Source organism: Trachypithecus francoisi, unplaced genomic scaffold (assembly GCF_009764315.1).
Source record: "Trachypithecus francoisi isolate TF-2019V2 unplaced genomic scaffold, Tfra_2.0 Lachesis_group10, whole genome shotgun sequence".
Classification (NCBI taxonomy): Eukaryota; Metazoa; Chordata; class Mammalia; order Primates; family Cercopithecidae; genus Trachypithecus; species Trachypithecus francoisi.
Genome location: NW_022681455.1, coordinates 27,913,943 through 27,986,031, shown reverse-complemented (window position 1 = coordinate 27,986,031; position 72,089 = coordinate 27,913,943). Strand labels below are relative to the sequence as shown.

The 72,089-nt window shown below is 42.4% G+C and overlaps 5 non-coding genes and 2 pseudogenes across 5 annotated transcripts; 5 read left to right on the top strand and 2 right to left on the bottom strand.

The window, feature by feature from the left end:
• The first annotated feature begins 3,213 nt into the window (after positions 1-3,213).
• LOC117086851 lies at positions 3,214-4,025 on the top strand (annotated as a pseudogene).
• Positions 4,026-6,935: 2,910 nt separating this feature from the next.
• Positions 6,936-7,007, bottom strand: TRNAM-CAU. The gene has a single exon. It is a non-coding gene; the product is annotated as a tRNA-Met (tRNA).
• Positions 7,008-29,495: 22,488 nt separating this feature from the next.
• TRNAV-AAC lies at positions 29,496-29,568 on the top strand. Its single transcript has one exon. It is a non-coding gene; the product is annotated as a tRNA-Val (tRNA).
• Positions 29,569-49,543: 19,975 nt separating this feature from the next.
• On the top strand, positions 49,544-50,895 carry LOC117086845 (annotated as a pseudogene).
• Positions 50,896-58,228: 7,333 nt separating this feature from the next.
• On the top strand, positions 58,229-58,301 carry TRNAV-CAC. The gene has a single exon. It is a non-coding gene; the product is annotated as a tRNA-Val (tRNA).
• Positions 58,302-60,025: 1,724 nt separating this feature from the next.
• TRNAT-AGU lies at positions 60,026-60,099 on the bottom strand. Its single transcript has one exon. It is a non-coding gene; the product is annotated as a tRNA-Thr (tRNA).
• A 2,281-nt stretch (positions 60,100-62,380) lies between these two features.
• Positions 62,381-62,463, top strand: TRNAL-UAA. Its single transcript has one exon. It is a non-coding gene; the product is annotated as a tRNA-Leu (tRNA).
• The last annotated feature ends 9,626 nt before the right edge of the window (positions 62,464-72,089 follow it).

The following is a 72,089-nucleotide window of genomic DNA, read 5'->3' as shown; positions in this document are numbered from 1 at the left end:
GAAGCGGGGGTTACAGTGAGCCGAGATTGTGCCACTGCACTCCAGCCTAGGTGACAGATACTCCGTCTCCAGAAAAAAAAAAAAAAAATCATGAGCTCACATCCATACCTCCCATTTCTATCCATTCGTCTCTTTAGAATTCTTTCTTACATTCTCCCATTCTATATTTTTATGTGTCCCTTTTCCCACATTGAAACCCCTAATTCCAACAAGATTAGCATATTTACTCACTTGCTCTATCATATAATACATGTACGATAGTTTTGGAATTGCTTTGCCCATCTACTAACAAAAACTATCCATTAAAAGAGATTCAGTAGGTAGTTTGTAACAACTAACCAAATAAATAAATAGAGTTAAAGATTTGTTTGCATTTCTCTATACACACACCCCTGTCCCCCTACCATCCTCACTCTCTTGGCCAAAGAGTGAAGGTGTACTGTCAAATGCCCTGTTCACAAATTATGTTCTTTTCCTTTCCATGTAGTCATAATATGGAATAAAATTGAGTTCATTTGCTTTAACTTGCTTTCAACCTTAGTTTTCTCCACTCCCCATCCTTAATATTAGTTTTTGAAAATGTAGGTTGGCCGGGTGCGGTGGCTCATGCCTGTAATCCCAGCACTTTGGGAGGCTGAGGTGGGTGAATCGCCTGAGGTCAGGAGTTTGAGACCAACCTGGCCAGTATGGTGAAACCTCATCTGTATTAAAAATACAAAAACTAGCCGGGTGAGGTGACACGTGCCTGTAATCCCAGCTGTTCCGGAGGTTGAGGCAGGAGAATTATTTGAACCTGAGAGGCGGAGGTTGCAGTGAGCCCATATCGCTCCACTGCACTCCATCCTGGGTGACAGAGTCAGACTCTGTCTCAAAAAAAAAAGGTAAAACTTCACACGCTTTCAAAAGTTAAAGGTCTAACAGAAGGTAAACTCAGAGAAGTGGCCTCTCATATTCCTTGCACTCCATTTCCCCCAAGTCTCTTACCACCATTTTAGGTAACTGTTAACGGTGGAGGGTGTCCAGGTTCTGGCAGCTCGAATGAAGAATTGGACAAAATGCACAAACAAAGCAATGAAGAAATAAAAGGTTTTATTGAAAATGAAAGTACACTCCACAGTGTGGGAGCGGGCCTGAACAGTGGCTCAAAGGCTCCCGTTACAGAATTTTTGGGAGTTTACCTCCTGGAGAATTCTATGTGTTACTTTGGAAGCCCTATGTAAACGGAGAGGATAAGGTAAAGTTACAAAGTCATTTACAGCATGTGCTCTATGGAGAGGATATTTCCTGTTATAGCTGAAGTATGAACTGGCCTTATGTTCCCTGCCTCTAGACCTTATTTTCCTGTCTCATCTCCTCTCTGAGAGATGTGATCCCCATAAATCTTTATGGGAGGCAGAGGGACTGATGGTCTTTTTTCTGTAACCGCTTCATGCTACCTTGGGGTGTAGTCCTTACCTATTGAGGATCATGGAACTTTTTCCCTGTTCTGTCTAGTGGATGGTAGCTTCTTGATGGCCAGGGGTAGTGTCTTCACATGGAGCTGGCTGGAACCTTTGTTTCATGATCATCTGAAGCTTGATGGTTTCTAAGCAAGAGGAAATGAATTTGGTTAAAATATTTAATGGGAACTTCGGGGGTGGATATCTATGCTGTCAGAAATGTTTGTTATAGACATTTGCAGGAGAAAAAAACAAAACCTGGTTTGTTCTAGAATCTATGTGTTTCCTTAAAGTCTTAACAGAAGTGACTTCATTTTGGTTTGGTTTGGTTTGGTTTGGTTTGTTGGGGCCTAGTGCGTGAGCCTAGTCCGAAACAACGGCCTCCCAGAATTTTGTTAAAAAAATTTCCCCTTTTTGGTCAGGTTCTCAGTTAGGTGAGAGTGTAACCAAAACTTGGGGCCTTAGTGCCACTCTCAGTTACCATTATTTTGGGCTTCCGGTCTCAGTACATCATTCATAGGTTAAGGGGTCCTCATGGTTGCACATTTCCTTCAGCTCTTATTATTCCAGTTGAAGAAAGACCATTTGACATTCTAGAGATGGCTGCATACAAGCATTTAAAACCTTTGAGGGAATACAGTGCACCAGGGAGAGTATTATTATGACTATTGGGAAGATGATACCAAGAGTTTGGAGTGTGCTGCTCACCCAAGGTCCCCATAAACCAAACCTCCTAAAATCAAATAGATCAAAGGATCAGCTAGATAAAGAGTTTACTCACTTGACTGAGCAATTTCTTTGTCAATCCTCTACCACTGAATTTCCGCATAATCTTCATTTGATGTATTTCTCCATAGGCCACAAGTGCCAGCAGCTGCAAAGATACTTCTCTGTTTAGCCAGTTCTATCATAACTTTCACAAGAGAATTTAGAGTCTGTTGTATAACTATAGCCTACACAGTAGAATTTGCTATAAGATTTATTGTGAGGGATATGTTTCTAATCATTGCTTGCTTCTTTTACTTTAAACCATGGAAAAAGGACCTAACAAATGATGTCTTTTTAGAAGAGTGAAGGCCTTCCGGCAATGTTCTCTATAACCCATGATGTGGGTTAAGAGATGTGAACCAATGTTTTGTTTTTGATTATGAGGCAAAGCATGTACCTTTAAAGTTTCTTGCCTACATTGGGCCTTCATCTTTTGTCTATCAAAGTATAAGTTTATCCATGTAAAAAGCTGACTATAAACTCCCTCACAAATAAGAGTATACATCATAAGTGCCCATAACAGACACCTTTTCCACTTCTATTTTTTGTAGAGGCATGAGCAAGAAAAAAATATTCAAAGATAAGTTTCATGACAGTAGAAATCTAAATCTGTGAACTTGAGAAAAGCTGTTCACATTAAGGATGTCATCCTCTTCTTGGGAGAAATTTCTCTGGTTAGTTTTATCTTAAGGTTTCCAGTGGGTACACAGCTCCAAGAGCTCAGAGGGACCCTTCTCAGTTGTGAGATTATGAACTCAAAGTTCAAGGTCCCAAAGTTTTGTTGTAGTGTGAATGGCAAGAACAGTCTTTCTCTGATGCTTCTAGAAGATTCAAACCATAAAAAGCTTTCTTTACCTGTTGAAAATACATTGTAGCATAATAATCTACTGTTACATCAGCCCTCTTGCATAGGAAACCTTTTATACAACCAGAAAACATGCACTGAAAATAACAAATGAGCTCTCAAACTTGGTGTTTGGTTGGTGGGGACCCATGCAGGTTCAACATGTGTATCGAAAAGTGTTATTTCTGTTCAGGGCCCATCTACCCTGGTCACGGCATGATGTTCATCCACAATGATTGCAAGGTGTTCAGATTTTGTAAATCTAAATGTCATAAAAACCTTAAAAAGAAGTGCAATTCGGCCGGGCGCGGTGGCTCAAGCCTGTAATCCCAGCACTTTGGGAGGCCGAGACGGGTGGATCACGAGGTCAGGAGATCGAGACCATCCTGGCTAACACAGTGAAACCCCGTCTCTACTAAAAATACAAAAAAACTAGCCGGGCGAGGTGGCGGGCGCCTGTAGTCCCAGCTACTCGGGAGGCTGAGGCAGGAGAATGGCGTGAACCCGGGAGGCGGAGCTTGCAGTGAGCTGAGATCCGGCCACTGCACTCCAGCCTGGGCGGCAGAGCCAGACTCTGTCTCAAAAAAAAAAAAAAAAAAAGAAAAAAAGAAGTGCAATTCTGACCAAGTTAGGTGGATCAAAGCATTCCAGAAAGCAACTGGTAAAGAGCTTACTGTGGATAATTCATTTGAATTTGAAAAACGTAGAAATGAACCTATCAAATACCAGCAAGAGCTATGGAATAAAACTATTGATGCAATGAAGAGAGTTGAAGAGATCAAACAGAAATGCTCAGCTAAATTTATAATGAACAGATTGAATAAAAATAAAGAGCTACAGAAAGTTTAGGATATCGAAGAAGTCAAGCAAACATCCATCTTATTCAAGCTCCTCTTGCAGGCAAAGGGAAGCAGTTGGAAGAGAAAACGGTACAGCAGTTACAAGAGGATGTAGACACGGAAGATGCTTCTTAAAAATCTCTGTAACCATTTCTTATATGTACATTTGAAAATGTCCTTTACAGACTTGGAACTGCTAAATTATTCGTTTATTTTTTACATAAGGTCACTTAAATGAAAAGTGATTAAAAGATATCTTTCCCACATTGCCTTCTGCAAAATACCAGATATTACGAATGTTAGATTGCATCTCAGTGTTAAATTCTCACTGACAGATGTACATATGTAAATCAGGAAAATTCTACTTCTAAGTATAGAAGTGATTTGTGGATGTAAAATGGTTATGCCATTTGGATAATGACACGAGGGCAAAAATTCATGGCTAGTGATGTATAAAATAAAATATTCTTTGCAGTAAAAGATTCCCTTTATTAATGTTATAGAAGGGGGGATACAACAAGGAACTAACAATTTGTATGACAGTGTCAAATGTTATTTTGATTTTAGTATTTCCTGTTTTGGTTTAGTTGCATCTTAGAAGAGCATAATGACATTGTTTGATGACGCCTAATTATGCTGGACTGTTTTGACCTGGTTTAACCCTTCTGATAGGTAGTTGTGGATGTTGGGGATGAGAACTGAACAATCTTTGCCTGGAGTGACACTACACTCTAGAATTTCCAGTTTGGAGAATACTCAGTTCTAACTTGTGATTCCTGGTGGAACACACTTTATTTTTCTAGCGTAGCAATGATCTAGAAGCAGAGGAATCCTAGTGTCTTTTAAAAGTTATTACATGATTTTATTTTAAAAAGCTCCTGTTTTTGGAAAGTAAAATTTATGGGTATAACATCTGTTTATTATTTGCACATAAAACCATTTAAAAAGAAAAAAAAACAGAAAAAGAAAATAACAAATGAATAAAATTCCTTTATAAAATGTTTAAATGGCCGACCATGTGACCAAATATACCTGAACTTTGTTTTCCCAGGAATATGGCATCAAGCATTGGTTATAAACTATTTTAAACAACTTCAGTATTAGCTGGTTTAACATGAAATTATTTTCTTGATATTTAATTAATTTTTTGTTTTACTTGGGTTAGTAGCTTTATACAAGAAAATTTGGTTGTTTCTGCAGTTTACAATAACTTAACTATAATTAATAGCTTATACTATTTTAGAAATCCTATACAATTTTGAAATATATATTAGTATTACAAAAATATAGCCTAAAGAAGATTGAGCATCATTTTGGCAATTCCATGTGCCTAAACATGTCAAATAATCCTGTTTACCTCTCTTTTCTGGACACTTTAGAGGCCCGCTGAAGTATTCAAAAAGCCAGGTGCCAGGGCAGAGATTTTTGAAATTGATGTTTGATTTTGGGAATTCCAGATTACCATAAGTTATTTATTTTGCCAAAATGATGACTCAGAAATTTTAAAGAAGCAAAAAACCTTTTATAACCCTTTTGAATTTAGTCAACATGTTCACACAGAGAACCTCTTCTGTAAAAAAAAAAAAAAAAAAAAGGTAAAACATTCACACGCTTTCAAAAGTTAAAGGTACAACAAAGGTAAACTCAGAGAAGTGGCGTCCCATATCCCTTGCACTCTATTTCACCCAAGTCTCTTACCACCATTTTAGGTAACCCGATTCTCTGTTTTCTGGTTTATCTTCACTATGTTTTCTTTTCATAAAGAAAAACAGGTATGTGTATGTTTTCTTTTTTTTTTTTGAGACGGAGTCTCGCTCTGTCGCCCAGGCTAGAGTGCAGTGGCCAGATCTCAGCTCACTGCAAGCTCCACCTCCCGGGTTTACGCCATTCTCCTGCCTCAGCCTCCCGAGTAGCTGGGACTACAGGCGCCCACCACCTCACCCGGCTAGTTTTTTGTATTTTTTAGTAGAGACGGGGTTTCACTGTGTTAGCCAGGATGGTCTCGATCTCCTGACCTTGTGATCCGCCCGTCTCGGCCTCCCAAAGTGCTGGGATGACAGGCTTGAGCCACCGCGCCCGGCCTGTGTATGTTTTCTTAATTCCCCTTCCTTCTTGAAGAAAAGGTAGTCTACTATAATATTCATCTGCACTTTCTTTACTTAACACTATCTGCTAGAAATTATATCTCTTTTGTAGCCCCATAGCGCTTCCTCTTTCAGTTCATGTTACAGTTTATTCAACCAATCTCTTTCCTGGACATTTAAAATTAGTTAAAATGCTTCTAGAAGGTAAGCAGACAAAATAAAGATTATTGGTCTTCTGAGTTTGCCCATGGAATTCTGATTCACATAATGCTTTAAATGTACCCCAATGTTTTCTACCATTTAAATTTTTAAAAAAAATCTATCCGAGTAGAATCAACCATTTTACATTTAACTTCATTGTTGCTTCTCTTTCTCATAACATTCCATGTGTCTAGTTTCCATAAGTATGGAAGGAGGAGGGTATAAAAGATGTCTTTTGGCCATTGTAACAGATTGCTTTAGAGAAGAATTTACAGTACACGGAATGAAATTAATAAATAATGCATAGAAATGAACAAAAGAGGAAAAGAAGCAGCAGGCTCCCATAAAAGCAAAAAGACAATAATGATTTACAATAACCAATGGTCTCAGGCAAAAGTGTGTAACAGTGTTTTGCCTTCGAGTGCGAGAAAATATAAAATTATATTCAACCTCAGTGTATTTTCTATTCACTGGAAGATAGGTAATTTGTTGGAAGTTAACATGGGAATTGTCACCTCCTCTTCCCAAGTAAGATATGCCTTTCCTCTGAAATGAGTGAGAAAGGAATTATGCAAACATTTGGAGAAAGAAGAAGGAAAATGCTGAACACATATCTAAAAGTGAGATAGAGCCTCTGAAAGGACTTTTAAGAGATCAAGTGTATGTGTATACATATATAGAGAGAGAACTCTTCTCCCCACAACCACGGAAGGTAATTCCTCAAGAAGGGAAAAAAAAAAAAAAAAAAAAAGCGCCACACTAGCAGAGGATGGTTTCGATCCATCGACCTCTGGGTTATGGGCCCAGCACGCTTCCGCTGCGCCACTCTGCTGGTGGAACGGCGTTAGTACTCTTCTTATTTATCATGTAAGTGATCAGCCATTTTTTTTTTTTTTTTCTTTTTTTCTTTTTTTTTTTTTGTCACACTGCTTTACGTCTTTCTATTTTTCTTTCATCCTTTCTTTCCCGGTTTTTCCTTTCTCCTCTTGGCCTCTTAAGATCAGCTCACTCTAGAACCAGCTGACTCCAACAATCACCTTCAAATTGCGAGTTACCCTTTCCCAATCTACCAAACATGCTTCAAAACATGACATTTCTTTCTTCAAGAGCTGCTTTGAGCTCAGGAGCAGAAACGGGAAAGTCGAGCAAAGCCCTCACAAGCCCTTACTTAGAGAGAATCGAGGAGGGCATTAAGTCAGACTTACTCTCCTTAGAGAGAGAGTATATTAGCCAGTTAGCTTTGTTTCCTGTCCCCAAGAAAATTTCTTTCCCAACATGGATATTAACTATCACAAGTATTTTTGCATATTGACCTAGAAGTATTTTTGCATATTGACCTAATGCCCTTTGCAGCTTTCCGGGCACCTGGTGTACCCAAGCAGCTCCACCTTACCCCCACCCCTATCCCCGACGTTGAATTCATGAAAAGTGGCTTCCTACCCTAACCTGTTGGTGATATGTCTGGGAACAGCTTTCTCTCACCCAACCCCTGTGGGCTCTCCCAGACAAAGGCCCAGTAGACCTTTGATACTATTTCATCCTGTGCTATGTCAACAAAGTCCCTTCTGAAACTTTTCTTTTGCTCTTTTCACCGACTTGCTTTTCCCGTTTTTTCAGAGTTTCTCTGTCTTCAGGAAAGGCTTGTGTTTCCAGTTCCAGGTCAGGCATAGGATTGGTGGCCACTACTCTCCAGCAATTTCATTTACGTTTGTTTTTGTTTTTGTTTTCCTTCTCTAGAAAAAAACAGACTGAGACACTGAGGCAGATATACTGGGGTTAGGAAGATGTTCCAGAATAAGAGCATGAGAAAACTGGCTGGAATGGTTCATGTGGACAAGATGGGTACTAGCAAAAATGAACCAGGTCCCTCTAGGACCTGACCTGGGGCCACTCGATATGGAGCCATGGGTATTAACTATCACAGCAGGGATCCCCAACCCCTGGGCCACTGACCGGGTACTCGTCCGGTAGCCTGTTAGAAACCGGACCACACAGCAGAAGGTGAGCACCAGGAGAGCCGGTGAAGCTTCATCTGTATTTAGAGCTACTCCCCATCACTCTCATTACAGCCTGAACTCCACCTCCTGTCAGATCATCTGAGGTATTAGATTCTCATAGGAGTTCTAACCCAATTGTAAACTGCCCATTTGAGGGATCTAGGTTGCCCACTCCTTATGAGAATCTAATGCCTGATGATCTGTCACTGTTTCCCATAACCCCCAGATGGGATCATCTATGCAGGAAAACAAGTTCAGGGATCCCTCTGATTCTACATTATGGTGAGTTGTATACTTATTATATATCACAATGGAATAATAGAAATAAAGTGCACAATAAATGTAATGCATTTGAATCATCCTGAAATGATTCCCCACTCCCCCCTACCCCTGTCTATGGGAAAATTGTCTTCCATGAAACCAGTCCCCGGTGCAGAAAAGGTCTGGGACCGAGGCATCACAGCACTGAATTGCTGCTTACACTACAGGTGTTGCCTGAGTGCTCAGAAGTGTTTCCAGAAGCCAGTGAGACCCCAGCCCCAGCCCCAGCCCCAGCCAGTTTCCAGGTTCTTGACACCTTGGTAAGAAAGAATTCAGGGGGGGGGCCGGGCGCGGTGGCTCAAGCCTGTAATCCCAGCACTTTGGGAGGCCGAGACGGGCGGATCACGAGGTCAGGAGATCGAGACCATCCTGGCTAACACGGTGAAACCCCGTTTCTACTAAAAAAAATACAAAAAATTAGCCGGGCGAGATGGCGGGCGCCTGTAGTCCCAGCTACTCGGGAGGCTGAGGCGAGAGAATGGCGTAAACCCAGGAGGCGGAGCTTGCAGTGAGCTGAGATCCGGCCAGGCAAGAAGCTTTTGTTGCTAAGCAAAAGTACACACTTAGGGAAGTGCAGGTGGGCTTGTGAGAACGAGTCATGACCAACAGAGTTTGAGTTTTCTATTTTTATGGGCTCTTGTAATTAGAGGGTGGACTAATCATGAGGTTTTCTGGGGGAAAGGCGAAGATTTCATAAAATTGAGATGCCACCCATTTTTATATTAAATATGAGCAGGCTCGATCTGTCAGGGCCCTGGTAGGTGTGTAATTTCATACGGTAATTAGCATATAATTAGGTCTTGGATAGGGTATGGGTCAAATCCAGTGCCATGTTGGACCCAGACGTTTTCAGACAGCTTAGCCCCCATCCTGTTTGTTAGGGTCTTATCAGCCCAAGCTCTTCCTTTCCTTGTAGCTAATTTTAACAGCTCCTTTTTTGCTGATATGTGAAATTACTGCTTTATGTTTCTCTTATGACCACCCAGCATTCCTATCAAATAGGGATGAGATTTATCACTTTTCTTGTTCCCCTGCCCTCTCACTCCACTAGCTTGAACCCTCCAGAGTTTCAGGAGGCTGCAAACTAGGTGCCTGATCTCAGCCTCTTTCAGAAGGAAAGAGTGGAAAAACATTTTTATACCCACAAGCCAGGACTCTTCCCCTCCCGTCTACCAAATGCCCTCTTTTCCTCTCAAAGGGGTTTAGGTCTGTGTTGCATGGACCTCCTCTCTTCACAGGAAAACCAGTGAGGAAGTGGAAGGGGAGACTGAGCATCTGCCATGTAATATGCAGTGGTGTACCTCACTTATTGCTCACCTCCATTAAAAGTGATGAGGCTGTCTTTGTCTTACAGATGAGAAGACTGAGGCATAGATCTGTCATCCTTCACCTGTATGTTTCAATTTCATGTCTATGTTTATCAGGATGCTTTTTTGGGGGTTGGGGGTGGGGGACAGGGTCTTGCCCTGTCACCCAGGCTGCAGTGCAGTGGCACAATTGTAACTCACTATAACCTTGACCTCCTGGGCTTAAGTGATCCTCCCACCTCAGCCTCCCAGTAACTAGGACTACAGGCCCACAATTTTTTTTTTTTTTTTTTTTTTTTTATAGAGATTAGGTCTCGCTAGGCATGAGCCACCAGACCTAGCTTTCGTTTTTAAAAGGTAAAGGATCCAACACTTTGGAAGAAAGGTAAAGGAGGAATTTTTAGAGAAACCAGTTCAGAAGAAGCTGTTAATGGCACTTACAGGAAACATAAATGTTTGAATGACAAGACTGGGAAAGAATTAATGCACCATAGGACAATTATCATAAAGAGAGTGGTGAGGAGATAGTGTGGAGAGTTGGGGAGAGGGAGGAATCAGCAGTTTCCCAGATCTGGAATTACAACAGGGCCCCAAGTTCCCATCCCACCATCAGGAAAGATACCCGATGAGAACCCCAAATGGACCTGCTGATGTCTCTTCACCACTGCCTTGCAAGTCCCTTTCCTCGTGTTCATGTGGGGACCTGCAGGTCATTAATTTACAAATCAGTCTTACCTGCTTCATGAGGAGCTTTTTCCCAAGAGACATTTAGCAAAGAGCTTGGGCGATATCCTTAGCGCTGTAGTGGTGGCAGAGCTTTCCTCCAAGCAGTCAGAGAGCTTTCCTAAGCTCCTAACACCTCCTAAAGGAGCTGATAAAATTAGCTACAAGGACAAGGAAGAGCTTGCGCTGATAACACCCTAACAAACAGGATGGGGGCTAAGCTATCTGAAACCGTCTGGGTCCAACATGGCGCTGGTTTGACCCATGCCCTACCCAAGACCTAATTATATGCTAATTACCATATCCTAATTACACACCCTCAGAGAGCTTCCCTCTGACTGCTTGGAGGAAAGCTCTGCCTACCACAAATGCAAGGAGTAACCCTGGCACCCAATTGCGTTTTCGCGGCTTGCTAAAGGCCTGCTTTCCAAGGCTGCCAGGCCTTGCTGAGTTTGCACAAAGAAACGCGGCCTGCGGGAGCAGGCGTCCGGCTTCCTGGGGCGCGCCGCCTGGTGGACTGCGGGGAAGGAGCGACACGAGCAGGTAATTCGCCAGCAGGTTCTCGTTTGCTGAAAAGGTGCTTTGGAAATGGCTTTGAAAAGTGACTCTCACGTAAGCCTTTGGTTAATGCTCTTCCTACGCATCACGAGTAAGGCCCTCCTCCCCTCAGCGAAGATTCTACAAATCAAGAGGCCAGGATGAGGTTGGTTAAGGATTGCTTTGTGTGTGCGCGACGGGTATAGGCCAGGAGGGAGGCTGAAAATGCACGGCGCGTCTACGGTCATACCACCCTGAACGCGCCCGATCTCGTCTGAAAATGCACCGCGGGCGATTCACAACTGTCAAAACGTAGGACAGGATTGTAGCCGGCAGGTTCGAACTTATGCAGACAGGCGTAATTATATTTTCATCATCTTAAGCATCCGGAGGCTGCACCACATTGTCTGCCAATCACTTCATGTTATGTTGTCTTGCCGATTGTATCTGTTTTAAAGCTAAGGAAGCTTAGGGATGGGGGTTGTTGTGGACCGAACTGTGTCCATCAAAATTCCTGTGCCAAACCCCTAATCTCAACGTGACTGTATTTGGAGATAGGGCATTTAAGGAGGTAATTAAGGTTAAATGAGGTCAAAATGGTGAGACCCCAATCCAAAAGGATGGGAGAGGGGGAGACGGAGGAAGGGGCCTACTCTAATGACCTCATTTGACGGAGGAAGGGGCCTACTCTAATGACCTCATTTTAATCACCCCTATAAAGACTGTCACCAAACATGGTCACATTTTGATATATTGGGGGTTAGAACTTCAGCATACGAATTTGTGGGGGGCCGGGCAGGGGGACACACGGTTTAGCCCATTACAAACGTATACACTTTAAGGATTGTTATATCTTCCTGAAGAATTGACCCTTTTATTATTATATAATGCCACTCTTTATTTACTTGGTAAATAAGTAAAATTTATTTACTTTACTCTTTATTACTTTATTACTCTGGTAATTTTCCTTGCTCTGAAGTCTACATTGTCTGAAATTAAAATTACTCCAAGTTTTCTTTTGACTAATGTTAGCATAATATGCCTTTTCACATGCCCCATTACACTGTGGCTTGTGTTTCCCTAATCATGCAGCTGAAAGTCCCACAACCCAAGATCACTCTCCAGGAATCAATGTGCAGTTCTAAAAGATATGCACGCCTCCCACTGTTCATTCACAGTGAATGACCGTGATAAACACCAGTGCAGCAGCCTAGGTTGTGTACCATCAGGTCTTCCACCTTCACAGAGAAGAACCAAAGCCCTGGCACTGGCTTTGTACATGGCCCTGGCTGAGCTCCCATGCAAAAGCCACTTCCACTTTGCCAACCACACAAGTGAACCAACTTAAAAGTGGATTCCTCAGCTGACACCATGTGGAGAAAAGACAAGCTGACCCTGCCCAAACTGCAAATCAGGGAGCAAAATGATGTTATTATTGTTTTAAGCCACTATGGTCTTGGTGGTTTGTAATGCAGCAATATATAAATGGAGAAATAAAAAACAATAGTGAGAGGGTAACATTTTTTTCCATCCTTTTTGGGGGTAGGGGAATTAAGTACTCAGTTTCAAATATGCTGAATTTAAGGTACAGGGTAACTCAAGTAGAGATGCTTGAGTAGGATAATAGGATATAAGGAATAGCCTCAGGCAAGTTCTAGACTGCAGATATGAGAGGAGATAGTATAAAACTGAAGGGCCAACAAGGAATTATAGTGAGGTATTATACAGGAAACTGAGAGGGGAAAAAGGGCCAAGACTAACACTTGAAAAATTGCTTTTTTTTTTTTTTTTTTTTTGAGACAGTCTTACTCTGTTGCCCAGGCTGGAGTGCAATGGGGCTAATTTTTGTATTTTTAATACAGACGGGGTTTCACTACATTGGCCAGGTCCGTCTCAAACTCCTGATCTCGTGATCTGCCCGCCTTGGCCTCCCAAAGCTGGGATTACAGGCATGAGCCACCACGCCTGGCCCTGAAAAATGTATTTTTTTTTTTTTTTTTTTTGAGATGGAGTCTCGCTCTGTCACCCAGGCTGGAGTGCAGTGGCGCGATCTCCGCTCGCTGCAAGCTCCGCCGCCTCCCGGGTTCACGCCATTCTCCTTCCTCAGCCTCCCGAGAAGCTGGGACTACAGGCGCCCGGCACCACGCCTGGCTTTTTTTTTTTTTTTTTTTTTTGTATTTTTAGTAGAGACGGAGTTTCACCGTGTTTGCCAGGATGGTCTCCATCTCCTGACCGCGTGATCCGCCCGCCTCAGCCTCCCAAAGTACTGAGATTACAGGCATGAGCCACCGCGCCCCGCCGAAAAATGTCACCTTTTAAAGCTTGCGGTTGGCCTCACAGGAGATAATTTGTAAGGAAAAAAGGATTTGGTGTCATTGATGCCATGAGAAGTGTTTTAGGAAGTGTAAATATCAAGAAGGCAAGTAAAATGAAGACCAAAGGATATCAAATGGATTCAAAAATGAGGTCATTAGGCCGGGCGCGGTGGCTCACGCCTGTAATCCCAGCACTTTGGGAGGCCGAGGCGGGCGATTCACGAGGTCAGGAGATCGAGACCATCCTGGCTAACATGGTGAAACCCCGTCTCTACTAAAAAATACAAAAAAAAAAAAAAAAACTAGCCAGGCGAGGTGGCGGGCGCCTATAGTCCCAGCTACTCGGGAGGCTGAGGCAGGAGAATGGCGTGAACCCGGGAGGCGGAGCTTGCAGTGAGCGGAGATCAGGCCACTGCATTCCAGCCCGGGCCACAGAGCGAGACTCCGTCTCAAAAAAAAAAAAGAAAAAAAAGAACGAGGTCATTAGCAAAAATCATCACTATGTGGACCATCAGGAATAGGAGTCAGAATGCTTTCACCCATTGCGTCCTGGGCTACAGTCTTACCAATTGCTTGAGTCAGGTGAGATAGCATATACTCACACACCACAAGTTATATAAAGCAGTTTATTACTTACAGATAGGCAGCAAGAGACAACAGAAGCCTAAGATTCATGACAAGCTAGTCCTCCTGCATGGCTGGCACCTGTTGATTCTGTGAACTGCAAGGGCCTCCCTCTGATTGGTTCCAGTAGCATGTATCAGATGTGGGGAGGCCATCAACCTCTTATTTAGGAACCTAAATAAGTCTGTGGAGTGGGGGCACTTGGAGGCAGCCCCACTACCAGCCCTTGGATTGCCCCCTCCCAAGTTAGCCTTTTGTATTTAATTGTCAGATTAAATTTGTCAAATTTGATCCCCATTCTGCTGCCAGGCTAGCAAAGTATGATAAAGTTTTTCAATGGCCTTGCCAAAGGCTATTCCAAGGGGAAGAAGTAAAATCAATTGGTTATGCCAGGGCCAAGGGCTCTGGTCTATTAAATCATCAATATTGCATCTAGACAATATTGTATCATCCAAATATCCCTTCTGGAGGTTGGATAGCCATCAGCCCTGGGCCACCCTGCACAAGGCTGTGACAGCCTCATGTCCTGACTGCCAAGGACACAATGGAAGGTTAGGCAAACCACCCTGGATGGGAAAAGAGCCTAGAATGCTAGACACCAACCAAATAAGAAAAGATTCCAGGTTGTGGGCATGGTGATCTATAGCCATGGCTTTTTGGATCACCCTGAACATCTGCTGCAACACTGGGTTGTGAGCCAATCTACCCAGGCTGTGCCATTCTTTTCATGACAGCAGAATGTTCTGCCACTCCTCATCAACTACCTAAGATAGCCAAGAAAACATGTCTTCTCTTGGTTTTTGCCCATAGCTGTCCTTGAGATCACTAATTTGTCTTTCTGTGAAGGAGAGCATTTTGATGGTTTCTTGCTGAGCTACCCCAACATTCTTGCACTGCTGGGTAAAGATGGGCTGCATCATGCACATTCATTCCTTCTTAAGTGCCTCAGAGACTCTTCTTTTAGCCTCTTGGGTGTCTTAGGGTCTGAGTATCCATTTCCCAAGATCTCCATCCTGGAGAATGAGCAATCGCATATGTGTCCCAAAGCTAGAGGACAGAATTGCATATTCCTCTGTTTCCATATTCCTTTCTCTGCCTCAATTCATGTAGCCAGCTCATTCACATCTGTGGGGAGGTGACATATGTCCCACTTATCATTCCTCCTTCCCCATAAAACATCCTGAAACGTGTCTGGCTCCTGCAGCCCTCTGCCCTGGACTGGGTACTAAAGGGCATTGCCCCTCCCTCTTAGCCTATAAGTCATGGTTCTGTCAGACCAGACCCTACTGCTATACCAATTTTATGAAGCAGGTTCACTAATTACCCATCCCAAAGGAGAACTCTCACTGCATGAAGAATAGCAAAAATCATCACTATGCTAACCACCGGGAATCAGAGCATTTCCACCCACAGCATCCTGGGCTGCGGTTTTACTAATTGCCTCAGTCAGATGAGACAGACTACATTCACATGCCACAAGTTATATGAATCAGGTTTATTATTCACAGATAGGCAGTAAGAGACAATAGAAGCCTAAGATGTACGGCAAGCCAGTCCCCCAAGGTTCAAGAAAACTGCCAGGGTGATGCAGTCTCCATTGCATGCTCCCCATTTGCACCACAGCTAAGGGACCCTGAAAGGTAACCCACCCTGGGTTATATACCTCAGGGGCAAGAGGATGCACTGGGCAAAGCTTTGAAGGGCATCTTTTTAGGGAAGGCAATCCAGGGCCCTATCTCGGCTTCTGTCCCCTTGGTCTCTAATGCCAGGAGTCAGGATGCAGAAGGGACCCCATGGGGAAGGAGAGACTGGGGGAGGCAATTTCTCCTCTCCCCACCCTCTTTCTCACCCCTTGTACATTAAACTCCTCCTTGCCCCCGTGCTGGGGGGCACTTGGAGGCTTTCTCTGGGAAAGGGTTTTTAGCTTGAACTTTAAAGACCTGGGTGGATAAGGAAGAAGGACCCTGTACTTCTGTCATTAATCAGATGAGGGCCAGGCATGTGAGAACCTTATATTCAGGCATGTCCTGAAGGACCGAACCCACAGAATGATGATGGCGCAAAGTACCACAAAAGAGCAGAGGAAAAGTCTCTCTGACTGCACCCTAGGGTTTCATTTCTGCAAACAGATGACTGGGCCCCTGTTCATCCCAAACCTCACTGGCAGATTAGGCCTAAGAGGAGGGGATAACACCACTTGCACATGTCCCTGTTGAACAGCTCTCATATGCTGGAGCAGCTGCGAGTCGATGGGTGTCTGATTTCTGAATATGATTTATCCAAATTCACTCACATTTCAGATGTGGATTTATTTTCCAAGGGAATGTTGAGATTACCACCATTAAAGGAAACTCAGTTACTTGCCTAAAGTGGCAAAGACCTTCTTGACCCAACTCTAGTCAGCCTCCTTCATAAGTATTGAAAGCCCAGACCTTGGGTTTTTCTCTTTGGTTTACTTATTCTAGTTTTAGCAAGAATCCTGCTAAGTTTAGTGAAAAATCTTCACCCTTGGTCTGATTACCCTAGATATTTTATCAAATTCCTTATGTCTCACCTTGATATCTTATTACCCTGGCCTCCTGGCTTTTATTATTATTATTTTTGTGTGTGTGTGTGTTGTTGTTGTTTGCTTATTTGTTTGTTTTTGAGATAGAGTTTTGCTCTTGTTGCCCAGGCTGGAGTGCAATGGCACAATCTCAGCTCACTGCAACCTCTGCCTCCCAGGTTCAAACAACTCTCCTGCCTCAGCCTCTCGAGAAGCTGGGATTACAGGCATGTGCCACCACACCTGGCTAATTTTGTATTTTTAGTAGAGATGGGGTTTCTCCATGTTGGTCAGGCTAGTTTCGAACTCACGACCTCAGGTGATCCACCCACCTCAGCCTCCCAAAGTGCTGGGATTACAGGGGTGAGCCACGGTGCCCGGCCTTCCTGGCCTGCCTTTAGAAAAAAAAAAAAAAATCTGTTAGATCAGTTTAGCAAAGAATTACCCTACTTCTCAGTAATTTTTCAGCCATTAGCCCCCGCCCTGATCCTTTGCTATAAACCTTCACTTGTTCTTTTGTATTTGGAGTTAAGCCTGATCTCCCCTACTGCAAAACTCCATTATAGTAGTCCCTTGAATAAAATCTGCCTTACCATGTTTAGCTAGTGTCATGAATAATTTTTCTTTAACTAAAAAACATAACAGAACAGCACAGATCAATACTAATAAATCCAAAAACACTAAAGAAAAAAGGTATAATCTAATTGGCTTACAGTAAGGGATAGTTGAAATAATATTAATTGATGGCATATAATCAATTAGTAATAAAATGTAAATTAATTTTATTTCAGATATGCTCTAAATTCCAAAAAAGCATAGGAGAAGGAAGAGACTTCTTATCTGGATACAAATATTTTAATGTAACCAAATAACTAAATTTTATTAAACAAGTATGAAGTGTAACCTAATTTATGAGTAAAAACATATGCCAAAAATAGTAAACTGGAGTGCATCAATCTCTTGAGAATTTGAGACACAAATAGTTTTAAACACATATGAAAATGGGTACTTCTAATAACAAATAGGTAATAAAGGAACGTGACTTTTAGAAATAAGTTCATTTAAATACCATCTGTGAACAATAAATTCTTCAAACTTTCAGAGCTGCCGGTGGCTGGAGCCCTGTCCTCCGAATGGATGACAGGCACCTACCGGCCAAGGGTTCAGGTGACATCACAAGAAATGGCACGGATCCTTACTGCCCTGTGCCTTGGCTTCCGCATCAGCGAACTCCGCCTTCAGTCTTCCAGGCAGCCTGTACTGCTTAGGTGGTAGCAGTGGCCCCACCAGCCCAGCCTCACAGTCCCTGGGACTCCAGTCTTTGGCTCTTACCAACCTTACCTGCGCTGTGGTGCTCGGGCCCAACTCCTCACCTGGATGCAGTGGGTTAGGGGTTGGGTGAACAGACTGACTTGAGCTTGGAGTCCTGAGCCCAGACCTTTTAGGCCAGGGGCAGTCCAAGTTTAGAGACCCAGTCCCTTCTACGTTTCCAGATCTGCGAAATTAAGTAAAACTATACCCAAATGACCAGTACGGCAACGCGGCACTGAGAATGCAGAGAATCATGAGAGCTACTCTCCTTCCTCGCGCCCAGATCCCAACGGTCACCAGAACACTGCGGATCCCACACTCTGCTCCCCAACGACAGTTACCTTGGCAAGTCAAGACCCCAGCCATTGTCAACAGAGGAGAGAGGCAGAGGGAGATTTGGCTACAAAGAAAAAGAAGACAATGTGATCTTGGATCAGGATACTAGGCTGCTGACTTTGAAAATGGGAGGAGGAGCTATGAGCCAAGGAATGTCCCTGTAGAACCTGGAAAGACCAAGCAAAGCTGCTTCACCTCTGGCACTTCTGGAAGGTTTTAGACACCCTGTCTGACATTTTCATTTTGGTCCACTGAAACTGATTGCAGATTTCTGACCCCTAGACCTGTAAGGGAATAAAAACATATTTTTTAAGCACCAGACCTGAGTTTAAGAGACCTTAGTCTCTTAACCCCAAGTTAGAAGCTGCATAGTCAAGACACCTACAACCCCCGGGGCAGGGCAAAGATAGGGACCCACATGATACTCCTTTTAGAACAACTCTGTGTTCACACCCTTAACTGGAGTTGAGTTCAGTGAAACAAGAAATTATCCAAGCTGAAGTAGAGAGAGAGAGAGAGGGAGAGAGAGAGAGACCCATAGGGGAATATTTCTGCCCAGTTTCCATTTCACGTGGGTGGCACACGTGACAACCACTACATTACAAAAACCACCATACACCTAGGAGCTATCTTTAAAATTTAAAATGGACATTTCCTGAATGGCTTGCATTCAGTATTGTGAAACTATTTTTTCTTTTAGAGCATTTTCATATTTGTGGCCCTTTTTTTCTTTCCTTATATATTCCATTTATCAAAACCAACAATACCCAAAATCCATGATTCAAGACAAAGGAAGGCTTTTGCCCAGTGACCCAAATCCTCACAATTACCATGTCATCATGTCAGGAAACTTCAGGCAGAATAAGGAGGAATTTTATTTCAATACCATTGTCCATACTGTCCTATGCCTTTTTCTGTATCCTTCCAATACACCCAAACATTAACCTCTTGATTACAAAAAAAAAAAAAAGACTTTTTAGAAACCAGGACCCAAAGGGAGAGGCTTTGGAGACCTTTAGCATTTTCTGTCAAGGAAACGCTTTGCCATAAGAGACTGTGGAGTGAGGTGGGGTGAGGGGACCACCTGTGACCAGTTATCTTCCTGGCCAGCAAGAAGGCAGGGGACTGAGTGTAATCAGGTGTCTTCCAAGAAGTGGCAAGCATGCCAGTCAGATAATTTAACTTAGTTTCTTCCCCTCCTCATACAATTTGCCACCATTCCCTCTGGCATTAGTCATTCAGCTACTGCCTCACCCACTGTATTTTGTGTAACTCTGTAATTTTAATTTTGGTATTGTACTGTACATCCTGATATATATTTTGTTTCTTAGATTTTACTTTGCACTAAAAAATCCACCTGTTGTGGTATATATACATCTGCTTCCTTAGTTGTGACTCCTGCAGAACATGAAACTTCATACAAACTTGTATTCACTGCAGTATTTACTCATTCTGGTGATGGACATGCAGGTTACCCCAACTCTCTGCTGCCTGAAGTTGCTGCAGTGACTAGATTCTATGAAGCCACTACAGAGCTAAGCTGGAATTTCACTGAGAGACATTCGTAGAAGTGGGATTGCTGGGTAGTCATCAAAAAGGCTATATAGAAATAAACACTTGTTTAATGCCCATACAGTGAAATCTAAGACCTAGATTGTTAAGATTAAGATCTTACCTTAGCCAGGTGTGGTGATGGGCGCCTGTAGTCCCAGCTACTTGGGAGGCTGAGACAGGAGAATGGCGTGAACCCATGAGGCGGAGCTTGCAGTGACCTGAGATCGCGCCACTGCACTCCAGCCTGGACAACAGAACAAGACTCCGTTTCAAAATAAGTAAATAAACAAACAAACAAATAAATAAAATAAATGATCTTACCTTTATTTCATGTAGAAATTCATACTTGTAAGATTTTTAGTATCACAAATCAAAACACAGGAAGTACACCTAACTCACACTGGTCTCAGAAAAATTCCTGGGGAAAGTGCCTTGAGGTAAATCTAAAATAATGAGTAAACTTATGGTAAAGAATGAAGGATTTGGGAGAATCATCCAACTGAATGAAAATTAGACATGCATGAAATGTCCTCCCATAGTAATTGAATCTGTCAGCAGTGACCTAAACCTGTGAAACCAGAGAGCTCACACAGCTCTGTCACCCCCACAACCCTCATGGCCTGATTTCAGCCCTTTAGGGAGAGCTTTGTTCAGTCCTAGGGCTTCCTAAGGGATGCAGGATAAATTCTCTGACTTTAACACCTTCTCTGTGGATTTTTCTGGGCCAAATCCACAGAAGTGAAACACTAGAAACTTCCTTTTTCAGTTCTTTGAATTCGGTTTTAAGATCAGCAATATTTTTCTGTGAGGAAGCTGCCTCTTTTTTTATTTAGACAGAGGTACAAGGCAGGAAAAGACTTTTTCTTTTCCTTTTTTTTCTGTTTCCTTAAAACACACAAGATTGAGCTCAGGTGTTCTCTTTATCAAAGTCTTCCTGTAGCTGAAAGAGGGTCTGGCTGATTGTCACTTGTAGAAAAAAGCAAAAAGAAGAATGAGGTGTAATTAAAAACAGAGTGAGTTTTATTATCCATGCTAGCAACAGGGAGTGTGGCCAGCCAAAAGTTGCCACTCTTCAATTTCTGGAGAGAGGCCAAGCATTTTAAGAAGAGGAGCTTGTAATGCAGAGGGGCAAGAGGCAGGAAGTGCCCAGTGGGTGTCTCATTCTGATGGCTTATCTTGAATTATTGTTTCAACTGGTGAAGGGGCCAGTGACATCGTAGGCCCAATCAAGTTACAAATTAATGACGGTCAATCTAGCAGATAATCTCTAGCCAACAGTGAATATTGTCCTTGAATTAATCTCCTACTGGAGAGATAATTCTGGAGATGCCTGGTCTGCATCAGGATTCAGCCCCTGAAGCTTCTAATGAAATATATGACCAGATAAGTGGGCATGGTATGAGCTTAACAAGCATCCAGGTAAATAAATGAGCATAAGGCATGGGAGCATAATATGGGAAAGGGAAGGCAGTTTTAATGCCCATTCCAAGGCAGTAATTCAAGACAAAAGAAAACATATCTGCAGTTTGTCTCAAAGTTATGTCTAGAAACTGGGGAGAAAGAAGGAAAGAAACAAAGTTGTTAAAACGTGGTTTGAAGCTAAGCTGTTTGGTTACATTCCAACCTCCCACAAGATTTTGCTGTTTTTTGTTGTTATTAAAACAAGTAATAGGCCAGGTGCAGTGGCTCACACCTGTAATCCCAGCGCTTTGGGAGGCCAAGGTGGGCGGATCGCCTGAGGTCAGGAGTTCCAAACCAGTCTAGCCAACATGGTGAAACCCCGTCACCACTAAAAATACAAAAAAAGTAGCCAGGCATGGTAGTGGGCGCCTGTAATCCCAACTACTTGGGAGGCTGAGGCAGAAGAATTGCTTGAACCCAGGAGGCGGAGGTTGCAGTGAGCCAAGATCATGCCACTGCACTCCAGCCTGGGCGACAGAGCAAGACATCATCTCAAAAAAAAAAAAAAAAAAAGTAATCAGAGCCTGGGCAACATAGTGAGACCTCATCCCTACTACAAAAAAAGTAGAGACCAGCGTGGTTGTACTTGCCTGAAGCCCCAGCTACTTGGGAAGCTGAGGCAAGAAAATTGTTTGAGTTTGAGGCTGTGGTGAGCTAAAATCGTGCTACTGCACTCCAACCTGGGTGACCAAGCGAGGTTCTTTCTCATTCATTCATTCATAAGTACATATAGAAACTACAATAATTTGGATGGAGAGTTTATTGAAACAATTGGGTGAGGAGTTACATGTTGAGTATAGAGGGAAAAAGGAAGTTATGGAATTGTCTTCTTTACTACAATGAAACTTTAAATGATAATGAAACTTTAAATGGCAAACTTTAAGTGACACAATCTTAAATTATAAAAGAGAAGAGAAATTGATTTGTTTCTAAGTGTCCACTCACCTATTTTATGAAAAATCCTCTTTGTGCTTAGGGGTAAAGAGCAGACAATAGATTGTCCAATTCTCTGCTTTGCTGAAAGCGGAACCCTCTTCCTTCTTAGAAATCCCTGAGAAAATTATCTTGGATGGAAACTCACAAGTCCAACTCTTGCTGTTTTAAAGAAGCCAGTCTCATTGGTGAGGTGGGGTCCTGCACGCCCCAGGTGCCTACTCAGATAGACACCATGGGAAAGTGGGGCGGGGCTCAGAGCAGGCAGGCAATTAATTGCAGAGCATGGCGGGAGAGGAGGGCGCTGGTGATGCGAGCTTCAGCTTGCTCAGGATAAAGGAAGGAGAACAGAGGTTCTTGAGATGGCTCTGGATGAAGGAGGGAGAATATAAGTTGTTTTTTGTGTTTGATAATCTAGGAGTGAGGAAAAAGTATAATGTTTCCACCCAGTTCTGAACTAGGGGTCTTTTGTGTGTTAGGCAAGTGTGATAACCACTATACCATGGAAACATGTGGGTAGAATTCCCTCCAAGTGGAGGATGGTATGTGTATGTCTGGACAATTCAGGTTTGGAAACATTTCCTGTTCACATGATGGTTTTTTTTGTTTGTTTGTTTTTTTGTCTGTAATCCTTTCATATCTCTCAGACTTTTCACTTACAAAATCAACAATATCACATCCTGATTGATATTTGCCTACCACAAATGAGTAGCTGTGTTCACCAAATATATTTGCTAGATTGCCCAGCAACCTATTCATAATACCCAAAAGAACTAGAGACATCCCAAGTGCCAGCCATCACATGAATAAGTTTGCACAGAATAATCAGTTCCAATAAGAAAGAACAATCTATGTATGAACCTCACAAACTTGACCAAAATAAACCAGACACAAAACGGGATGCACTCTGTGGTTCCACTGATTTAAATTACAAAGCTAGCAAGACTCCCTTCAGCTGTTAGAAGTCAGAATAGTGGTTCCCTCTGGGAAGAGTGGGTAGTGACTAGAAAAGGACCAGAGATGCTGTTGCGCCATGTGCTGGTTAGGTGGGTATGTTCAGTTTAAGTAGAATCATCAAGATAGATATTTACATGAGGGAGAGATTGATTTTTTGAACAAGGAATTGGCTGATGCAACTGTGGGCTGTCTAGTAAGTGCTAAATCCATAGGACAGGCTGTTAGAAAAGGCAAGCCATCAGGAAGGGCAGACCAGAAACAATGAAGAAAACCAATGAAACCAAAAGTTGGCTGTTTGTAAAGTTCACTGAAATTGATAAACATTTAGCAAAATTGACCAAAGGAAAAAGAAGACTCAGATTACTAAACTCAGATATTTAAGTGGAGACATTACTACCAATTTTGCAGAAGAAAGGATTGTTAAAGAACACTATGGACAATTATAGTTCTTTTATCCAGCAAATCGGATAACCTAGATGAAGTGGACAACCTCCTAAAAGCACACAATCTACCAAAATTTAATCATAAACAGAAATCTGAATAGATCTATAACTAGTAAAAATATTGAAGAAGTAATCAGTAATATCCCAACAAAGAAAAGTCCAGAACCAGATGGCTTCACTATTGAATTCTACCAAATTTAAAGAATTAACACCAATCTTTCTCACAATCTTCCACAAAATCAAAGAGGAGGGAATATTTACGACTCATTTTATGAGGCTAGCATTATCCTGCTACCAAAGCTAGGCAGAGACATTACAGAAAATGAAAATTACTGACCAATATCCCTTATGAATATTCACGCAAAATTCCTCAAAAAAATACTGGCAAACTGTCAATATCCCTTATGAATATTCACGCAAAATTCCTCAAAAAAATACTGGCAAACCTAGCAAAGTATTGAAAGGTTTATACACCATAACCAAGTAGGATTTGTTCCTGGAATGTGAGGATGATTCAGCATACAAAAGTCGATGCAATATATACCACATTAACTGAATGAAGGAAAAAAAACTATAATAATCTTAACTGATACAGAAAAAGTATTTGACAAAATTCAGCACCTTTTTGCCAGGTGCGGTGGCTCACACCTGTAATCCCAGCACTGTGGGAGGCTGAGTCAGGCAAATAACTGGAACCCAGGAGTTCGGTGCGGGGGGGCGGGGGGGAAGCCTGCCCGCTCTGAGCCCCACTCCCCATTCCCCATGGTGTCTGAGTAAGTGCCTGGGGCGAGCAGCATCCCTCCTCACAGGTGAGACTGGCTTCCTTGGAAAACAATAGTCGGACTTGCGAGTTTTCCTCCAAGATAATTTTCTCAGGGACTTCTAAATGTGGTGGTGCACACCTGTGGTCCTCGCTACTTGGCAGGATGAAGTCGAAGGATTGCTTGAGCCCTGGAGGTCCAAGCTGTAGCGAGCCAAGATCGCGGCCACTGCACTCCAGCTTGGGTGGCAGAGCAAGATCCTGTCAAAACACACACACACACACACACACACACACACACACTCCAGCTTGGGTGGCAGAGCAAGACCCTGTCAAAACACACACACACACACACACACACACACACAATTTAAACCAGGAATAAAAGGAAACTTCCTCAACATGATAATGCCCAATTATGAAAAACATACAACTAATATCATTCTGAACAGCGAAAGACTGAAAAATTTTCTCCTACAATCAGGAATAATGGATGCCCACTTTCACCATGTTATTCAGCACAGTATTGGCCGGGAAAAAGTAAAATTATATATGTTCACAGATAACATGACTTTTTTTTGAGAGAGAGATGGGATCTCTCTTTGTCACCCAGGCTGGAGTGCAGCAGAGCTATTATGCCTCACTGCAGCCTCGACTTCCCTGGCTCAAGCGATTACCCTGCCTCATCATCCGGAGTAGCTGGGACCACAGGTGCGTGCCACCACGCTCGGCTAATAAAAAATAAAAATTAAATTAAAAAAAATTTTAGAGACTGGGGTCTCGCAATGTTGCCCAGGCTGGTCTCGAACTCCTAGGCTCAAGCGATCTTCCTGCCTCGGCCTCCCAAAGTGCTGGGATTACAGGTGTGAGCCACCAAGCCCGGCCGTGACATGATTTTTATATATAGAAAACCCTGAAAATTACACACACACACACACACACCCAAACTGTTGGAGCAAATAAAGAAATTTAGCAAAACAAGGATAAACAATCCACATGAGTTTCAGCAGAGAGCGCGGTGGGAAGCGGAGCGCCGCCAGCTGCTTTGGGGGTCTGCAGGCCCTCTAGTCTTGGACCTAAGGAAGAGGCGGGGGCCCGGTCCCGCGGCGGCTTCTGCTCTGCAGGCTCCCAGAGTCCTTGCTGTGTCTCCCACCGGCCAGGCCCAGGCCCGAGGCAGCGGCGAACCTCTCTTCCCTTCCCACCTCGGTGACCTGGTGGCCGTCTGGTCTCCCAGACAACCCTGCCCGGCCTAGACTAAGCCCCGGCTAACCGCCAGGACGCAGCGCCTTTATGTAGCTGCGGGTGTCGGGGGCGGGAAGAACCGCGCAGAGGCTGCCGGGGTGTGCAGGGACCGGGAAGGCGGAGCTGGGGATGCAGATTCGACCGCCTCTTTCCGCCACTGCGCCATGCGAATTGGGTCCAGAAGATGCCGTTAAGTTTCTTCCCAGAAACTGTCAAGGTGGTGATATGTTTCTTGCCCTTGCACTTTTAGTGTACTAAAATCAACGGCCAAACTCTACTATTTATAGCAATCGAAGTATTCACCCGTGCGCCCAATTTCTTTGCAAATGCCAAGCAGGAAAACCTCAGGTAGATAGAGGGAGCAGATAATTTGATTTTTGTCTTCTTTAATTTCACTATAGTGTCCTCCTCCACACATATAAGGGTTAAGTTTTCTTTTTTACGATGAAACAAATCTGTCATTAATGAAAGCATTGTCAAAATCTTACTTCTCAAAGATCCTCAGCTTCAGAATCACCTGGAAGCTTCTAAAAAGTAAGACTTGTGGACCATACCAGAGACCCTCTGCACTAGAAGAGGGTATGGCAGGGAATCTTAGAGATATTCCACCTGGAGAATCACTAGCATAAGTTCTGGGCTTCACATTCCCTCAGAAGAGTCCCATGAACCTGTGGTCAGTAGCTTAGGGCTGGTCTTCTTTACTAATCTGAGGGACAATAGGAAGCTTAGGACTCCCTGCATGGCATCTCTCCCGCCCAGTGGAGAACAGCTCAACAAATTTCCTCTTTAACTACAAAGTCAAATGGAAGCATATGCTACGAAAATGCCACAAAAAGCTGTTGCTACATGAAAATGTCTAAATTTGCTTTAAATTATCATGGGGGGTTGGCAGAGGGAGGAGAGCCTAACTGTTGAAGTAGGATCATGGAAATAGGAGGTCCATAATATTCTCTATAATCAATTTTTTTTTTTTTTTTTTTGCCAGAGGTTTATAAAACTACCTAGTATAGCATGGTGGTCAAAAACACCAGTTCTGGAGACAAACACACCTGGTGGTGTCCCTTCCTAGCTAGCATAACCTCAATACATTGTTCTAATCCTTAACTTGCTCAAATGTAAACCGGAAATGACAAGGATAGATCTTGACTAAAGAGGCTTGACAAAGCTAAAAGTAATTCTAAAAATAAAAGCAGTAACTACTTCTGTAAGTTAAGCACTGTCTGAAATATTTCACGGAGTTTTTCTTGAGTTTATAATTCTATGAGGTAGACACTGTATCCGTATCCATTTTACCAACTCGGATAGAGTCGTGAAGAAGCCAAATAGCTTGCCTAAAATCCTACATATGATGAGAAAGTGGCAGAGGAAGGAATTGTACCCAGATATTTTGGCTCCAAAGATCCTGCCAGATCTGCCTGCCAGTTCATAAGGACTAGGGAGATGCCTCCTCTCTATACTCCCATCCAAATGCTCCGCAATCTGTACGTCTGTTGCTCCACTTTTTGCTTATGGCGTATTGACTGCTTGTGTGCCTCTTTCTTCTCCTTAAGAGTTAGGATTGTGTAATCTTGTCCTGCATGTCTCTGGCACTGCTAGTGACAACATAGGGTCACAATTGTCTGGCACATTGTTTGTAGCTCAATAATTTATTTTTCTTTTTTAAAAAAAATTGAAATGGGGGTCTGGCGATGTTGCCCAGGCTGTCTCAAACTTATGGCTCAAGTGATCATCCCACCTAAGCCTCCCAAAGTGCTGGGATTACAGGCGTGAACCACTGCACCCAGCCAATAATTTATTTTAATTAATAAGAAATAAATGTGTTTACAACCATTTTTTAAAAATTAGAGATGGAGTCTCCCTATATTGCCCAGGCTGGAGGGCAGTGGCTTTTCACAGACACAATCATTGCACATGCAGCCTCAAACTCCTGGGCTCAAGAATCTTCCTGATTTACTTAGTCTTCAGAGTAGCTAGAACTATGGGTACACCACTATGTCCAGTTTAACAATATTTTTTATCTTTTTCTTTCTTTTTTCCTTTAACAATATTTTTAAAGATCATTGTTGCTGCTAATCTGGTCTTGATTTGTTAACTGGGAAATACAGTCTAATTTGTTAATTGGGAATTACAGTCTTTCTTTCAGTTATTACCCACAGCATTCCAATTATTCATGATCCAGCTACTACCAGCTCACATGATCTCAAGGTGAGAAGGGGCTTTCTGTTCCTGGCACCCATGGAAGAAAGAATACTAAGTAGAGGAAAAAGTAAGCACAGACTTTCTCCAGACTGGTCTGGCAGCCGAACCACCATCTCTAAGCACAAAGAGTTTGTGGTGTTTATATGCAAAGTGAAGTTATAAGGAGGAATCTGGGAGAAGGCAGCTTGCTTCTAAGTGTGCAGTGAAAGTAGATAGAGGAAGACAGTGAAAAGGGAGAGAAGAACAAAGAAAAGAAAAAATACACTAGCGTTTTATCCTCCTTTTCTAAATCAAATAACATTGAACTGTCACATTCCAGAGAAATACTTATTTGTGACATAGGGTCCAATCTTGTAACCTTGTGCCTGTTCCCCAGTATATCTCATCCTGAAGCTTTCCTGCTCTGCAGCAAATGCTAATAGTCCCAAGAGCTCAGTCTTACAGGTCCTGGTTCCTAAAAGGCTCATTTTCTGGCACTAGAAAGGTGAAGATGAGAACAAGTTGCATAGATAAGATTAGGACACTATGGTAGAATTTTTTAAAAAAATCAAATCATCTGCTCCCTACTCCTCTATCTAATTGAGGTTTTCTTGCCTGGCGTTTGCAAAGAAATTGGGCTCAGGGGTGAATACTTTGATTGCTAAAATGATAAAGTTTGGCTGTTGATTTCAGTTCACTAAAAGTACAAGGGCAAGAAATATACCACCACTGTGACAGTTTCTGGAAAGAAAGGGCAGCTTTGAGATGATAGAACCTGGGGCATCTGGAAAACCTCTATTTTTTTCCTGTGGAAGAGACATGGGACCAAAGGCAAATTTTACTGGTATTGTGATTATCACATTTGCCCAATACAGTAAAGACCCTTGGTTTGAAACTCAGTAGGATTTTTTTTTCTTTTAATTTGAACAGAGCTCTTTTGTTTTCTCTACTGTCCTGGACTTGAAATCGGCTTATCCAAACCCTACAGAGGCTGACATCCGCATGCTTTCCCCTGCCACCGTTCAGGGCGTTGCCAGCTCCTCCCTCCTGCATGGTCGGCTGGGTTCCACCAGCCCCGCTAGTGTTAACAGGAGGAAGGGTCTCCCTGGTCTGCATCTCTCTGGTGGATCTGGTTCTCATCCCAATGCAGACAGCGGAAAGGGAGGGTTTTCCGCAAGGAGGTCGGCAAGTATTTCTAGAAGGAAAAGAGTTTCTTTTCTAATTAGATCACCAAATACTACACTATACTAGGTTAAGCCATTAGCCAGTCATTTATTATTATTGTTATGGGAAGCATAATGCTCTATTTTTATAGAATTCCTTCCAGTTGAGTTATCATTGAAGCTACTAGTTGGTTACAACTAAACATTAAAACAGGTACAAATTTGAAAACTAATCAGTATTTTTTAAAGTATAAAACAATGGGAAGAACATCTAAATACTAGAAATAGGTTTAAAAATTAGTTCATAGATTCATAGATGCATAAATCTTAACAAATTACCTTTCCAAAATTAATTCTATGCCTCTTCTTTGTATGAGTAACTACTAGGAAATATATTTTGTTATACAAAAAAGTACAGACCAATTATTTATCAAATGTTCCCCAACTTAAATTAGGTCATCGAGTTTTTATATTATAAATAGCAACTGTGAAAGTGTGCAATTCACCATAATCAAAAATATATACATATCTATATATATGGGGGTGTGGAGGGAAAGAGGCAGAATTCAGGACTAGTCTTTTAAGTAAGAAAGAAGAGTGCTACTGACAGGAAGTTTCCGTAGTGTAGTGGTTATCACGTTCGCCTAACACGCGAAAGGTCCCCGGTTCGAAACCGGGCGGAAACAAGCGATTACTTTTTCTTTCACCGCTAATTCTGGTTTTGAGGATTTTCCTCTAAACCAATAGAATCTGCTTTTGCCGAGCACGTGAACCGTCAACTTCTGTGGTCCTTCTGTCACCCAGCAACGTGGCGCTGAATCCAGCGTCACACCATTCCCTACCCCGCGCCGAACCCTCGCTCTCATCCTCCTTTTCTGATCTCCATCTGAGTGGCCCCGGTGGTGGCAACCCCAATAGGCACCGGAGTCCCAGAACCCCACTCGCCTGCACCTCGCAGGTGAGACTGGCTTTCTTGGAATCCGGAGAGCAGCACTTGCGGGTTTTTCGCAGAGGAAATTTCCTCGGGGATTTCTAAGGAACAGGGCTTCGCTTTGAGCCTGTCGGGGAATTATTGGACTTGCTCTTTTTTTTTTTGCTGAAGCACAGAGAGGAAACACTTTTTTTTTTTTTTTTTTTTTTTTTTTGAGGCGGAGTCTCGCTCTGTCGCCCGGACTGGAGTGCAGTGGCCAGATCTCAGCTCACTGCAAGCTCCGCCTCCCGGGTTCCCGCCATTCTCCTGCCTCAGCCTCCCGAGTAGCTGGGACTACAGGCGCCCGCCACCTCGCCCGGCTAGTTTTTGTATTTTTAGTAGAGACGGGGTTTCACCGTATTAGCCAGGATGGTCTCGATCTCCTGACCTCGTGATCCGCCCGTCTCGGCCTCCCAAAGTGCTGGGATTACAGGCTTGAGCCACCGCGCCCGGCCTTTTTTTTTTTTTTGAGACGGAGTTTCGCTCTTGTTGCCCAGGCTGGAGTGCAGTGGTGCCATCTCTTCTCACTGCAACCCCCGCCTCCCGGGTTCAAGCGATTCTCCTGCCTCAGCCTCCCGAGTAGCTGGAATTACAAGCGCCCGCCACCACGCTCGGCTAATTTTTGTATTTTTAGTAGAGACGGGGTTTCGCCATGTTGGCAAGGCTTGTCTTGAATTCCTGACCTCAGGTGATCCACCCGCCTCGGCCTCCCAAAGTGCTGGGATTACAGGCGTGAGCCACCTCGCCCGGCCGAAACAAAATTTTTGACGTCTCTTAAACTTTCACCATGGATTGTGCACTTGAACAAGGATATAAGAGTGTGTTTGAATTCGAACCAATCAAAATAAATTCAGCATTTTCTCTTCTGTCCGATTATCTATTTATTACTACCTCTTAGCTGCAAAATCACTTTTCCTTGCGCCGTAACAATGGAATGGAGGGGGGCCCTTTAAATATTTTCTTTCGCAGTTAGCTCAATGTTAAGTTTTGTCAATAGAGGGCGATGGAGAGACATTACTGGAGGAAACAATCTCGCGTTAGTGTGCACAATGGCCTGGCCCTCGCAGCCTGAGCAGTTTCTCTAGTAGGAACCTCCTGCAGTGCACGGTGGCCAGCAGTACTTTGGGGAACCTCCTTTAGAGCATCTCTGGTAACAGACTTCCCCATGAACAGTTTTCCTTGGTAATCTAGATGGCACATGTCCTGCACCTTCCGCTGGAGCACTTTTTTCCTACCCTTCCCACCTGGATGCAGGTCTGGATCTCAGCCCTGGTGGGAAGAGAATACTTCTTTGTGTGCTCTAGCTCAGCCCTCAGCCGTAGGGGTGGTAGCTGCTTCTTATATGGGCTAGTCCTATATTATTATTATTATTATTATTATTACTCTTCTTCTTCTTCTTCTTCCTCCTCCTCTTCTTCTTCCTCCTCCTCTTCTTCTTCCTCCTCCTCCTCCTCCTTCTCTTCTTTTTCTTCTTCTTCCTTTTTTTTTTAGACAGAGTCTCCCTCTGTCGCCAGGCTGGAGGGCAGTGGCACGATCTCAGCTCACTGCAACCTTTGCCTTCCGGATTCAAGTGATTCTCCTCCCTCAGGCTCCCAAGTAGCTGGGATTACAGGTGCCAGCCACCACGCCTGGCTAATTTTTTGTGGTTTCACCATGTTGGCCAGGCTGGTCTGGAAATCCTGACCTGAGCTGATCCGCCCACTTCAGCCTCCCAAAGTGCTGGAATTACAGGCATGAGCCACCGCGCCCGGCCAAGTCCTATATTCTTTAGACTTCTCTGTACTTCTTACTAGCCAATCCCTCCTTGTTCTAATCCTCTGATGTAATTACTAATTCCCTATAATAAACTTTCCTGCTCAAATTACTCTTTCTCTGGAGTGGACCCAGATTGATATACCTCCCTTATGTGGCTCCCTTTAACTGTTTTCTGCTGCTTCTTGGTCTAACCACCATTCTGACTGGCAAGAGCATAGATTAGTTTTGCGTGTTATTTAAATTTATACAAAGAGAATCATATAATATGTGCACTTTTTAGTTTGGCTTCTTAAGTTTAATATTTGGGCATTTTCATATTTTCGTTACAAATTTCATGTTTTAATTACAAATTGTGCTACTTACTACATTCTCTTTAGGCAAATATATTAATACATTCCTGTAGAGAATATAAATATGAGTGAAATTTTAGGTGACAGAGTTTGCATATGTTTAGTTTATTAGATATTGCCAAATAATTTTTCAAAAAGGTTGTACTATCTGAAATTCCCTCTAATAGTGTATGAGGGGAATTTAAAATGTTTTTGGAAAAATGGAATTAAAAGATAAAAAATCATAAACTTTATTTCTCAATATAATCATCATCAAGTTCAAGACACTTTTGTAAGCAATGATATCAGCCACTTAGTCTATCCCTAAAGAATTGAGGGTCCTGGGAATTTAAACATGTCAATGCAGTGTTTTTTACATTATTAGCTAAAGAGAAATGAGTGTCCTTTATTGATTTGTTAAGATTAGGAAACAAAAGCCAGAAGGAGCCAAATCAGGACTGTAAGATTGATGCCTAATGATTTACCTTTGAAACTCCTACAAAATTGCCTGTTTAATGAAAGGAATGAGCAGGAGCGTTGTCATGGTGGAAAACTCTCTAGTGCAGCTTTTCTAGGAGTTTTTCTGCTACAGCTTTGACTTTCTCAAAAAACTCTAATAGTAAGCAGATATTATTGTTCTTTGGCCCTCCAGAGAGTCCACAAGCAAAATGCCTTCAGCATCCCAAAAAACTATTACCATGACCTGTGCTCTTGACTGGTTCACTTTTGCTTTGACTGGACTACTTCCATCTCTTGGTAGCCATTGCTTTAATTTTCTTTGTCTTCAGGATTGTACTGGTAAAGCCATGTTCCAACCGCTGTGACAGTTGTTCGAAGAAACGCTTCAGGATCCTGATCCCACTTGTTTAAATTTTCCATTGAATGCTATTGTCTTGTTTACAACCAACATGAATGCAATGGTTTGGATACCCGTCAAGTGGAATGTCTGCTCAACTTTAATTCTTAAGTTAGAATTGTGTAAGCTGAATCAATTGAGTTGTCTATGATGCTGGCAATCATTTCTGCTGTTAATTGTCATTCTTTTTCAATTAGGATATAAACAAGATGAATTTATTCCTTGCAAATTGATGCAGATGGTCTGCAGCTATGGGTTTCATCTTCAAAGTTGTCTTGTCCCTTCTTAAAATGAGCTATTCATTTGTAAACTGCTGATTTCTTTGGGGCATTGTGCCCATAAACTTTTCATAAAGCATCAATGATTTCACCATTTTTCCACCCAAGCTTTACTGTAAATTTTATGTTTGTTCTTGCCTCAATTTTAGCAGAATTTATGTTGCTCTGACAGGAGCTCTTTTCAAATTGATGTCTTAGGCTTCTTAGCAACTCAAACTAGATCCTGTTCAGATATGTATATATTTTTTAATATTTATTTATTTATTTTTATTTATTTATTTTTGAGATGGAGTTTTGTTCTTGTTGCCCATGCTGGAGTGCAAGGGTGCAATCTCAGCTCACTGCATCCTCCATCTCCCCGGTTCAAGCAATTCTCCTGCCTCAGCCTCCCAAGTAGGTGGGATTACAGGGATGTGCCACCTCACCTGGCTAATTTTGTATTTTTAGTAGGGATGGGGTTTTACCATGTTGGTCAGGCCAGGCTGGTCTCAAACTCCTGAACTCAGGTGATCTGCCCGACTTGGCCTTCCAAAGTGCTGAGATGACAGGCGTGAGCCACCACACCTGGCTCAGATACGTCATAAGAAGTTAATACAAGTTTATTTTGGTGCAAAAAAAATTTGAAATACGCATAGTTTTTTCTTAATACTCATTTTCTATGAACTTTTTGAAGTCCCTTATTTATGAGAGTTTTTGTGTTTCTCAGCTTTGCAAATGATTGTTTTTTTCTGTCTTTTTAATTTTGGTCATTCTACTGGTATGCCAGTATGGTTTTAATTTGCATTTCTTTGATGACTAATAAAGTTGAGATGCTTTTTGAATTCTAATTGCCATTTAGATGTCTTATTTTATGCAGTGTCAGTTCAAGTCTTTGCCAATTGTTTTATTAGACTATCTTTTTCCTAATGATTTGTAGGATTTCCTAATATAATTTAAATATAATTCCTTTTCATATACTTGAATTGTAATTCTCTTATTTACAAGCTTTGCAGCTTGGGCAAGTAAATGAACCCATTTGAGCCTGAAGCCTCCCTCTTGAAATTGATATAATAATACTACAGCGAAGGTAACACATTTCTTTCACTAATATTTATTGAGTGCCTATTATAAACTAGGCTATGTGTTAGACAGTAGGGCTTCATTGGTGAACAAGAACAGACATTGTACCTGCCTTATTACATTCCATTGAGGGAGAAAAACATTAATCAAGTGGCCTTACAAACTAATGTAAAACTTGCTATGAGGAGAGATACATTTTGCTATGAGTAATGCAGGTGTCACACGCTTAAATGTTTAGGAAAGTCCCTAGAAAATTATTTATTGATTTGGAGTCTAGAGAATGCATTAGAGAAAAAGAGTTTCCCAAGAATAGGAAATGACATGTAAAAAGGCCCTGTGGTAGGAGATAACCTTATAAATAAGAGGAATTAATGCACTAGGGCCAGTATAGCTAGAGTATATAGAGCAAAAAAAGGTATGATTTTAAATAAGACTAGAGAAGTAGTTAAAAGTCTAGCATGCATGACATTTCAGGCCATTTTAATAATGGCCTACTCTACCCTTTATCATCTCAGAATATACAGAATCTGAAACATGGTCTGATTTTATCTAAGGGACAGTCTATTACATTTACTTCCAAGAGTCTGAGAGAATTCATAAAATCAGAAGAATCATGTAAGTCCTCTTGGTCCGCTAGGAACAAAAACTACAGTCCTACTGGAATTTCAAGTCTCTGTTGCCCCCTTGGTGTTTTGAGTTTTGTCCTTTTTACCTAAAGTTATAGATGTTAAGTGAAGTAAACACTAGAGGTCATGATAATTAAAAGTAGAAAAAAATTCCCTGAATTACCTGTCTAGGGAGGTCATAGTCCCCATATACTAGCCATATGTTAAAAATCAGAAGAAAATCAAATGGCCCTGACAGACCTATTCGGAACATTCCACCCAACAGCAGCAGAACATGCATTCTTCTCAAGTGTACACAGAACATTTTCCAGGATAGATCACATTAGGTTACAAAGCATGTCTTTAAAAAATTAAGAAGATCAAAGTTATACCAAGTTTCTTTTTCTTCCTTCCTTTTTTTTTTTTTTTGCACACAAGGTCTTGCTCTGTCACCCAGGCTGGCGTGCAATGGCACAGTCTCGGCTCACTGCAACCTCCCAGGTTCAAACAATTCTCATGCTTCAGCCTCTCCAGTAGTTGGGATTACAGGTGCGTACCACCACACCCGGCCAATTTTGGGCTTTTTTTGGTTTGTTTTTTTGAGATGGAGTTTCACTCTTATGGCCCAGGCTGGAGTACAATGGCACAATCTCGGCTCACTGCAACCTCTGCCTCCCAGGCAATTCTCCTGCCTCAGCCTCCCAAGTTGCTGGGATTACAGGCGCCCGCCACCACGCCCAGCTAATACTGTGCTTTTAGTAGAGATGGGGTTTCTCTATGTTGGTCAGGCTGGTCTTGAACTCCCGACCTCAGGTGATTTGCCTGCCTCAGCCTCCCAAACTGCCGGGATTACAGGCATGAGCCACCGCGCCTGGCTAAACAATCTAATTTTTATACCTCAAAAAAGTAGAAGAAAAAATTAAGTCCAAAGTTAGCAGAAGGGAGGAAATAATAAAGTGGGGTTTTTTTGTTTTGTTTTGTTTGTAAGACAGAGTCATGTTCTGTCACCAGGCTGGAGTGCAGTGACATGATCTTGGCTCACTGCAACCTCTGCCTCCCGGATTCAAGCAATTCTCCTGTCTCAGCCTCCTAAGTAGCTGGGACTACAGGCGCCTGCCACCACGCCTGGCTAATTTTTGTATTTTTAGTAGAGACGGGGTTTCACCATATTAGTCAGGCTGGTCTCCGACTCCTGACCTCAGGTGATCCACCCACCTAGGCCTCCCAAATTGCTGGGATTACAGGCGTGAGCCACCACGCCTGGCCTTGCACTCATTTTATGAGGCTAGAAATACTCTGATATCAAAGACAGATACATTACCAAGAAAACTACAAGCCAGTATCCCTGGTGAACATAGATGCAAAAATCTCCAACAGAATATTAACAAACTATTACTGTATTCAACAGCACATTAAAAGAATCATACACCATGAACAAGTGGGATTTATCCTTTGGATGCAAAGATGCTTTACATACAAAAATCAATTAATTGATGGCATGGCCTTATATAGAGAACACCCTAAAGACTCCATTTTTTAAACTGTCTGTTAAGTTGCAGGATATGAAATCAGCATTAAAAAGCAATTGTGTTTCTATGCACTAACAACCAACTAGCTGAAGAGAAAATTAGGAAGATAATCTAATACAGTGGCACCAAAAATGATAAAATACTTAGTTAAACTTAACTAAGAAAGTGAAACATTTGTGCACTAAAAACTATAAAACATCCATCAAAAAGATACAAACAAATGGAAAGACATCCCATGGGCATAGATTGGAAGACTTAAAGTTTCCATACTACCCAAAGTGATTTACAGATTTAATGCAATCTCTATCAAAATCCCACTGGCATTTGCACAGATATAGAGAAAACAATTCTAAAATTATATGAAACTACAAAGGACCCTGAATCACTAAATAATCTTGAGAAAAAAAACCAATAAAGCAGGAGGCGTTACACCTCTCCTGCCCTCTCTTCTGTTCCATTGGTCTCTATGTTTGTCTTTGTACCAGTATCATACTGGGGTTTTCTTTGTTGTTGTTTGGTTTGATGTGTTGTTTTTGTTGTTGTTGCTGCTGCTGCTGCTATTGTTGTTTAAGACAAGGTCTTAGGCAGGGCTCAGTGGCTCACACCTGTAATCCCAGCACTTTGGGATGCTGAAGCAGGTGGATTGCTTGAGCCCAGGAGTTTGAGACCAGACTGGGCAACATGGTAAAACCCCATCTCTACAAAAATTACAGAAAATTAGCCAGGCCTGGTGGCCCGCACCTGTACTCTCAGCTACTCAGGAGGCTCAGGTGGGAGGATCACTTGAGCCCAGGAGGCGGAGGTTGCAGTGAGCAGAGATTGTGCAGCTGCATTCCAGGTTGGGCGACAGGGCAAATATAGGGGAAAAGCTTCAGAACATTGGTCTTGGCAATTACTTCATGGGTAAGACACCAAAAACACAGGCAAAAATAGAAAAATTGGACTATTCCAAATGAAGGAGCCTCCCCACAGCAAAGGAAACAATCGAGTGAAAAGGCAGCCTATAGAATGGGAGAAAGTATTTGCAAACCATATACCTGTTAAGGAGTTAATTTCCAAAATACAGAAGGAACTGCTACAACTCAGTAGCAAAACAAACAACAAATAAACCTCTATTAATCTGATTTAAGAAGGGCTAGTAGACATTTCTCTAAAGATGTGCAAATGAGCAACAATGTTCAATGTCACTAATCATCAGAGAAATGCAAATCAACCTGTCAATGAGATTCACATCACACCTGTTAGGATAGCTATTATCAAAAACAAACAAATAACAAAAACAAAAGGCAACATGTGGAAAATTGGAACCCTTGTTTCTACAGTGTAGGTGGGAATGCAAAATGATACAGTCACTGTAGAAAACAGTATGGCGGATCCTCAAAAAAATTTAAAGTGCAACTATGTTTTGATAATCCTGGCTATTTATCCAAAAGAACTGAAATAAGAATCTGGAAGACACATTCCACTTCTGTATTCACTGCAACCAATGAATTCACAACTGTCAAGACGTGGAGGCTGGGTTCATGGTTGCGCACGCCTGTAATCCCAGCACTTTGGGAGGTTGAGTCGGGTGGATTTCTTGAGGCCAGCCGTTTGAGACCAGACTGGCCAACATGATAAAACCCCATCTCTAGTAAAAATATAAAAATTAGCAGGGCATAGTGGCGCATGCCTGTAATCCCAGATACTCGGGAGGCTGGGGACGAATCGCTTGAACCCAGGAGGTGGAGGTTACAATGAGCCAAGATAGTGCCACTGCACTCCAGCCTGGGCGACAGAGCAAGTCTGTCAAAAAAAAAAGGTAGGAAGGAAGGGAGGGAGTTAGGGAGGGAGGGAGGAAAAAGTGGAAAAAGACCTGGCACAGTGGCTCACACCTATAATCCCAGGTTTTTCAAAGGCTAAGGTAGGAGATCAGAAGTTTGAGGAACAAGAGAAAGCGAAAATTTTAAGTTTTAGTTATTTGATGTGGGTTTTATTATACATTTTGCTAGGAAGAGTAAAGATCAATTTTTCTTTTGATTTAAAATACCTATTTTATTATAGTAAGAACACTTGACATGAGATTTATGTTCTTAACAAATTTAAATGTATAATATACAGTTGTCCCTTGCTTCGTGGCAGAGATTGATTCCAGGACCTCAGGCAGATACCAAAATCCCCACATAATCAAGTCCTGCAGTTGGCCCTCTGAAACCCGCCCCGCCTACATGAAAAGTCAGCTCTCTCTTTGCGCAGGTTTCACATCATGCCATACTGCATATTTGATCTGCTAGTTTGGTTGGAAAAAAATCCACATATAAGTGGACCAATGCAGTTCAAACCTGTGTTGTTCAAGAGTCAACTGTAGTATCGTTAACTATAGGCACAACATTGTACAGAGATTTCTAGAACTTTTCCGTCATGTGTGATATGATTTGATTGTGTCCCCACCCAAATTGCACCTTGAATTGTAATAATCCCCACGTGTAAAGCGTGGGGCCAGGTGTATATATTGAATCATGGGGGCAGTATCCCCCATACTGTTTTTGTGGTAGTGAGTGAGTAAGTCTTAGGAAATCTGATGGTTTTATAAACACAGTTCTGCTGCATAAGCTCTCTTGCCTGCAGCTATGTAAGACATGTCTTTGCTTCTTCTTTGCCTTCTGCCATGATTGTGAGGCCTCCCCAGACACATGATACTGTGAGTCCATAACACCTTTTTCCTTTATAAATTACCTAGTCTTCGGTATGTCTTTATTAGCAGTGTGAAAACAGACTAACACAATGTATAACTGCAACTTTGTTGATTAGCAACTTCCTGTTTCCCCTTCTCCCAAGCCCCTGGCCACCACCATTCTTTCTAATTCTAAGTTTGATCATTTTAGATATCTCAAGTAGAATTAAGTAGTTAACAAATTAAGATTAATAAAGGTTAATCTAAAATAGAATTAATTTGTTCTTTTGATGGCTTATTTCGCTTCACATACTATCCTCGAGGTTCATTTTCTTTTTTATTATTATTTTATTTTATTTTGAGATGGAGTTTCACTCTTGTCATCCAGGCTTGACTGCAATGGTGCAATCTCGGCTCACTGCAACATCTGCCTCCCTGGTTCAAGGGATTCTCCTGCCGCAGCCTCCCAAGTAGTTGGGATTACAGACGTGCACCACCACAGACATACAGCTAATTCTGTATTTTTAGTAGAGACAGGGTTTCACCATGTTGGCCAGGGTGGTCTCAAACTCCTGATTTCAGGTGATCTGCCTGCCTCGGCCTCCCAAAGTGCTGGGATTACAGGCATGAACCACCACTCCCAGTCAAGGTTCATTTTCTTCATCCACTCATCTGATGGTGGACATTCAGTTTGTTTCATATTTTTAAAAAATTTTTATTTTTGTAGAGACAGGGTCTCGCTATATTACCCAGGCTGGGCACTTGGTCCACTTATACACGGATTTTTTTCATCCAAACTTGCAGATCAAAAATGCAGTATTGGCAGGATGCAAAACCTGCACAAAGGGAGAGCTGACTTTTCATGTAGGTGGGGCAGGTTTCAGAGGGCCAATTGCAGGACTTGACTATGAAGGGATTTTGGAATACGCCTGAGGTTCTGGAATTAATCTCCCCCACAAAGCAAGGGACAACTGTATAGCATACATTTAAATTTGTTAAGAACAGAAATCTCATGTAAAGTGCTCTTACTACAATAAAATACATTTCTTAAATCAAAAGAAAAATTGACCTTTACTCTTTCTAGCAAAATGTATAATAAAACCCACATCAGGCTGGGCCCAGTGGCTCATGCCTGTAATCCCAGCAGTTTGGGAGGCCGACGTGGGCGGATCACAAGGTCAGGAGATCGAGACCATCCTGGCTAACAGGGTGAAACCTCGTCTCCACTAAAAATACAAAAAATTAGCCAGGCGTGGTGGTGGGCGCCTGTAGTCCCAGCTACTCGGGAGGCTGAGGCAGGAGAATGGCGTGAACCCAGGAGGCGGTGCTTGCAGTGAGCCGAGATCCTGCCACTGTACTCCAGTCTGGGTGACAGAGCGAGACTCCATCTCAAAAACAAGAAACAAAAAAAACCCACATCAAATAACTAAAATTTAAAATCTTTTCTTTCTCTCATTCCTCAATTCTGATAAATCCTGCCACTGTCCCAGCAAATCTAGGGCCCCACAAATCTAGTACATACCCGCACCACTGCAACCCCAGAAAAGGCTGAGCTCTCTCCCCCAGCTCCTGACTGTCTTGAATTTCTGAACTCCACCTCACGTACAGAACTGTGTGACTGCCCATTTAACCTACTTAAGAATAGTCTCCCCATAATCACTGGACACCGATGGCAACTGCTGAGTGCCCAACCTAGGAGACCTTACGGCTAGAGTGACCGATCCCACTCTGCTACCCCACCCAACATCCCAGACAGATGCAGGCTGGCATTGACACAGAGCAGAAATGTCTGGAGCAGAGATGTAGATCAAGCCCAGCTATGAACTAAGTCTCTGGAGGTCTTTTTAGGTGATGGAGATTAGAGGGATGGAGGGAACTGAAAAAGAAAGGGGGATCAGCCAAATCAAGTTAAGCAGTCTGATTAAAGGACAGATATTCCTGAAGATCCTGAAGGCAGAAACTTTGTCTTAACTCCTTCATCTGCACTCATCCTAAACCACAACTTCACCCCTCCCCTAGACAAACACAACCTTCACAGAAGAGTTTTGAAAAGATTTCTGGCAAGAAAATAAAGTTTCCAGAGACAATTGAGGTTTTTTGTCTGGTCGCCACTGGTTAAAATAAATAAGCAAACTTTTTATTGATATCACAACAACTGCTTATGTGCTTACTGGCCATTGACATATTCTATTTCGGAAGTGCTTGTTCAGGTCTTTTGATCATATTCCTAAAAATAAAAGGTAAATGATGTGGCCGGGCACGGTGGCTCACGCCTGTAATCCCAGCACTTTGGGAGGCCGAGGCGGGGGGATCACCTGAGGTCGGGAGTTCCAGACCAACCTGACTAACATGGAGAAACCCCATCTCTAATAAAAATACAAAATTAGCGGGGTGTGGTGGCTGGAGCCTGTAATCCCAGCCTACTCAGGAGGCTGAGGTAGGAGAATCGCTTGAACCTGAGAGATGGAGGTTGTGGTCAGCCATGATGGCTCAAAAAAGTAAATAAATAAAATAAAATAAAAATAAATAAATAAATAAAAGGTAAATGATTATGTAAGGGGGGGGGGTGTGGAGCATAGCCTATTTCCATGACCTTGGGGAAACAAATATTTCATAGGGAGATAAAAAATAAGTAAACAAAATTGAAATAAATTTGACTTTGTGAAAATTAACAATTTTATCACAAGACACCATTAAACTGTTTCTCAGACACAGGTAGGAAGAAGATATTCACTCTACAAACATCCAGCAAAAAACTCTTACATGACATACACAAAATCAATAATAAAAACCCCAACAAAATATGCTGTTGTGATTCAAAAAGGAGCTCTGTTCCATTTTATAAACCTTGAGAGGCTGGGCACAGTGGCTCACACCTGTAATCCCTGCACTTTGAGAAGCCTAGACAGCAGGATCCCTTGAGCTCAGGAGTTCGAGAGCAGCCTGGGCAATATGGCGAAACCCCCGTCTCTACTAAAAATACAAAAATTGGCGGACGCACGTAGTCCCAGCTACTGGGAAAGCTGAGATGGGAGAATCGCTTGAGCCCGGGAGGCAGAGGCTGCAGTGATCCAAGATCCTGCCATTGCACTCCAGCCTGGGGACAGAGAGAGACCTTATCTAACCACTGTACCCCCACCAAAAACAAACAAACAACAACAAAAACCTTGAGAGCCTCACTCTCCTAATTGAGAAGGGTGACCAGGCTCACCAGCAAGTGGGACCTGTAACGTGGTGGTGCCTTAGGCTACTAACCTGCGGCACATCAGCATAGAGACTGAGATTAGTTAGGGCCCCACAGCGATCCTTCTCTTGGGACATTGGCTCCTTCAGCTGAGGTGGAGTTCAATGAAACAAGTTACCTAAGCTGAAATAGAGAGGAGAGTGGGAAGAATCCGGGAAGTATTTCCGCTCAGTTTCAGACGGAGCGTCCTTCCAGGGTGAAGTGAACTTGAGAACCACTACTCTAGAGAAACTCCTGTAACAACCATTGTCATATTTGCGGCGCTTTTCCCCTTTCCTTATACATTCCACGTAACAAAACCGAAAATACCAAAACTCTAGACTCAAGATCCAGGAAGGCTTTCCCCAGGGACATAAAATCTCACAAACGCCAGGCCAATAAACCTCGGGCAGAACACACAGAAATTTGATTTCAATTTCAAAACTGTTATACAGTCCTATGACTGTTTCTCTGTCCTTTCAATGCACACAGACATTCACTTCTTGATTACAGAGAATGACTTTTAAAACCCACTTTATAAGGAAGGTGCCCAGGAGACCTCCACTACTTTTCTGCAGAGAAATGCTCACAGGGAGAGACTGTGGAGTGAGATGGAGCCAGGGGGCTGCCTGTGACTGGTTATCTTCCAGGTCAGCAGTGCTGGAAGAAGGCAGGGGACAGTGCTACGCAGCTGTCTTACAACAGGTAAAATTAGAACCACTTGACTCAGCTTCTTCCGATTCTCACACAGTTCCCTGCCATTCCTATTCAGCTATCGTCTCACTCAATCTGCTTTTTACGTATTGCTATAATTTTAACCTTGGTATTGTGCTTTTTGTTTTTGTTTGTTTGTTTTGATCTTTTGGTTTTTGTTTCTTAGATTTTACTTCACATTGAAAAATCTACCCATCTTGCATACGCAGCTGCTTCATTAGTTGTGACTACTGCACAGCATGAAGTGTATACCCAGCTACTCTGATGACAGACATGCGGGTTGCTTCAACTTTGTTACCCCATATCACTACAATGATTAGTCTCATTTAATCCACTAGAATGATAAGCTGAAATGTCATTGAGGGACATTCCTAGAAGTGGGATTACTGGGTTCTAGACAAAAAGCTACGCAAAAATAAAAACTCACTTAATACCTGTACAGCAAAATCTAAGATCTATATTTTTAAGAATTAAATCCTACTTTTATTCCATGTAGAAATCATACATATAATATTTTTCTCGTGATAAATCAGAGGAAGGACATCTAACTCACAATGCTCTGAGGAAACCTCCCAGGGAAGATTCTTGAGGTATATCTAAAATTTGAGTAAACTTGTGGTGAAGAAGAAGGGAAGGTATTTTGAGCGGACAGAAAATTTAAGTTTAACAAGTTATTTACTGTTAATTAACATTTCTTTTACTTTAATGATCTAGCAAAATTGTCTGCAATGTGATAATATTTTGTGGGGCTGTCTTCTTCAGAGTTTCAAAGTAAAGTAGAAAAACTTGTTTTATAGAATCTGATGGCAGATTATTCTGCATGTGGGGGAGATCAGTGAATTTCCCAGTAATTCTGTCCCCAGAAAAACCCCAGAACTCCAACTATGCCCGTCCTGACAATTGACACTCTTAGCTTGTCATCATGTCTTTCCTCCTAGCGTTAGTATAGTTTCAAGTATCCTTTGTTTTTTATGAAGCAGGGTTCAATCTCTGCAGTAGAAGTGTAATTTTTGCCTTGGCCTACAACCTCATCTAGGTCAATCCGAGATCAGAGTTTTTTATTTGTATAGCATGATCTTTCAAGCATTATTCATGGCTAGAATACCTTACTATTTATTTATTTATTTATTTAATTTTTGAGATAGAGTTTCGCTGTTGTTGGCCAGGCTGGAGTTCATTGGTGCGGTCTTGGCTCACTGCAACCTCCGCCTCCAGGGTTCAAGCGATTCTCCTGCCTCAGCCTCCGAAATAGCTGGGATTACAAGTGCCTGCCACCATGCCAGGCTAATTTTTGTATTTTTAGTAGAGATGGGGTTTCACCATGTTGGCCAGGCTGGTCTCAAACTCCTGATCTCAGTTGATCCATCAGCCTCAGCCTCCCAAAGTGCTGGGATTACAAGCGTGAGCCACCACACCCAGCCACTTTTTATTCTTCTAGAGTCTTCATGGATTGCCTGATTTTGCTTCACAGTTGCAACAGATAATCTAATACTGTGCAAGTGTGATATTGAGTATGGCCAGGATCCTGTTTTATTGTGCTCACCACAAAGAAATAAATCACGCTGCAGAGGGCAATTTGGCAGAATCCATCAACATTTCAAATGTATATATCATATGTCCCTTGATGTGCATTTCACATGTGTGCAAAGGATGCTTGCAGGCATAACAATTATGTTTAAATTATTCACTTGATATTATTTGTAATAGAAAGATTAAGAAAAAGCTATTTATCTTAGGTAATCAGTTAAATACATTATGCCATATATACAAAATAGAACAAAATGGAGTCTCTTATGTCTACTTCTTTCTACATAGACACAGTAACAGTCTGATCTCTCTTTTCCCCACACATAAGGAGGGGCCAGGCCCAGTGGCTCACGCCTATAATCCCAGCACTTTGAGACATCGAGATGGGCAGATCACCTGAGGTCAGGAGGTTGAGAGTAGCCTGCCTGGTCAACATGGTGAAATCCTGTCTCTACTAAAAATACAAAAAGTAGTCAGTCATAGTGGCAGGCTCCTGTAGTCCCAGCTACTCAGGAGGCTGAGGCAGGAGAATCTCTTGAACCAGGGAGGCAGAAGTTGCTGTGAGCTGAGATTGTGCAACTTCTAAATAAACAGAGGGGAGGACTGCCTGAGCCCAGGAAGTTGGGAGGTCAAGGCTGCATTGAGCCATGATTGTGCCACTGCACTCTCGCCTGGCCACGCCTGTAATCCCAGCACTTTGGGAGGCCAAGGAGGGTGGATCACAAGGTGAGGAGTTCAAGACCAGCCTGGCCAAGATGGTAAAACCCCATCTCTACTACAAATACAAAAATTACCTGGGTGTGGTGGCAGGTGCCTGTAATCCCAGCTACTTAGGAGGCTGAGGCAGAGAATTGCTTGAACCTGGGAGGCTGAGGTTGTAGTGAGCCGTGATTGTGCCCCTGGACAGCCTGAGCGACAGAGTGAGACTCTGTCTCAAAAAAAAAAAAAAAAAAAAAAGATAGACCCACATGGAATGTCTTTCCATGTTAATTGGATCTGTCAGTAGTGACCTGGACCTGTGAATCCAGGGTGCATACATGACTCAGGGAGTCAGATCCACAAGACACTCATGCTCTGATTCCAGCTTTTGGAATCCAGCCCTTGGAATCAAGAGTAGTGGCCTTGATTAGCTCCAGAACTTCACAAGGGATGTAGAGGAAATTCACCCCAGCTAGCACCTTCTCTAAGAATTTTCTGGGCCAAATTCAAACAAGTGAAACAACAGAAACTTGCTCCTTCAAATCTGTGAGTTTTGGATTTAGAGACTGGATTTTCTGTGAGGGAGCTGCAAACAAAATAGGTTTTTGTCTTTGTATTTCCTTATTAAAACAAATAACTTAATCATTTGGATAGACTTTACTGACACAGGTGAGGTGTAACCTGGGGATTATGGAAGGTGGATATGGAAGGAGAGAATTGCTTCCTTTATTATAGTGAAACTTTACATGACAATGATGGTTTAATGCAGTCTTAAAAGAAAATGGAGCCGGGTGTGGTGGCTCATGCATGTAATCCCAGCAGTCTGGAAGGATTGAAGCAGGCAGATCACCTGAGGTCAGGAGTTCGAGACCAGCCTGGCCAACATGGTGAAACCCCGGCTCTACTAAAAATGCAAACATTAGCCTGGCATAGTGGCAGGCACCTGTAATCCTGGCTACTCAGGAGGCTGAGGCAGGAGAAGAGCTTGAACCTGGGAGGCGGAGGTTGCAGTGAGCCGAGATTGTGCCATTGCACTCCAGCCTGGGGGACAAGAGCGAGACTTCCTCTGAAAAAAAAAAAAGAAAAAAGAAAATGAAAACTTTCGGCCGGGTGTGGTGGCTCACACCTGTAATCCCAGCACTTTGGGAAGCCGAGGTGGGTGGATTACGAGGTCAGGAGATCAAGACCAACCTGGCTAACACGGTCAAACCCCAGGTGTGGTGGCAGGTGCCTGTAGTCCCAGCTACTCGGGAGGCTGAGGCAGGAGAATGGTGTGATCCCAGGAGGCGGAGCTTACAGTGAGCCGAGATCATGCCACTGCACTCCAGCCTGGGCGACAGAGCGAGACCCTTTCTCAAAAAAGAAAAAAAAAGAAAACTTTCTTAGTTAAAACTGATCAGCTTACTTGATTAGAGCATCGTGCTCATAATGCCAATATTAGGGGTCCCTATAGAGGCCAGGCCAATATATAATTTTTTTTTCTTTTTGTCTGAGACAGTCTCACTCTGTCTCCCCAGAACGATCTTGGCTCACTGCAACCTCCGCCTCCCGGGTTAAAGCAATCTCCTGCCTCAGCCTCCCAAGTAGCTGGGACTACAAGAGACTACCACCACGTCCAGCTAACTATTTTTGTATTTTTAGTACAGACGGGGTTTCACCATATTGGCCAGGCTGGTCTTGAACTCCTGACCTTGTGATCTGCCTGCCTCGGCCTCCCAAAGTGCTGGGATTATAGGCACGAGCCACCGCACCCGGCCGGGATATAATTTCTTTAAAGCCTTGACAGTTTCTAAGTATCAGTTCACACATCCACATGAGGTTGCCACGTATCTATTTCTTGAACTCCTTTCTGTCATTCAGGGTAAAGAATGTCCAGTTCCCCACTTTGCTCAAAACGGAGCCCTGTTCCTTTTTCGAGATCCCCAAGGAAACTCTCTGCAGAAAACTGTTGACAAAGGTCTGCTCTCGAGACTCCAAGGAAGCCAGACTCACCTGCATTGCACAGATGGGATCCTGCACATTGGCACCTACTCGAGTAGGCACCACCTGGGCCTCTCAAAGCCTGCAGACAAACACAGAGTAAAAAGAAAGGGAGCAACCGGGCGCGGTGGCTCGTGCCTGTAATCCCAGCACTTTGGGAGGCTGAGGCAGGCGAATCATCTGAGGTCAGGAGTTCAAGACGAGCCTGGCCAACATGGCGAAAACTGGTCTCTTACTAATTATCTGGGCGTGGTGGCACGCGCCTGTAATCCCAGGAGGCTGAGGCAGGAAAATCGCTTGAACCCAGGAGGAGAAGGGTGCAGTGGGCCGAGATCGCTCCACTGCACTCCAGCCTTGGCAACAAGGTGAGACTCTGTCTAAAAAAAAAAAAAGTAAAGAGGGTAATGGATTCAGGGTTCAACAACATAGCTCAGGACAAAGAAGGGACAAAGGTTCCTGAGATGGCTGAAGATCAAGGAGAGAATACAAAAAGTCTTTCTGTGTTTATGCTTAATAATATGCAAAGATTCTATCAATTCAAACAGAGACTCACAGAAGCAACATGACAAAAAGAAAAGGCGTCATATTTTTTATCCAAAAACCTTTTGCTTGTTAGGCAAAATAGTAACCTCTACACGATAGAAAAATATACCCTGGAAGATCTCAGAATAGAAGGTGCTGGCCGGGCGCGCTGGCTCACGCCTGTAATCCCAGCACTTTGGGATGCCGAGGTAGGTGGATCACTTGAGATCAGGAGTTCAACAACAACCTGATCAACATGGTAAAAGTCCGTCTCTACTAAAAATACAAAAATTAGCCAGGCGTGGTGGCGGGCGCCTGTAATCCCAGTTATTCGGGAGGCTGAAACAGGAGAATCTCTTGAGCCCAGGAGGCAGAGGCTGCAGTGAGCCGTGATCGCGCCACTGCAATCCAGTCTGGGCAACAAAGTGGGAAACTCTGTCTCAAAAAAAAAAAAGGAGCTATGTCTATACAATACAGCTTCAGTGATTCGGTGCGTAGTGGCTCACGCCTCCAATCCCAACACTTTAGTTAGTTGAGGCAGAAGGATCACTTGAGCCAAGGAGTTAGAAGACAGTCCTGGAGTTAGAAGCCAGCCCTGGCAACACAGTAAAACCCCATCTCTACAAAAAAAAAAATTAAAAATTAGCCGGCCTTTAGTGGCTTACGCTGAGGCAGGAGGATTACTTGAGCCCAGGAGTTCAAGTGAGCTGATTACGCCACTGCCCTGCAGCCTGGACTACAAAGCAAGACCTTGCCTTCGCACTGGTTGAAGGGAGCGAGTCACAATAGTGGTTCCTTCTGTATAGTGATTGGAAAGGAACTTGGAGTGCTCTTGAGTTGCGTGCTGGTAGGCGGGGTTTATTCGGTTTGTGGAGAATCATCCAGGTGAATATTTATATATGAGAGGTTTTTTTTTTTTTTTTTTTTTTTTCTTGAGACGGAGTCTAGCTCTATCGCCCAGGCTGGAGTGCAGTGGCCGGATCTCAGCTCACTGCAAGCTCCGCCTCCGGGGTTCATGCCATTCTCCTGCCTCAGCCTCCCAGGTAGCTGGGACTACAGGCGCCGCCACCTCGCCCGGCTAGTTTTTTTTTGTAGTTTTTAGTAGAGACGGGGTTTCACCGTGTTAGCCAGGATGGTCTCGATCTCCTGACCTCGCGATCCGCCCATCTCGGCCTCCCAAAGTGCTAGGATTACAGGCTTGAGCCACCGCGCCGGAATTGGCTTATGCAACTGTGGACCTGGCTAGTAAGTGCTAAATCCATAGGGCAGGCTGTCAGGAAAAGCAGGCCATCAGAAAGTACAGGCTGGAAACAATATAGAAAATCAATGAAACCAAAAGTTGGTTATTTGAAAAGTTCACCAAAATTGACAAATATTTAGCTAAATAAACCAAGAAAAAAGAAGAGAGGGCCGGGCACAGTGGCTCACGCCTGTAATTGTAGCACTTTGGGAGACCAAGGTGGGCGATCACCTGAGGTCAGGAGTTCGAGACCAGCCTGGGCAACATGGCGAGATCCCCCTCTCTACTGAAAATACAAAAGTTAGCGGAGCACAGTGGCGGCGCCTGTAATCCCAGCTACTCAGGATACTGAGGCAGGAGAATCGTCTGAACCCAGGAGGCGGAGGTTGCAGTGAGCCGAAATCGCGCCACTGAAGTCTGGGCAACAGAGTGAGACTCTGTCTCAAAAAAAAAAAAAAAAATTAGGAGACTCAAAAGACTGAAATCAGAAATGAAAGTGGAGGCGTCTGCTCCATCTAAGCTGAACCGGAGGCGGGAAGCTCAGGACATAGCCGTTGATTGGCTGGCTGGGGCGCAGCTTGACGGCGTCGGGTTGACCAGCCACAGGCGGCATCTGGGTGAATGGTGCCTGTGTGAGAGGCTGGTGGCCCCAGGGTGCCGTGGACTTGGAAGTGGGAAATGGAGGCAGGAGCCCTCCCTACACTTCACCATAGGCTTCCTGATAGATTCCAGCATCATGATTACCTCCCAGATACTTTTTTTTTTTTTTTTTAATTTGGGTGGCTTTTCTTCATGGGCCAATTGTTTAAGAACTATGAGGTGCGTCAGTATGTTGCATGGGTGACCTTCTCTGTGATGTTTGCATTTTCTTGCACTATGTTTGAGCTCATCATGTTTGAAATCTTAGGAGTGTTGTATAGTCGCTCTCGTTATTTTCACTGGAAAATGAAACTGTGTAATTCTGCTGATCCTGGTTTTCATGGTGCGTTTTTACACTGGCTATTTTGTTGTGGGCAACATTGGACTACTTTTGTCTCCTCTGTCTTAGTGCATAAACAACGACTGCTTTTTTCCTGTCTCTTGTGGTTGACCTTTATCTATTTCTTCTGGAAACTAGGAGATTCCTTTCCCATTCTCAGCCCAAAACATGGGATCTTATCCATAGAACAGTTCATCAGCTGGGTTGGTGTGATTGGAGTTACTCTCACAGCTCTCCTTTCTGGATTTGGTGCTGTCTACTGCCCATACACTTTCATGTCTTACTTCCTCAGGAATGTGACTGACACAGATATTCTAGCCCTAGAATAGCAACTGCTCCAAACCATGGATATGATCATAACCAAAAAGAAAAGGATGGCAATGGCACAGAGACCAATGTTCCAGAAGGGGGGGGGTACATAACAAATCATCAGGATTCTGGGGAATGATAAAAGTATTACCACTTATTCAATAGGAAGTGGATGCTTTGGAAGAACTAAGCAGGCAGCTTTTTCTAGAAACAGCTGATCTGTATGTTACCAAGGAGAGAACAGAATACTCCAAAACCTTGAAAGGGAAATATTTTAATTTTCTGGGTTACTTTTTCTCTATTTACTGTGTTTGGAAATTTTTCATGGCAACAATCAATATTGTTTTTGATCGAGTTGGGAAAATGGATCCTGTCACGAGAGTCATTGAGATCACTGTGAATTATCTGGGAATCCAGTGTGATGTGAAGTTTTGGTCCCAACACATTTCCTCCATTCTTGTTGGAATAATCATTGCCACATCCATCAGAGGACTGCTGATCACTCATACCAAGTTATTTTATGCCATCTCTAGCAGTAAGTCCTCTAGTGTCAATGTCCTGCTATTAGCACAGATAATGGGCATGTACTTTGTCTCCTCTGTGCTGCTGATCCGAATGAATATGCCTCTAGAATACTGCACCATAATTACCGAAGTCCTTGGAGAACTGCAGTTCAATTTCTGTCACCATTGGTTTGATGTGATCTTCCTGGTCAGCACTCTCTCTAGCATAGCGTTTCTCTATTTGGCTCACAAACAGGCACCAGAGAAGCATATGACACCTTGAACTTAGGCCTACTACAGACTGTTAGAGGCCAGTGGTCTCAAAATTTAGATATGAGAGAGGAAAAAATGGAGGGGACAAGGGTCTAACATTTTATAAACAAACAAAATGCTGTGGTAGTGTTTTTTACCTCTGGCATCCTCTTTCCTACTCAAGTGATACTGTGATCATGAGTAGCATCAGCTAGAACATGAGAGGGAGAAGTAACTCAAGGCAATACTCAGCAGAGAGCATCCTATGTGGACCTGAGGCTAGTGCAATGGCAGAGAGGAACCAAAAAACTAGAAGGAAAAAATACACTGGAACTCTGGGGCAAGAGATGTCTATGGTAGCTGGGCCAAACACACAGGATATCCATTTTAAGTTTCATATGGAGGTGGTCATAGCTTTCCCTTGAGATTGACTGTCATTAAAATCAGAGATTGTAAGGAAAAAAATAAAGAGAAAGAAAGGGAAGGAAGGAAGGAAGGAAGGAAGGAAGGAAGGAAGGAAGGAAAAGGAAAGAAGAGACATTACAAATTTACAGAAATCAAAAGGATTATAAGAGAATACTGTGAGCAATTGTATGCTAGCAAATTGGATAATCTAGATGAAGTGGACAAGCGCCTAAAAACCATCTATTAAAATGTAATTACAAAGAAATAAAAAATCTGAATAGACCTGTAACTAGTAAGGATACTAACGCAGTACGATACAAAATTTCTCCACAAATTACTAGCAAACTAAAGTTAACAATATGTTTTTGGGTTTGTTTTTGTTTTTTGAGATGGAGTCTCGCTCTACCACCTGGGCTGGAGTGTAGTGGCGCAATCTTGGCTCACTGCAACCTCCACCTCCCAGATTCAAGCAATTCTCCTGTCTCAGCCTCCCGAGTAGCTGGGACTAAAGGCACACACTGCCACATCCGGTTAATTTTTTGTATTTTAGTAAAAACGGGGTTTCACTGTGTTGACCAAGCTGGTTGTGAACTCCTGAGCTCAGGCAATCCGCTGACTTGGCCTCCCAAAGTGCTAGGATTACAGGCGTGAGCCACCATGCCTGGCTAGCAATATGTTAAGAAGATTATACACTATGAAAAAGTAGGATTTATTCCTGGAATGTGAGGATAATTCAACATACAAATATCAGTCAATGTAATATATACCACATTAACAGAATGGAAAAAATTTACATAATCACCTCCATTGATACCGAAAAAGCATTTGACAAAATCCCACACCCTTTCGTGAAAAACAAACAAACAAAAAAAACCCACCCAATGAACTACAAATAGAAGAAAACTTCCTTAGCATCATAAAGGCTACTTATGATTAACCTTCAACTAACATCATATTCAATAGTGAAGGGGTGGCTCATGCCTATAATCCCGGCATTTTGGGAGTCGGAGGCAGGCAGGTCACCTGAGATCAGGAGTTGAAGCCAGCCTGGCCAACATGGCAAAACCCCATCACTATTGAAAATACAAAAAAATTAGCTGGGCATGGCGTGCCCCTGTAGTTCCAGCTACTCAGGAGGCTGAGGCATGAGAATCACTTGAACCTGGGAGGCAGAGGTTGCAGTGAGCTGAGATCTCACCACTATACTCGAGCCTGGGCGACAGAGTGAGACACCCTCTTAATTAAAAAAAAGAAAAGAAAAGAAAAAAGTAGTGAAAGACTAAAGCTTTTTTTCCAAGATCAGCAAAAGACAAAAATGCCCACATTCACCACACTATTCAGCATAGTGTTGTCAGTTCTAGCCACAGAAAGTAGGCAACAAAGTGAAATTAAAAGCATCCCAGCTGGCTCTGTGGCTCATGCCTGTAATCCTGACACTTTGGGAGGCTGAGGCAGGAGGATCACTTGTGCCAATTAGTTCGAGACCAGCCCAGGCAATATGGCCAAACCCCGTGTCTACCAAGAATACAAAAATTAGCTGGGTGTGGGTGGGAGGATCACTGGAGCCGGGGAAGTCAAGGCTGCGGGGAGCCATGATTGTGCCCCTGCACTCCAGCATGGGTAATCTCCTGTCTCAAAAAATAAATAAAATAAATTTAAAATATTAAAATTTAAAAAAGAAACTTTCATGCCAGTGTTTCACAACAGCATTATTGATTTTGGTTGATTCTACCTGTTGACTATTCAGAAAGCCTTAAAAGGAGTAAAATTTTGATACATGCTGATACATGATATATGAATAAAGAGTGAGAACATTATTCAAAGTGAAATAAGCCAAACATAAAGGACAAATATATGATTTCCACAATAGTAAAATTCATAGAGATAGAAAGAATAGTTACCAAGAGCTAGGAAAGTAGAGAGAAATGGGGAGTTATTATTGAAAGGATACAGAGTTTCAATTTTGGATGATAAAAAGTTCTGGAGATGGATAATGGAGATGGTTGCATGATGATGTGAATGTACTTAATTCTACTGAAATGTATACTTAAAACTAATTCAAATAACAAATTTTATGTTATGTGTATCTTACCACAATTTTTAAAAGGCCCTAAAAATATATAAGGATGTAAATTAAATGGTTTAGAAAAGTAAAGGGATAGGCCGGGCGCAGTGGTTCACGCCTGCAACCCCAGCACTTTGGGAGGCGGATCACGAGGTCAGGAGTTAGAGACCAGCCTGACCAATATGGTGAAACCACGTCTCTACTCAAAATACAAAAATTAGCCAGGCATGGTGGCGCACGCCTGTAGTCCCAGCTGCCTGGGAGGCTGAGGCAGAAGAATCGCTTGAACCCAAGAGGCAAAGGTTGCAGTGAGCTGAGATCACACCACTGCACTCCAGCTTGGGTGACAGAGAGAGAGAGAAAAAAAAAGAAAAGTAAAGGGATAAAGATATATTACACAAAGGTTAGGCTGGGTGTGGTGGCTCATACCTGTAATTCCAGAACATTGCAAGTCTGAGGCAGGTGGAACACTTGTGACCAGAAGTTCAAGACCGGCTTGGCCAAAATGGTGAAACCCTGTCTCTACTAAAAATACAAAAATTAGCCAGGTGTGGTGGCCCACCCCTATAGTCCCAGTTACTCAGGAGTCTGAGGCATGACAATTGTTTGAACCCAGGAGGCAGAGGCTGCTGTGAGCCAAAATCGCGCCACTACACTCCATTTATGAGAGTCTCAAAAAATAAATTAAATAAATTAAATAAAATAAAGTTAAAAACAACAACCCTCTCCCCCCAAAAAAAACCACAAATGCTAACCATAAAAAAGTTAACGTAAAACGTATGTATTAACATAAAGTGTAGATTTTAAGACAAGGAGTATTACCATAGGTAGAGACATGACATAATAAAAAAAAAAAAAGAGGCATTTCATACTGATAAAACAGAGACATTTTATAAAACAGAAACGTGTAAATGCTACATGTGTAGCATTCAATATATATTGTATATATTCAATAATATATAACAATACAAAATGACATGAAAACTTATGTTTACACAAAAATCTATCACAATTATTTGTAACACCTTTATTTACAATAGCAAAACACACTACTAAAATGTACCTCAATAGGTAGATGGTTAAAGAAACTGTGGTACATCCATACAATAAACAACTACTCAGCTATTAAAAGGCAGGAACTGTTGATACAACAAATTGGATGGATCTCAAGGGCATTAGACTGTGAAAAAGGCCAACCTTTTTTTTTTTTAAGACAGAATCTTGCTTTGTCACCCTGGAGTGCAGTGGCACCATCTCCACTCACTGCAACCTCTGCCTCCCGGGCTCAAGCAGTTCTCATGCCTCACCTTCCCGAGAAGCTGGGACTACAGGTGTGAGCCACCACGACCAGTTAGCCAATTTTGGTATTTTTAGTAGAGATAGGGTTTCACCATGTTGGTCAGGCTGGTCTTGCACTCCCGGCCTCATGTGATCCACCTGCCTCAGCCTTCCAGACTGCAGGGATTACAGGTGGCCTGTAATAGGCACCTGGCCTATTTCTGTAACATTCTAAAAACAAAATAAAAAACAGAGATTAAGAACACATTAGGCCTGGCACAGTGGTTCATGCCTGTAATCCCAGCACTTTGGGAGGCCAAGGTGGGTGGATCACCTGAAGTCAGGAGTTCAAGAACAGCCTGGCCAACATGGTAAAATCCTGTGCCTACTGAAAATACAAAAAATAGTCAGGTGTGGTGGCACGTGCCTGTAATCCCAGCTACTTGGGAGGCTGAGGCACGAAAATGGCTTGAACCCGGGAGGCAGAGGTTGCAGTGAGCCGAGGTTGCGCCACTGCACTCCAGCCTGGGCAACAGAGTGAGACTGTCTCAAAAAAAAAGAAAAAAAAAGAACATATTAGTTCTGTGGGGGTGGTTGGCATGGGAAGTGAGTGTAACTAATTAAGTGGTGACACCCACAGGGAAATCTTTGTGGTGATGAAACTTTTTTTCTGATTTCCAGTGATAGTTACACAAATCTACACATGATAAAATGACCTAGAACTACATACAAACATTGTACCAACGTCAGATTCTTGGGTTTAATATTGTACTATAGTTATATAAGATGTAGTCATCGGGGGGAACTAAGTTAAGGGTACAGGGAACTTCTCTTTGCTTTCTTTGTAATTGCCTGTAAATCTATAATTATTTCAAAATTAAAAATTTTAAAACCTGATAGTAGTGGGGCATGGTGGCCCGCACCAGTAATCCCAGCTACTCAGGAGGCTGAGGCAGGATAATCACTTGAACCTGGGAGGCAGGGGCTACAGTGAGTTGAGATTGCACCACTGTACTTTAGCCTGGGCAATAGAGTGAGATTCCATCTTAAAAAAAAAAAAAAAGTAATAAGAATGTTCTCTAATCAATATAGAATTAAACTAGAAATCAGTAACAGAAACAAAGGAAAATATCCCCAAATGCTTGGGAAAATAACATCACACTCCTTAACAACCTATGGGTTAAAGACAAATTACAAGAGAAATGAGAAAATAGTTTGAACTAAAAATAATAAAGTACAACATATCCAAACTTATTGATAGCTGCTAACACTGTTCTTGGAGAGAAAGCTGTGGATTTATATACATATAGTACCAGTTGGGCATGTAAGAAGCTACAAGTCATCACTAAGTCCTAAAAACAAGTAAAACCTGAACAAACTGAAAACCCAGCTCTTCTTATGTCTGTCAGAAAAAATGAGGTCACAGGGCAAGCCACTGCTTCCAAAATTGAAAAGACAAATACAGAGAATCACAACTTACCAGAGCAGAAACCCACAGAACAGACACCATGTGAACTAGTGCTGGAGCAGGGAAATCTGAACTCCAATTAGCAAATTGTTGGTGGCTCAACATTGCTGAGTCTAGGAGATAAAATCTCCAGAACTCAGTCATCTTCACCTCACAATTTTGTTAATTTTACCTCAGGAGCTTGACCAGATTGTCACAGTGAATATGGGAGAAAAATCCCCTCTACCTCTGGTAGCAGGTGGGCAAGAACCAGTTTGCAATAGGGCAAAGCATTTTGTTCTCTTAACAAGGTCTGCCCTCAGGAGAAACAATTTAACCTCAGCCTAACCTGCTGGGGTTTGATCAGAGCCCAACTGCTCTGTGGGAAGGGAAATAAGGAACTCCAGCCCACTCTAGCCATCTAGTCCCACCTAAAGTGGGGGAAAACTAGGAAGCACGTTTAAAGTTGACAGTTCAGAGACACAGGATCACTAACAGACTGAGACCTACTTGTGGGACTACAGAATGTTTTATTCCCCCCACACCGTTCCACCACATTACTAAAGGCCTGCTTATATCACCTCACTTTACCCAGTGGAACATGTCCTGCTAGCAAGAAAAAATAACAAGGCACAATAAAAAGCAAAATACACAGAAGAAACAGAGCAGGCATCAGAATCAGACTCAGACATGACAGGGATGTTGGAATTCTCAGACCAGAAATTTGAAACAACTGATTAAGATGCTAGGGGCTTTGGCCAGGTGAGGTGGCTCACAGCTGTAATCCCAGCACTTTGGGAGGCTCAGGTGGGCGGATCACGTAAGGCCAGGACTTGCAGACCAGTCTAACCAACATGTTGAAACCCCGTCTCTACTAAAAATACAAAAAAAAATTAGCCGGGCCTGGTGGTACATGTCTGTAATCCCAGCTACTTGGGAGGCTAAGGCATGAGAATTGATTGAACCCGTGAAGCAGAGATTACAGTGAGTCATTGCAGTGCCGCTTGGGTGAAAAAGCGAGGCTCTGTCTCAAAAACAAAACAACAACAAAAAAAAAGATGGGAAAGGCTCTAATGTATAAAGAAGATGACATGCAAGAACAGATGGGCAATGTAAGCAGAGAGATGGAAATTCTAAGAAAGAGCCAAAAAGACACGCTAGTGATCAAAAACACTATAACATCAAGACAATGAAAAGACAAGCCACACACTAGGAGAAAATATTTGCTAAAGATATACCAAAGTACTCTTATTCAAAATCTACAAAGAACTCTTAAAATTCAACAGTAAGAACACAACCTCATAAAAAAAAAAAACGGCCAAAGACCTCAACAAGCATGTCACCAACTAAGATATACAGATGAAAAATAAGCATATGAAAAGGTGTTCCGCATCATATGTTATCAGGGAAATGCACATTAAAACAACAATGTGATATCACTACACACCTATCAGAAGAGCTAAAGTCCAGAACACTGACAACAGCAAATTTTGGTGAAGCTATGCATGTGCGGGAGCAGAGGGTATATGGGAAATCTCTGTGCCTTCTGCTCAAAGTTTTGCTGTGAATCTAGAACCTCTCTTTAAAAAAAGAAGTCTATAAAATGTATATGTAAGACAGGTTTATGTTTGTGGAACTTTATGAAGGGAAATGAAGCTTGGGACTTTAAGCTCGGTGGAGAATTGATTCAGAGAGTCAACCCTCGAATCGCTACGGAGAGTCGTGAAGAGCTGATATAAAGGGCCTGAACGAGGGACCTATCAACAACAAAGGAAAAGGACATTTTATAGAGTCTGAATGTAAGCTCAGTAGAATTTTGCAACAATTTTGACGCTGGGTGAGAGAGTGAGAAAGAATTCTGAGGTAAGCAGAAGGACAAATTCCAGTCATCACGTCAAGTAAGTAAACGTCAAATCTGGTCAGCGCCAAGATGTTTGAGATTTATCTTACTGAGGTTATAGTTTTAGTATAAGACTCATAGAACTCAAATACTCAGCAATTTCTGGGTTTTGGATATTTCCTAATCTCGGTGTGGTGCTCGTTTTGTAGCAGTTTTAAAATGCCATGGTAGACACTGATTTGAATAGAAAGAAAACAAATTTCTAGGAAGGATGATCAACAGAGAATTCCTGATTAGGTCCAGCAGGATACTTTCTTCCCTTAATAGGGGTTTCCGTAGTGTAGTGGTCATCACATTCGCCTCACACGCGAAAGATCCCCGGTTCGAAACCGGGCGGGAACACTCTGCTGTACTAAATTTTTGTCTTCCTAAAACTTATAGCGAATGCTTGTCTTCCTAAAATTTACAGGGACCGCTCTTTGGACCCCGTCTATTGGAATCAATTACTACACGCCTGTAAGTTGTTTACACTGTGTAACTTAGTACTACGAATGTGAATTGCTCTCTTCCTACACCAGATTTAGAGAGGAGGGGACCCCATGGGGGCCCAAAGACAACAGGAAGCTAAAGGAAGAAGGAGCATATATCTATGTTGAAAGATCCCAGCCTGGTGCTATTTGATGGGATTTGGAAGGAGGTCGAGTTGTCTGAGAAGAGTAACTTGAATTGTATAATAAATGTTACTTTGTTAGAGAAGACTAACAAAATCATGACTTTAAGAATTCTTTTTATACTGTAACATTTCCTTGTTTAGTACTTTTTTTTTTTTTTTGAGACAGAGTCTCCTTCTGTTGCCCTGGCTGGGGTGCAGTGGCTGTAACCTCCACCTCCCAGGTTCAAGGGATTCTCCTGCCTCAGCCTCCCAAGTAGCTGAGACTACAGGCGTGTGCCACCACGCCCGGCTACTTTTTGTATTTTTAGTAGGGATGGGGTTTCACCATATTGGCCAGGCTGGTCTCACACTCCTGACCTTGTGATCCGGCCGCCTCAGCCTTCCAAGTGCCACCGCGCCTTGCCCCTGTTTAGTACCTTTAAGTTGTCAAGCCTTCTAGCTGTACTTGATATCATTGACTATCACTTTAGATTTCACCCCATTTTAAGGTGTCTCTAAAATCCAGTCTTTTGACAAATAACCTCATTCCCAATCGGGACCGTCTTCCCAGTAAGGACCGTCTTCATGGGCATGCGACCTACGCATTTGCACAAGGCCAGGCACTTGATTTAATGCTCTGCTATTGCTGGTTTAAAATTCCTAATTTTCTTAAACAAGGAATATTTCGTTTCGCACTGCACTCATAAATTATGGAACTGGTTTTTCTCCTAAATGCTCACAAAAGGAGTAATCATCCAATGTAATCATTCCTTACACGGAGAAGCAAAAAGCTGAGCGCCATACTGCAACAAGGAATGTTATGAGGGAAGGCATTTGTAGAATGTGATAAGTTGAAGATATAACTGATAATTTTTTTTTTCTTTAAAGAGCAGCTAAAACATAACACTGTATCCAGGGTTTGATTAATTTTTTCCATCCCTTTATTTTTATCTGTCTAATAAATGATCCACAATTTCAGGTCTCATTTGCTTCCAGCCTCTTGTTAGGTTTTTTGTTTGTGTTTGTGTTTTCTTTTGGTGTTTCAATAATTGTTCTATTTATCCTCTCAAGACGTCATGTTACTCCACTTTTCAATATATTCGGTGAAATTCTAGAGTTCAGAATCATGCAAGGAGGAAGTTATCACAACACTCAATTTATACAATATATATGTCTTATTTCCTTCCTTGCCTTCCTTTTGAATTGTATTAAAAGCAAAAATGTTATGGGAAGCTGTTAAGTTCCTTAGAAATACGAAAAGTAGCTACAAAAATTTAAACGTAGAAAATTGCATCTCAATTCTAGATGGTTGGTCTCTAGCATAGATTTAGCTAATTCATTGTAAATATTTCCAACCCATCACCATGTTCCTCTACAAAGTGCCTCAGACATCAAGATTCAAGGTCTGCCGCTTTATTAGGTATAAATCCAAGTCAGGTTTAACTAGTGACAAAGTTTAGGGGAAGAAATAAAGAGGCCTCGCTGGGATTTGAACCCAGGATCTCCTGTTTACTAGACAGGCGCTTTAACCAGCTAAGCCACGAAGCCTCACTTGTATTTTGTGGGGGTAATTTATTATTTTATAAAAATTTACACCTCAGCCTGTCAATGTTTCTACCTCACTGATTTTTTTTGTAGTAACACAATACGACATTTTTGGATCTCAGTCAAAACCAGAGAATAATGTTCTTGCTGTAGAATAAGAATAGGTCCTGAATTAAGAAGACCGTTTTCCTTTAGGAAACTGCTCTAGATGTCAAGAACACCTCCAGACTATAAGCTCTGGCGGCCAGGTAGAGAACTTTCTTGGTTTTGAGAACAATTATATCTCATATGCTTAGCAGTGAATTTGCCTTCTGATGAACTCTCATTTTATTTGTTAATCCACTGGGTAAGTGGTATCAGGAAAAACACTCTCTCTACATTTTTCTCTAACTTGACCCCCAGTGATTCTGCCTGTCTAGCATGCAAAATATAGTCACCCTGGCCATGTCTGACTCCTTTGCAACATGAACTCGAACTCTAGGATGGCGTTATCAAAATCAGGTAAAGGCACGGATTTAATTCCTTAGGTAAATTTTTTCAAATAAGGTTCTACTTAGTTTGAACATCTATGTACTTAAGATACAAGTTACCTGTCACCCAACTACAGGCAGAAGTTTGGTCTCCAACTTCTGATCTCAGGTGATCTGCCCGCCTCGGCCCGCCAAAGTGCTAGAATTACAGCTGAAGCCACCGTGGCCGACCATCCTTCATATACTTCAAAAAGTTTTACTTTTTACTTTCACATGTAGATATTTAAACACTCTAGATAAGTGTACTCTTAAAAACTTCACAGCTGATTGAGTCTGCTCTGTAGTTCGTGTTAAGAGCTAACAGTAATAGGATATTTTAAACATTTTTATGTCTATCTATATATGATAGTTTCTTTCTCTGATATGCTTTTCATGGAACCTTCCAATCACCTTCATCCCCATCCTCAAGTCAGTTCTTTCCCCAGCAGCGAGAGACCTGAATTTCCTTCAGTGTTTGGTAGAAGTGGGAATCTCTTGGGTCATATCTCCTCTTCTAGGAATGGAACCTTGATCTGGCCAGAGACAGAACCCAGAGCCCAACAGCCAAAGGCCTTCAGGAGTCCATTCCTTTTCCATGACTTCATAAGCCAGAGAAAGATCCTGATGTGGACCCAGGCAGTCCTGAGGATCACAAATAAGGTCTGGACTCCTGTTTCCTCAGCTGACGAGATTCTGAGGAGATGTCCTCTGACTCTCTTTGCTTGTCTGCTGCAGACCACACAACCTTTGCATATTGTGGTGCTTTCCTCTGATTACCTGAAAAACAAAGGGGCATGCCACACACTAGGTGTTCAATATTGTTACATAAATTAATTATATTCCAACCCTACTTCAGGATTTCATTTCAGCTCTGTGTCCTCCAGACCCTAAACTTCCTTTCTACAAGCTTCTTTCATGAGTTCTTAAATTCCCCATGAGAGCTTTAGCACCCTTCACTGAGTGCCGTTTAGCAGACTATTGAAGTTACCGTTACTTGCGGGTACTTGGTAAGACTGAGATTCTTGGGACCCATCGTAAATCGGTTTAGTCAGGACGATTGCACTAGGGGTTCTAGAATCCACATTTGTAATAAGTCTCCCAGGAGATAATTTAGCCACAAGGATTGGATTCTCTGCTTTAACGATTGTGAGCTTTTCCAGGAGCACTTTGAGTTCTGGCGTGGTGTATTTCTGTGCAGCCCACACACAGCTCAATATGTTCCTTTTGTAGATAGGTTGCATTGTCAGTTTAAAGCATTTTGTCATTAAAATCAAAGAATTTGAACTGCCTTTGTGTCCGCTAAACATCTTAAAATTTACCCCAGGATGAACTCGTTTTAGTAATAAACCTTGGGCCCCCAATCCTGATGCCTCCAATGACATCAGTGTGTCTGGAGTAGAGGTTTGAATTCAGCAGGCAAAATGGTGATCTCTGGAGAAAAAATCGGGACAGTGCCTTTAGTGAAGTAGAAGTAGTAGGTGGTGTTAATGCTGTGGTTTCCATAGGGCACTCCCTCCCCTCATCTCTCCATCCCTCCCCCTGCTCCTTTGTTTTTCTTTTCAAACAAACTAAAAACAAAAATTTCTCTGGAAAATTTTGACCAAGTGAGGAGACTCAGGAGAAGTGCTTGATGAACACATGCTGTATTTTCTTATTATATCCTCATATTTTAATACAATTCAGTAAAAACAGGAATAATTCGGTACTTCCTTAACGTTCAGCACAAATGCCTTTGTTGTTATAAAAAAATGATTGCCTTATATCTAACCCCAATCACCGGGATGGCCGAGTGGTTAAGGCGTTGGACTTAAGATCCAATGGGCTAGTGCCCGCGTGGGTTCGAACCCCACTCTCGGTAGGTTAAGTTTTCATCTCCAGACTCCTTTCAATACTGGCATTTAAAAAGTATGTGAAGGTGACTTCATTGTTTTTCTACCCCTTTGCGTTAACACTAACGTTTTTTGTCTTCAAATCTAAAGAAATCACCTGAATAGGCAGTAGTGTGTAAATGATTCTCTACCACAACCTATCGGATTGCCAATAGAAGGAAAAACCACTCATATCCACCACTTACATCCATGGTCTGCTCCAGGACTTTCAATTCCACCAGGAATTGAACCTCTGAGGCTATTTGACCCTAAGGCCACAGGTAAGAAACCCTAAGTTCTCAGTACCTCCCAGGAAATAAGAGCCACTCCCCAGGATTCTCATAGTTTCCAAATGATTGTACAAGAAAAGCCTAACTCTTAGCTAGGGCTGTCTCTCATACACTCTGGAGAGCATGGTTGAGTCCTTCTCAACAGAGTTTATCTTGTTTTTTCCAGTTTGAAATGTGAAAATGATCCCTCAGGGAGTTTTATTTTGCATTTAACTGGTTATATTGTCCTTGAGCACCTTTTTATATGTTTAAAAGCCATCTGTATTTCCTTTTCTGTTACGTGCATACCATTCTGTGCTAATTTTTCTACTTAGTTGTTAGGTCTTTCTCTTATGATTTGTAGGGACTCTTTAAATACGGCTTGATTAAACTTTGTTTTGACATGAATCACAAGTAGTCTAGTTTGTTGTCTTTGAACTTTGGGGTAGCTTGGGATGTGTGAAAATGGGTATCTTTGCAACCACCAAAGTTATCAGTCTTTTCTTCAAGTTTTATGTTTAACTTAGATATGCCTTTCCCCATTATGAGGTTACTTCACAAAATAACTATATCTTCTAGAATATTCTTTTTTATATTTAATTATTTGACCTCATTTTTCCCTTGGTGTAATATGTGAGGTATAGATCCAACTCTGCATTAGTTCCAGCAGACTACCACTAATCCCAACACCATTACTGAATACTCATATTTCCCAGAGTGATTGAAATGACAGCATACTAAATTCGGTTCCCTTTAGAATTCATAGGACCTTGTGTCTCTGAAAGGATTTGAAAGAGTGGACTTTGGAACTCAGCAATCAGATGTCCTAATTCTGGCTTTCCCATTGAATCTCTGAATCTTGATTTCCTCATTTGTTAAATAGAGATTCTAATTCATGGAAGGCAGTTGTAAGGATTAAAAGAAATATATATAGTATCTAAGAAAGTGCCTGGCAAATTTAAAAGTGCCCTTTTCCACTATATAGGTTAGTACCCTTTTCCCTTAGAAGAAACTCACACTTTCTTTTAGAGCCATCCTTCAGAGAAACACAGAAATTAGATATTGTTCTGGTAGTTAATTTGTTTCTATGTTGGATAAATATTGTCCTGATAGTTATGCTTCTATGTTGAGATCAAACACCAAGATTCCACACTTGAAATTTCTCTGATCCAGGTGGTAGCACAAAGTGGGTTATTTTCATGAGCTGCCTTAGTGCTTTGAATTTGTTCCTGGCCTTGAGAGGGTTGGGGTTGTTGGGGTGCAGGGAAGGAAGCACCTTCTGAGAATGTTTATTTGCAACCTCACAGCCAGAATACTCAGGTTTGAGAAAGACTGAGTTCCCATAGAGGAGAATAAATCATCCCTAGCAAAGGTCGGTTTTCTTACTTTTGTTTTTGTCACGTGGGTGGGGTAGGAAGAAAGAGGATGAGTAAATGGTTTTGTTATGTTTCGAAATGAAACTGCAGATGATACGGTTTGGCTGTGTCCCCACCTAAATCTCATCTTGAATTGTAGCTCCCGTAATTCCCATGTGTTGTGGGAGATAATGGAATCACGGGGGCAGTTTCCCCCAATCTGTTCTTGTCGTAGTGAATAAGTCTCATGAGATCTGATGATTTCATAAGGAGTTTTCCCTTTCACTTGGCTCTCATGCTCTCTTGTCTGCTACCAAGTAAGACGTGCCTTTCGCTTTCCACTGTGATTGTGAGGCCTCCCCAGCCACGTGGAACTGTGAGTCCATTAAACTTTTTTTTCTTTATGAATTACTCAGTCTTGGGTATGTCTTTATCAGCAGTGTGAAAATGGGACTAATAAACCAGATGACATATATTTTACCTGAATCAGATCTTTCTGAAAACACAGTAGTCTGTTTTCTGTGTGGTCACTTAGCTCAGTTGTTTAGAGTATAGTGCTGATGACATTAATGTTAGGGAACGATCCCTACAGAAGTTAATTTATGTAACTTTTCCTAATGGGAGGGCCAACTGCAACCTAAAGTCACCACCCAATGCACACCTCTGCCACAAGATATTTGAATCTGTTGTATCTGTCACTTGGTTTTATATTTGCCTGATCATTTAGCGATGCTGAAAATTTCTACTCAACTCTAATTTCTGTTGGTTTTTGTTGTTGTTGCTGTCTTTAGACAGTCTTGCTTAGTCGCCCAGGCTGGCAGTGGGTGATGCAATCTCAGCTCACTACAACCTCCACCTCCTGGGTTCAAGCCACTCTCGTGCCTGAGTCTCCTGAGTAGCTAGGACTACAGGCATCTGTTACCACGCCCAGCTAATTTTTGTATTTGTAGTAGATATAAGGTTTTGCCATGTTGGCCAGGCTGGTCTGGAACTCCTGGCCTCAAGTGATTCACCCACCATGGCCTCCCAAAGTGCTGGGATTATAGGCATGAGCCACCCTGCCTGGCCAGTTGTTGTTTCTTGAGATAGGCAGAATTCTAAGATGGCCCCCAAGAATTCTCCCTCCACCTGGATATTACAAACCTGCATAATACGCTGAACTGTGAATATGATTAGGGTATGTTATATAGCACAGTTGACTTTAAGCAAGGGAAATCATCAGAGATGAGCCTGGCTTAATCAGGTAAGTCCTTAAAATAAACTGGGCATCCTGTAGTCCCAGCTTGTCGAGGTGGCAGGATTTCTTGAGCCCAGAGGCTTGAGATCATAGTGAGCTATGACTGTACCACTGCAGTCCAGTCTAGGTGAGAGTGAGACCCCATCTCTTGTAAAAAAAAAAAAAAAAGAATGGGCTCTTCCCAGAGTCAGAGATTAGAAATTTGAGAGAAATTGAAGAGTTTGAAGTGGGGCTGGCTTTGAAGATGAAAGGGCCACCCGCGTGAAGATGGCCTCTAGCTGCTGAGGGCACCCAGCTGACAGCAAGGAAATAGGGATTCTCGTATAACCATGAGAGCTTGGAAGAGGATCGCAAGATCCAAATAAGAATCCGGCTGGCTGGGTGCTGTGGCTCACGCCTATAATCCCAGCACTTTGGGAGGCCAAGGCAGACAGATCACCTGAGGTTGGGAGTTCAAGACCAGCCTGATCAACATGGAGAAACCCTGTCTCTACTAAACTGCAAAATTAGCCAGGCACGGTGGTGCATGCCTGTAATCCCAGCTACTCGGAGGCTGAAGCAGGAGAATCACTTGAACCGGGAGTTGGAGGTTGTGGTGAGCCAAGATCACACCATTGCACTCCAGCCTGGGCAACAAGAGCGAAACTCCATCACAAAGAAAAAAAAAAAATCCGGCCAGCCAATGAAGTTAGTCTTGCTAGATCCTGAGCAGAGAACCCAGATACCCAGTGCCCAGACTTCCTACCTACAGAACTGTGAGTGGATAAATGGGCATTGTTATAAGCTGCTAAGTGTGATACTGTGTTACACAGCAACATAAAACTAATAGATTCCTATTTGGTTGTTTGTTAAAGCAAATAACAGAATGCTAAGATGGAAATGTTACAGCAGAAAATTGGGTTGTATAGGATAGGGTGTCAAGTGCCTCTAGGAGCCACTCTCCATCTAAGCACCTTGCTCTCTCTGTCCCTTTCTTGGGGTCCTGAAACTGACTCTCTGAGGGACCCTTACACACTTCCTCTCAATGGATACTTAGAAGCTAATAATTGGGCTGGGCACAGTGGCTCACGCCTGTATTCCCAGCACTTTGGGAGGCCAAGGCGGGCGGATCACCTGAGGTCAGGAGTTCGCGACCAGCCTGACCAACACGGAGAAAACCCGTTTCTACTAAAAATACAAAATTAGCTGGGCATGGTGGCACATGCCTGTAATCCCAGCTACTCAGGAGGCTGAGGCAGGAGAATCGCTTGAATCCAGGAGGTGGAGCTTGTGGTAAGCTGAAATCATGCCATTGCACTCCAGCCTGGGTAACAAGAGCGAAACTCTGTCTCAAAAAAAAAAGAAGCTAATAATTAAATTTTAGATTAATAGAAGCATATATTACCTAAGTATGTAAGTACAATTTTTTTATTTTTTGTTTCTTTATATAAGTACAACTTATGAATACAGATGTGTATTTGTAGATATGAATTTCACATTTAACACATAATATGACAATAGCTACCAATTCATTCCTTAAACAATTTTTTTTTTTTTTGGAGCACACATCTAGTTACTAGGAATGCAGCAATGGGGGAAAAATAAGTCCCCACTCTCCCAAGATTTCTGGTGCAGAGGACCAGAAGGGGACCTCAAAGGTGTCTTTTCTTTTCTTTGAGATGGAGATTTGCTCTTGTTACCCAGGCTGGAGTGCAATGGTGCCATCTCAGCGGCTCACTGTAAGCTCCATCTCCCGGGTTCAAGCCATTCTCCTGCCTCAGACTCTCCAATTGCTAGGATTACAGGTGTGTGCCACCATACTCGGCTAATTTTGTATTTTTAGTGGAGACGAGGTTTCACCATGTTGGTTCGTCTGGTCTCGAACTCCTGACCTCAGGTCAAACTTGTGAGCTCAAGTGATCCACCCACCTCAGCCTCCCAAAGTGCTGGGATTCAGGCGTGAGCCACTGTGCTTGGCCAGTTGTCTTTTCTTTTTAAAGAGAAACAGAATCAATATTTTACATATGCATATATAATATTTATGAGACCAACAAATCCCAAGATCTGCAGTTAGGAAACTGGAGACCCAGGAGAGCCAGTGGTATAGCTCCAGTTTGAAGGCCAGCAGGCTCAAAATCCAAGAACAGCCAATGTTTCAGGTTGAGTTCAAAGGCAGAAATAAAACCAATGTCCCAGCTAAAAGGCAGTCGGGCAGGAGGAATTCCCTTTTCTTCCTGGGAGGCCAGTCTTTTTTTCTAGTCAGGCTTGCAACTGATGGGATAAGGCCCACCAACATTGCGGGAGGTAATCTGCTTTATTCGTTTTTTTTTTTTTTTTTTTTTTTAATTTTATAGTTTTAGAGACAAGGTCTCACTATGTTGTTCATGCTGGTCTCAAACTCCTGGGTTCAAGCAATCCTCCCACCTCTATGTCCTGAATTGCTGGGATTACAGGTGCAAGCCACCATGCCTGGCACAGTTTATTTATTTAAGAGTTAAACTCGGCTGGGTGCCATGGGTCATACCTGTAATCTCAGCAGTTTGGGAGGCCGAGATGGGTGGATCACTTGAGCTCACAAGTTTGAAACCAGCCTGAGCACCATGGTGAAACCTCATCTCTACCAAATACAAAAAATTAGCCTGGTATGGTGGTGCAGACCTGTAGTTCCAGCTACTTGGGAGGCTAAGGCAGGAAAATCGAGCTTAGGAGGTGGCGATTGCAGTGAGCCACGATCGTGCCATTGCACTCCGGTCTGGGCAACACAATGAGACCCCCTCAAAACATAAATAAAAATTTAAGGCCGGGTGTGGTGGCTCATGTCTGTAATCCCAACACTTTGGGAGGCCAAGGTAGGCAGATCAGCAGAGGTCAGGAGTTCGAGACCAGCCTAGCCAACATGGTGAAACCCAATCTCCACTAAAAACACAAAAATTAACTGGGCTTGGTGGCAGGTGCCTATAATCTCAGCTACTTGGGAGGCTGAGGCAGGAAAATCGCTTGAACCTAGGAGGCAGAGGTTGTGGTGAGCCGAGATTGCACCATTGTACTCCAGCCAGGGCGAAAAGATTGAAATTCCGTCTCAAAAAAATTAAAACTAAAATTAAAAAACGTTAAACTCAGCCAGGCATGGTGGCTCACACCTGTAATTCCAGCACTTTGGGAGGTAGGGGGATTTCTTGAGACCAGGAGTTCAAGACCTGCTTGGGCAATGTGGTGAAACCCTGTCTCTACAAAAGATAGAAAAATTGGCAGTGTGGTGGAACATGCCTGTAGTCCCAGCTACTCAGGAGGCTGAGGTGAGGATCACTTGAGCCCAGGAGGTCGAGGCTGCAGTGAGCCAAGATTGTGCCACTGCACTCCAGCCTGGGTGACAGAGAGAGAGAGACCCTGTCTCAACAATAATAATAATAATAATAATAAGTTAAACTCATCCCAAAACACACTCACAGGACACCCAAAATAATGATTGACCAAATATCTGGGCATATCATGGCCCAGTCAAATTGACACATAAAATTAACCATCACAACAGTTTAGTGTAAGAGAAAACAAAATTTAAAAATAAAGAACAATTTGCACCAAACAGCATAGTTACGATGAAAGAAACAGATGCAATAATTGTTGTTTCAAATTTTTTTGCACAAGTCATATATTCAGATGGTTCAAAAATGAGAAAGCATTAAAAGGCATAGAAAAAGTCTTTGGCCTTTCCTTTCCCCCATTCCCTCAATTCCCCCTACCACCTCTACCATAGTTTTTTTTTTCTTTTTTGTTGTGTTTTGTTTATTTTGAGACAGGGTCTCACTGTGTCGCCCAAGCTAGAATTCAGTGGTACAATCATGACTTACTGCAGGCTCGGCCTCCTGGGCTCAAGTGATCCTCCCATCTCAGCCTCCTGAGTAGCTGGAACTATGGGTGTATGCCACCACATCTAGCTAATTTTTAAATTTTTTTTGTAGAGATGAGGTCTATGTTGCATAGGCTGGCCTTAAACTCCTGGACTCAAGCGATCCTCCCACCTCAGTCTCCAAAAGTACTAGGATTACTGGCATGAGCCATCCCTCCTGGCTTACTTTAGTTTTTAAATGCATTCTCCCTGATTTTATGATACTTGCAAATATGAACACACTCTTATTTTATCTAACTTTTTACATAAAAGGTAAAAATATTTACTCATTATTCTGCAGCTCCTTTTCTCACTTAATATATTTTAGAAATCTCTATTTTATCAGTGTTTAGTTACAAATAGCACATTTAAATTTGCATCTGCACAAAATAGGAGCTTATTTTCAAATGAGTTTATCCAACCAGGCAGGAGTGGAATCTGCAAACTTCTTTTCCATTGCACCTTTAAAGAAGGGAATGAGAACAAATCTAGATTTATTGGAACTCAATGGAAGAAGAGAAAATGACATCCTTAATTGTTTTTGATCCAATGAGAAATAAAACACTTTTTGCCTAAAGCAATGTAGTATTCAACAATACCTGAAGTAGGGAATTAGAAGCAGCTGGTGATCAAAGGAAATGTTACATTAATTCAACAAATATTTATTGACATTTTTCTTCATAATGTAATACTTAGCTATTTATTTTCTTTAAGTAAAGATGTTCAAGATATAGCATTAAGTTTTTTTAAAAAAAAAGATACAAGGCCGGGCGCGGTGGCTCAAGCCTGTAATCCCAGCACTTTGGGAGGCCGAGACGGGCGGATCACGAGGTCAGGAGATCGAGACCATCCTGGCTAATACGGTGAAACCCTGTCTCTACTTAAAAATACAAAAAACTAGCCGGGCGACGAGGCGGGCGCCTGTAGTCCCAGCTACTTGGGAGGCTGAGGCAGGAGAATGGCGTAAACCCGGGAGGCGGAGCTTGCAGTGAGCTGAGATCCGGCCACTGTACTCCAGCCTGGGTGGCAGAGCAAGACTCCGTCTCAAAAATAAAAAAAAAAATTAAAAAAAAATAAAAAAAGATACAAAATAGTTTTAATAGGATAACAATTCCCCCCCCACCACCCAACTTTTTTTTTTTTTAGATGGAGTCTCACTCTGTTACCCAGGCTGGAGTGCAATGAAACAATCTCAGCTCACTGCAACCTCTGCCTCCCGGGTTCAAGCAATTCTCCTGCCTCAACCTCCCAAGTAGCTGAGATTACAGGCGGTGCCACCAAGTCCTGATAAATTTTGTTTTTAAATTTTTGTATTTTTAGTAGAGATGGGGTTTTGCCATGTTGGCCAGGCTGCTCTTGAACTCCTGAGCTCAAGGAATCCTCCTACCTCAGCCTCCCAGAGTGCTGGGATTATAGGCATGAGCCACTGTGCCCAGCCAAAGACAATCCCTTTTTAAAAACATACACAACACATACACACAACACATGTATATAAATGTCTAGAAGTGTATGTGTATACATGCATGTACACACACAAACATATGCCACCCATATATATACAGTAAAATGTGCTTAACATGCTTAACAGTGTTTATCTTTGGAATGTGGGGGGGGGAATATATACATATACTCAGTCATATTTTTAATATTATTAAGCAAAAATCCTATATAATGCTTGTAAAACAAAAAAGTAAATTCATAACTAGTGAAAAGAAAAACAATTAATCCTTCAGATATTTATGCCAAAGATATATTTGGCACAATTGGTAGAAAAATGAATAAATTATGAAATAGTTAACATACTTAAAGTAAAACTTTAGAACAAATTTCTTGCCTTGGTAGCTCAAGGCTGCTGCTCAGAGTTCTTTATCCAGAACAGCAGTTATCCAACCTACAGTCCATATTCAGTATTAATGATGAAGGTAAAAACAGATGAAAATCAGAACAGTTAACATTCCAGTTGATTTACCAGGATTCTATTAATTTGGTTATGTAGACAGGAGAATTCTTCTGAAGGTGGCTACTCCCTGGTAAAAAGATGAACTTGCTCTTAGAAGGCAGTGGGGTAAAGAATTTAGGACAAGGACTCTGGAGATAGACTGTTAGTTTGGGCCTATCCAAATGGGTCTACTCCTTACCTAAGACCTTCAAAAGGGAAAAGTGCATGGACCTTGGAGCCCAACAGTCTTGTCTTCCAATTCTGGTTTTGCCACTTCCTCTCTCTAAGCTGCAACATCTTCATTGTACTAACCCTTACCCTATAAAAGAATTATGAGGAAAGACATACACACACACACACACACACACTGTATGTCACATAGTGCCTGATAAATAGTAAGTGCTTAATAAATATTAGTTCCTTTACCCCTAAAGAGAAAATCATCCTCATCCTTTATAAGCTGCCTGCCATGAAAATGTTCCTGCTTTATTTCCATAGCCTTTAAAATATTCTGGACACTTACTTCTTTCTCTCTCTCTCTCTTTTTTTTTTTTGAGACAGAGTCATGCTCTGTCACCCAGGCTCACCTGTAGTGCTGTAGTGGCATGATCTTGGCTCACTGCAACCTCCACCTCCCAGGTTCAACAGGTTCAAGTGACTCTCATGCCTCAACCTCCCAATGGGTGTGGGCCACCAAACCTGGCTAATTTTTGTATTTTTAGTAGAGACAGGGTTTCGCCATGTTGTCCAGCTGGTCTCCAACTCCTAACCTCAAGTGATCTGCCCAGCGATGTCTCCTTAAGTGCTGGGATTACAGGCATGAGCCGTAGCACCTAACCCTAGACATTCATTTCTTTTTTGTTTGTTTTTTATTGTTCATTTGTTTTTTGAGACGAATATCACTCTGTCACCCTGGCTGGAGTGCAGAGTGGCATGATCTCGGCTTACTGC